Genomic DNA, 72,089 nt, shown 5'->3' with positions numbered 1-72,089 from the left:
TACTGGAATGTTGAAGTCTCCGGCAACTAATTTATGACCATGCTGATAATTACCTAAGATTTGAAATAAATTATTTAGAAATTTAACCTGACCAAAATTTGGGCCATACACAGAGGCAATGGTGTAAGGGGTATTGTTGATTAAACATAAAATTATAATGTATCTGCCCGCGGGGTTGGCTGTAGAACTAATTAGCTGGAAAGAGTTAGCCTTGCTAAAAAAAATTGCCACCCCAGCCTTTTTGGTCTTCCCATTCGCAAAAAATTGGTGGGGGTATAGATTCGAATACATTCTTATATTGTCCCGTTCTAGTAAATGAGTCTCCTGTAAGCATATAATATCGTGTTTGGATTTAGCGAGCTGACGCCAGACAATCGATCTCTTACCAGGGGAGTTGAGGCCGTTAACATTAATAGAATATAAAGAAACACTCATTGTAATATGTTACACAATTTGCTGAAGAAGATATGCAAACCCATTACCCACAAAAAAAGCATAAACATGTCGTGGGATACCTCGCAAACTCCATCTGCGACGAGGGGGGGGAGAGGGAAAGGAGGGGGGAGAGGGAGGGAAGGAGGAGAAGGGAAAAACAAACATACAAAATCCAAACATTTAAACAAGGGAACATCCAGGGAAATCCTGAGTCTGAGGTGAAAATAGAAAACAGTTCACCAATGGGGCAATATGCTGAGCGGAGTCCTGCCAGGAACCAGCCTCAGCAAAAAACTCAGCAAGCAAAAAGAAGAGAAAAAAAAAAAGAGAACTAGAACTGAGTGGGAAAAAGGAAAAAATAAATTCTTCCAGCCAGGAAATGGTTAAAATAGACACTTCAGGCGACCTTCCAGTCAGGGGTAATACGGCGTCTCCGGGGACCAGATCCTCCAGGTTTGGTGGAAGCAGAGGCAGGAGTGGGCGCAGGAGGGTCAGAACCCCATTGGGACAGGGTCTTGGCTGCTTGCGACGGGGATAGGCACGTGGTAAATGAACCGTCTTTACGAATGCAAAGTTTGGTGGGGAAACCCCAGCGGTATAATATACCCTTTTCCCTCAGGATTGAGGTGTATGGTGCAAAAGCCCTGCGGAGGGCTAGAGTTCCTGGAGACAGATCAGGGAAAACTGCAATGGTAGCAAATCATTCAGGTAGCGACGGCTTCGATCTTAGTGCTTGCAGAAATTCCTCCTTCATAACAAAAAAATGGATGCGAGCTAGTACATCTCTGGGTACCGCAGGGTCAAGGCCTGAGGGTTTAGGGATCCGATGAATACGGTCGATCACAACGTCATCTTTGGAATAGAGTGGGAGAATAGATATGATAAAGTCTTGTAGAAAGGCTCTGAGATCATCAGCCCCAATTGATTCAGCAATGCCTCTTAGTTTCACATTATTTCTCCTGGATCTGTCTTCCAAATCCAGGGTTTTAGCATGAGTTTTGGTAACAAGCAGCTGCAGGTTATCATGAGCTTCCCACAAATCATTGTGAGAAGCTACCAGTTCGGACATTTTATTTTCAAGATGATCCGTGCGGCCTCCCAGCTCCTCCACCTCCCCCCTGAGCTCTGCCATCATGGAACGCATATCCTCCTGCAGGGAGGTACGGAGGTCACCAAGCATGTCTCTGAGCAGCGCTGCTGTAACTGGAGCCTCTGAGAGATCAGCCGCTGCTGTGCTTGAGGCAGAAGACTGAGAGCCTCGGCGTGCAGCTCTGGAGGATCTAGGAGAAAGCGGCGCCATCTTGGGCCTCTGAGGCTGCTGAGGGGTGGCTGCAAAGAAGTCCACAATGCGCCTGGAAGGGTCCCCTGCGCCGGCTTTAGATTTCCCCATACACTCACCGAACGGTAAGGAGCAGGAGTGGGGAGTTCTGGAGGAGAAAGCACCGTCTGTGCACTGCTGTGTGCCGCTTTATGAGTCCTGGGAATGGAGCTCCCACACTATGCAACCTGCACCATCAGAAGTCAGGCCACGCCCCCGCATTCCAATTTCTTTTACACTTGGTTCAGACCGCCATAATAATTTCTTCCATCCATAACATGTTCCTGCAAAATGCAGCTGTGAAGATCCCGCACCTCGCCACCCCATCTGACATCACTATTATGTCAGAAGGATCACGTGATGTGTTATCCCCACCTTCACCAATGTGATGTTCAGCACCCCCAGAGGATACGCAAGATTAGCTTGGTACAGTTTTAAATGGACATTCTCTGTCCATATGGGCCCAGGGAGGCACCGGGAGTGAGAGGATGTGGCCCATGCAGTCACTGATGTGGCACTTCACACACTCACAACCCTGACAGACTGAGAGGCCCTTTTCACTAGCACCAGTGAAACAGAGCGCTGCCATCCCAGAAGGACTGTCACCAGTTCCTCGTTAGACATAATCCCAGTCCATTAACAGGATTATATGGGGCGAGAAACCAACCCCGGCAGCATAGAAAGTTAAACCGTGAAACGGACATGTGGATTTGTGGCTCAAGATAAAAGAGCAGTCCAAGGTTATAATTATATATTTAATCGGCTTTTTGTGACACATTGTACTTTATGTTAGTAGTAAATTTAGGTCAATATGTTTTGTGTTTATTTGTGAAAATATTAGAATTTTACCAAACATTTTGAAAAAAATATGCAGTTTTCAAACTTTCAATTTTTATATCCTTAAACCAGCAAGTCATGCTGTACAAAATAAGTAATACATAACATTTCTTATATGTCTACTTTGCTTCTACATCAATATTTAAATGTCATTTTATTAGGATTAGAGATGAGTGAATATGTTCGGAAAACCATTGCTAAATCCGAATTTGCCATATTCGTGCCATATTCATACAATATTCATGACAATTTATGTTTGACAATCGCTGCCAAACATTACCATTAACTCCAAAGGCGTACGGCAAATATTGCAAAAACGGCTATTGTAATCCAAACCGAATATTGAAATATTCACTCATCTCTAAGTAGGATGTTAGAAGAGTTAAAAGTTTAGCAGCAATTTAAAAAATTTTCAGAAACTTACAAAATCTGTTTCTTTAGGGACCTATTCAGATTTAAATGGCTTTGAGTGGCCTATATATTGGAAACTTCCCAAAAGTGATATCATCTCAAATTCTTCAAAAATGCTGTCAGGAAATTGTTTTCAACCCTTTAGATGCTACACAGGAATTAATGCAACGTGGAATGAAAAATAAATGCAATTTTTCCTCTAAAATATTGCTTTAGCCCCAATTTTTTTCATTTTTGCAAGGGATAGCAAGCGAAAACAGACCATACAATTTGTTATTCAGTTTCTTCTGAGCGTTCTGATACCCCACATGTTGTCAGAAACCTCTGTTTGGACAAATGGCAGGACTCTGAAGGGAAGGAGCAAAATTTCAATTTTGGAACATAAATTTGGCTGAAATAAAGATGCTCCTCACAAAATTAGAATATCATCAAAAAACTAATTTATTTAAGTTCTTCAATACAAAAAGTGAAACTATGTAAATATATATATATAAATTATATATAAATATAGAAAAACTGACTGAACAGCAATCTAATCTGAACTGGTGCATAACCAAAAAAAAGTCATATATCAAATAGATTAATGGCTGCACTCAAAATTAATCTGTGCTAGAGCAAGGAAATGTGCGATACATGAAATGGGAATAGCATAATGGCTTGTGAAATATATGAAAAAACACATGAGATTCTTAGCACAAGATTTGGCCAAAAGTTGTGAGCCCATCCACCAATCGTCAAGGTAATCTCAGAACGGATGGGTACCTGAGCTGACTGCCTAGTGTGAACACTTACCTATGGCTAATAACGTGGTAAAGCCTGCATTTATAGGAAGGTCAGAACCAACTGTGTTTGGATGTAATTAAAATCACAGCATGGTGAAGGGCGGAGCGTTCAAGTCAGAAAAAATAGTACATAGTAAATTATAAATTATATATAGTCATTACAAACAGATCGATCTATTTCAAGTGTTTATTTCTGTTAATGTTGATGATTATGGCTTACAGCCAATGAAAACGCAAAAGTCATTATCTCAGTAAATTAGAATATTTAACAAAAACACCTGCAAAGGCTTCCTAAGCATTTAGAAAGGCCCCTTAGTCTGTATCAGTAGGCTCTACAATCATGGGGAAGACTGCTGACTTGATAAATGTCCAGAAGGCAGTCATTGACACACTCCACAAGGAGGGTAAGCCACAAAAGGTCATTGCTAAATAAGCTATCTGTTCCCAGAGTGCTGTATCCTGCATATTAGTGGAAAGTTGAGTGGAAGGGAAAAGTGTGGTAGAAAAAGGTGCACAAGCAACCGGGATAAGCGTAGCCTTGAAAGGATTGCTAAGAAAATGCCATTCAAAAATTTGGGGGAGATTCACAAGAAGTGGACTCCTGCTGGAGTCATTGCTTCAAGAGCCACCACACACAGACGTATTCAGGACATGGGCTACAAGTGTCTCATTACTTGTGTGAAGTCAGTCATGACCAATAGACAACACCAGAAGCGTCTTACCTGGGCTAAGGCAGCACGGTGGCTCAGTGGATAGCACTGCAGCCTTGCAGCGCTGGGATCCTGGGTTTTAATCCCACCCAGGACAACATCTGCAAAGAGTTTGTATGTTCTCTCCGTGTTTGCGTGGGTTTCCTCCGGGCACTCCGGTTTCCTCCCACATTCCAAAGACATACTGATAGGGATTCTAGATTGTGAGCCCCATCGGGGACAGTGATGATAATGTGTGCAAAAACTGTAAGGCGCTGCGGAATATGTTAGCGCTATATAAAAATAAAGATTATTATTTATTATTATTAAGGAGAAAAAGAACTGGACTGTTGCTCAGTGGTCCACGGTGTTGTTTTCAGATGAAAGTAAATTTTGCATTTCATTTGGAAATCAAGGTCCCAGAGTCTGGAGGAAGAGTGGAGAGGCCACAGTCCAAGCTGCTTGAGGTCTAGTGTGAAGTTTCCACAATCAGTGATGGTTTGGGGAGCCATGTCATCTGCTGCTGTAGGTCCACTGTGTTTTGTTAGGACCAAAGTCAGAACAGCCATCTACCAGGAAATTTTAGAGCACTTCATGCTTCCTTCTGCCGACAAGGTTTTTGGAGATGGAAATTGAATTCTCCAGCAGGACTTGGCACCTGTCCACACCTGGTTTAAAAACAACAGTTTCACTGTGCTTGATTGGCCAGCAAACTCGCCTGACCTTAACCCCATAGATAATGTATGGGGTATTGTCAAGAGCAAAATGAGAGACACCAGACCCAACAATGCAGATGAGCTGAAGGCTGCTATTAAAGCAACCTGGGCTTACATAACACCTTAGCAGTGCTACAGGCTGATCGCCTCCATGCCACGCTGCATTGATGCAGTAATTGATGCAAAAGGATCCCCGACCAAGTATTGAGTGCATTTACTGAACATACATTTCAGTAGGCCAACATTTCGGATTTTAACCCCTTTACCCCCAAGGGTGGTTTGCACGTTAATGACCGGGCCAATTTTTACAATTCTGACCAGTGTCCCTTTATGAGGTTATAACTCTGGAACGCTTCAATGGATCCTGGTGATTCTGACATTGTTTTCTCGTGACATATTGTACTTCATGACAATGGTAAAAATTATTTGATAGTACCTGCGTTTATTTGTGAAAAAAACGGAAATTTGGCGAAAATTATGAAAATTTCGCAATTTTCCAACTTTGAATTTTTATGCAATTAAATCACAGAGATATGTCACACAAAATACTTAATAAGTAACATTTCCCACATGTCTACTTTACATCAGCACAATTTTGGAACCAAAATTTTTTTTTGTTAGGGAGTTATAAGGGTTAAAAGTTGACCAGCAATTTCTCATTTCTACAACACCATTTTATTTTAGGGACCACATCTCATTTGAAGTCATTTTGAGGGGTCTATATGATAGAAAATACCCAAGTGTGACACCATTCTAAAAACTACACCCCTCAAGGTGCTCAAAACCATATTCAAGAAGTTTATTAACCCTTCTGGTGCTTCACAGGAATTTTTTGAATGTTTAAATAAAAATGAACATTTAACTTTTTTTCACAAAAAATGTAATTCAGCTCCAATTTGTTTTATTTTACCAAGGGTAACAGGAGAAAATGGACCCCAAACATTGTTGTACAATTTGTCCTGAGTATGCCAATACCCCACATGTGGGGGTAAACCACTGTTTGGGCGCATGGCAGAGCTCGGAAGCGAAGGAGCGCCATTTGACTTTTCAATGCAAAATTGACTGGAATTGAGATGGGACGCCATGTTTCGTTTGGAGAGCCCCTGATGTGGCTAAACATTGAAACCCCCCACAAGTGACACCATTTTGGAAAGTAGACCCCCTAAGGAACTTATCTAGAGGTGTGGTGAGCACTTTGACCCAACAAGTGCTTCACAGAAGTTTATAATGTAGAACCGTAAAAATAAAAAATCATATTTTTTCACAAAAATTATCTTTTCGCCCCCAATTTTTTATTTTCCCAAGGGTAAGAGAAGAAATTGGACCCCAAAAGTTGTTGTACAATTTGTCCTGAGTACGCTGATAGCCCATATGTGGGGGTAAACCACTGTTTGGGCGGATGGGAGAGCTCGGAAGGGAAGGAGCGCCGTTTGACTTTTCAATGCAAAATTGACAGGAATTGAGATGGGACGTCATGTTGCGTTTGAAGAGCCACTGATGTGCCTAAACATTGAAACCCCCCACAAGTGACACCATTTTGGAAAGTAGACCCCCTAAGGAACTTATCTAGAGGTGTGGTGAGCACTTTGACCCACCAAGTGCTTCACAGAAGTTTATAATGTAGAACCGTAAAAATAAAAAATCATATTTTTTCACAAAAATTATCTTTTTGCCCCCAATTTTTTATTTTCCCAAGGGTAAGAGAAGAAATTGGACCCCAAAAGTTGTTGTACAATTTGTCCTGAGTACACGGATACCCCATATGTGGGGGTAAACCACTGTTTGGGTGGATGGGAGAGCTCGGAAGGGAAGGAGCGCCGTTTGACTTTTCAAAGCAAAATTGACAGGAATTGAGATGGGACGCCATGTTGCGTTTGAAGAGCCACTGATGTGCCTAAACATTGAAACCCCCCACAAATGACACCATTTTGGAAAGTAGACCCCCTAAGGAACTTATCTAGAGGTGTGGTGAGCACTTTGACCCACCAAGTGCTTCACAGAAGTTTATAATGCAGAGCCGTAAAAATAAAACAAAATTTTTTTCCCACAAAAATTATTTTTTTAGCCCCCAGTTTTGTATTTTCCTGAGGGTAACAGGAGAAATTGGACCCCAAAATTTGTTGCCCAATTTGTCCTGAGTGCGATGATACACCATATGTGGGGGGAACCACTGTTTGGGCACATGGGAGGGCTCAGAAGGGAAGGAGTGCCATTTGAATGCAGACTTAGATGGAATGGTCTGCAGGTGTCACATTGCGTTTGCAGAGCCCCTAATGTACCTAAACAGTAGAAACCCCCCACAAGTGACACCATTTTGGAAAGTAGACCCCCTTAGGAACTTATCTAGATGTGTGCTGAGCGCTTTGACCCACCAAGGGCTTCACAGAAGTTTATAATGGAGAGCCGTAAAAATAAAACAAAAATTTTTTCCCACAAAAATTATTTTTTAGCCCCCAGTTTTGTATTTTCCCGAGGGTAAAAGGAGAAATTCGACCCCACAATTTGTTGTCCAATTTGTCCTGAGTGCGCTGATACCCCATATGTGGGGGGGAACCACTGTTTGGGCGCATGGGAGGGCTCGGAAGGGAAGGAGCTCCATTTGGAATGAGGACTTAGATGGAATGGTCTGCAGGTGTCACATTGCATTTGCAGAGCCCCTAATGTACCTAAACAGTAGAAACCTCCCACAAGTGACACCATTTTGGAAACTAGACCCCCTAAGGAACTCATCTAGATGTGTTGTGATAGCTTTGAACCCCCAAGTGTTTCACTACAGTTTGTAACGCAGAGCCGTGAAAATTAAAAAAAAAAATCTTTCCCCCCAAAATTATTTTTTAGCCCCCAGTTTTGTATTTTCCCGAGGGTAAGAGGAGAAATTCGACCCCAAAAGTTGTTGTCCAATTTGTCCTGAGTACGCTGATACCCCGTATGTTGGGGGAAACCAACGTTTGAGCGCATGGCAGAGCTCGGAAGAGAAGGAGCGCCATTTGGAATGCAGACTTAGATGGAATGGTCTGCAGACGTCACATTGCGTTTGCAGAACCCCTAATGTACCTAAACAGTAGAAACCCCCCACAAGTGACCCCATATTGGAAACTAGACCCCCCAGGGAACTAATCTAGATGTGTTGTGAGAACTTTGAACCCCCAAGTGTTTCACTACAGTTTATAACGCAGAGCCGTGAAAATAAAAAATCTTTTTTTTTCCCACAAAAAATATGTTTTAGCCCCGAGTTTTGTATTTTCCCAAGGGTAGCAGGAGAAATTGGACCCCAAAAGTTGTTGTCCTATTTGTCCTGAGTACGCTGATACCCCATATGTTGGGGTAAACCCCTGTTTGGGCACACGGGAGAGCTCGGAAGGGAAGAAGCACTGTTTTACTTTTTCAACGCAGAATTGGCTGGAATTGAGATCGGACGCCATGTCGCGTTTGGAGAGCCCCTGATGTGCCTAAACAGTGGAAACCCCCCAATTATAACTGAAACCCTAATCCAAACACATCCCTAACCCTAATCCCAACAGTAACCCTAACAACACCTCTAACCCTGACACACCCCTAACCCTAATCCCAACCCTATTCCCAACCGTAAATGTAATCTAAACCCTAACTGTAACTTTAGCCCCAACCCAAACTGTAGCCCCAACCCTAACCCTAGCCCTAACCCTAATCCTAACCCTAGCCCTAACCCTAGCCCTAACCCTAGCCCTAACCCTAACCCTAGCCCTAACCCTAGCCCTAACCCTAGCCCTAACCCTAATCCTAACCCTAGCCCTAACCCTAGCCCTAACCCTAGCCCTAACCCTAACCCTAGCCCTAACCCTAGCCCTAACCCTAGCCCTAACCCTAACCCTAGCCCTAACCCTAGCCCTAACCCTAACCCTAGCCCTAACCCTAGCCCTAACCCTAGCCCTAGCCCTAACCCTAGCCCTAACCCTAGCCCTAACCCTAGCCCTAACTCTAACCCTAGCCCTAATGGGAAAATGGAAATAAATACATTTTTTTAATTTTTCCCTAACTAAGGGGGTGATGAAGGGGGGTTTGATTTACTTTTATAGCGGGTTTTTTAGCGGATTTTTATGATTGGCAGCCGTCACACACTGAAAGACGCTTTTTATTGCAAAAAATATTTTTTGCGTTACCACATTTTGAGAGCTATAATTTTTCTATATTCTGGTCCACAGAGTCATGTGAGGTCTTGGTTTTTGCGGGACGAGTTGATGTTTTTATTGGTAACATTTTCGGGCACGTGACATTTTTTGATCGCTTTTTATTCCGATTTTTGTGAGGCAGAATGACCAAAAACCAGCTATTCATGAATTTCTTTTGGGGGAGGTGTTTATACCGTTCCGCGTTTGGTAAAATTGATGAAGCAGTTTTATTCTTCGGGTCAGTACGATTACAGCGACACCTCATTTATATCATTTTTTTATGTTTTGGCGCTTTTATACGATAAAAACTATTTTATAGAAAAAATAATTATTTTTGCATCGCTTTATTCTCAGGACTATAACTTTTTTATTTTTTTGCTGATGATGCTGTATGGCGGCTCGTTTTTTGCGGGACAAGATGACGTTTTCAGCGGTACCATGGTTAGTTATATCTGTCTTTTTGATCGCGTGTTATTCCACTTTTTGTTCGGCGGTATGATAATAAAGCGTTGTTTTTTGCCTCGTTTTTTTTTTTTTTTTCTTACGGTGTTTACTGAAGGGGTTAACTAGTGGGCCAGTTTTATAGGTCGGGCCGTTACGGACGCGGCGATACTAAATATGTGTACTTTTATTGTTTTGTTTTTTTTATTTAGATAAAGAAATGTATTTATGGGAATAATATTTTTATTTTTTTTTCATTATTTTGGAATATTTTTTTTAATTTTTTTTTACACATTTGAAATTTTTTTTTTTTACTTTTTTACTTTGTCCCAGGGGGGGACATCACAGATCAGTGATCTGACAGTTTGCACAGCACTCTGTCAGATCACTGATCTGATAGGAGTGCAGGCTGCTTCACAGTGCCTGCTCTGAGCAGGCTCTGTGAAGCCACCTCCCTCCCTGCAGGACCCGGATCCGCGGCCATCTTGGATCCGGGGCTGGAGGGAGCAGGGAGGGAGGTGAGACCCTCGCAGCAACGCGATCACATCGCGTTGCTGCGGGGGGCTCAGGGAAGCCCGCAGGGAGCCCCCTCCCTGCGCGGTGCTTCCCTGTACCGCCGGCACATCGCGATCATCTTTGATCGCGGTGTGCCGGGGGTTAATGTGCCGGGGGCGGTCCGTGACCGCTCCTGGCACATAGTGCCGGATGTCAGCTGCGATAAACAGCTGACACCCGGCCGCGATCGGCGGCGCTCCCCCCGTGAGCGCTGCCGATCGCATATGACGTACTATTGCGTCCTTGGGAAGAAAAGCCCACCCCACATGGACGCAATAGTACGTCTAATGGCAGAAAGGGGTTAAAATCATTTTTCAAGCTGGTGTTATAAAGTATTTTCATTTATTGAGATAATGACTTTTAGGTTTTCTTTGGCTGTAAGCCATAATCATCAACATTAATAGAAACAAACACTTGAAATAGATCACTATGTTTATAATGACTCTATATAATATATGAGTTTCACTTTTTGTATTGTACTGAAATATATTAACTTTTTGATGATATTCTAATTTTGTGAGAAGCACCTGTAGATTGCGGGCCCCATGTCTCATTTGCAGGTCCCCTAAAGCGTCTAAACAGTAAAAACCCTCAAGTGACCCTATTTTGTAAATTACACCCTCAAGCATTTTATCCAGGGCTATAGTGAGAATTTTGAACCCACAAACACAGAATTTGATAATATTAGGTCGTCATATTGAAAATTTTGCTTTAGCCCCAAATGTTTCACTTTTGCAAGAGGTAAAATGAAAAACTGGATCCACAGTATGTTACCCACTTTATGAACATGACGATAACCCACATTTATTAATAAAGTTCTGTTTGGAAGAATGGCATGGCTCAGAACAAAAGAAGCACTATTTGAATTTCGGAACAAAAATTTGGCTGAAATAGATTGCAGGCACCATATCACATTTTCAGGGCCCCTAAGATGTCTAAACTGCAGGAACCCCCACAAATGACTCTATTTTGGAAACTACACCCAGCAAGGATTTTATCCAGGGCTATAGTGAGCATTTTTAACCCATAAATACTACACAGTGGCGATTCACCACATATAGACAAAACGTTCTGTTTGAACAAATGGCAGAGCTCGTAACAAAAAGAGCACTATTTGAAATAGATTGTCATATTTGCATTGCCTGTGTGCTTCAAGAATAACAGTAGACCCCCAAAGATGTCTTGTTTTGTAAATTACACCCTCTATTGCATTTATCTAGGTAGGTGGTGAGCAGTTTGATACCATTTTGTATGCAGTTAATGCAACACAAGTTTGAAAAATTACAATTTGCATTTTTTTTACTGTCACTTTCATGAATCTTTTTTTGTACGTTCTGAGAAACAAATCTTAAATTTTATTTCAATAGTTTTTCAGTGTTAAGAAATACGTCCATTATGGCATCATTGTGAGTACTGGACACACTGTTGTGTTTATAGTAATATACACTGCTCAAAAAAATAAAATGAACACTAATATACCACATCCTAGATATCACTGAATGAAATACTCCAGTTGTAATCTTTATTCATTACATAGTGGAATGTGTTGAGAGCGATAAAACATAAAAATGATCAATGTAATCAAAATTAATCCCATGGAGGTCTGGATTTGGAATGATACCCAAAATCAAAGTGGAAAATCAAATTACTGGTCCAACTTCAGTGGAAATGTCTTAAGCCAAGGAAATTATGTTCAATTGTGTGTGTTGCCTCCATGTGCCTGTATGACCTCCCTACAATGCCTGGACATGCTCCTGATGAGGCAGCAGATGGTCTCCTGAGGGATCTCCTCCCAGACCTGGACTGAAGCATCCGCCAACTTCTAGACAGTCTGTGGTGCAACGTGACGTTGGTAGATGGTGCGAGGCATGATGTCCCAGATGTGTTCAATCGGATTCAGGTCTTGGGAATGGGCGGGCCAGTCCATAGCTTCAATGCCTTCATCTTGCAGGAACTGCTGACTCACTCCAGCCACATGAGGTCTGGCATTGTCCTGCATTAGGAGGAACCCAGCGCCAACTGCACCAGCATATGGTTTCACAAGGGGTCTGAGGATCTCATCTCAGTACCTAATGGCAGTCAGGCTCTCTCTGGCGAGCACATGGAGGGCTGTGCGGCCCTCCAAAGAAATGCCACCCCACACCATTACTGACCCACTGCCAAACCGGTCATGCTGAAAGATGTTGCTGGCAGCAGATCGCTCTCCACGGTGTCTCCAGACTCTGTCACGTCGGTCACATGTGCTCAGTGTGAACCTGCTTTCATCTGTGAAGAGCACAGGGTGCCAGTGGGGAATTTGCCAATCCTGGTGTTTTGTGGCAAATGCCAATCGTCCTGTATGGTGTTGGGCTGTGAGCACAACCGCCATCTGTGGACGTCGGGCACGCATCCTCATGGTGTCGGTTTCTAACCGTTTGTGCATACACCTGCACATATGGAGGTAATTTTAGAGGGCTCTGACAGTGCTCCTCCTGTTCCTCCTTGCACAAAGGCTGAGGTAGCGGTCCTGCTGCTGGGTTGTTGCCCTTCTACGGCCCCCTCCACGTCTCCTGGTGTACTGGTCTGTCTCCTGGTAGCGCCTCCAGCCTCTGGACACTATGCTGACAGACACAGCAAACCTTCTTGCCACAGCTCGCATTGATGTGCCATCCTGGATGAGCTGCACTACCTGAGCCACTTGTGTGGGTTGTTGTTATGAAGGCAATCCAGTAACACAGTGTGCCAGTAATCAGAGCACATACAGTGATCTGACAATAACCCAAAAACAATAGAACGAGCTCTGAGACGTGGAATCTCTGTAGACCGCAATACCTGAACCTATCCTAAACACAACTAAAGGCAGCTGTGGATTGCGCCTGACACTACCTATGCAACTCGGCACAGCCTGAGGAACTGACTAGCCTGAAGATAGAAATACAAGCCTGACTTGCCTCAGAGAAATACCCCAAAGGAAAAGGCAGCCCCCCACATATAATGACTGTTAGCAAGATGAAAAGACAAAACGTAGGGATGAAATAGATTCAGCAAAGTGAGGCCCGATATTCTAGATAGAGCGAGGATAGCAAAGAGAACTTTGCAGTCTACAAAAAACCCTAAAGCAAAAAACCACGCAAAGGGGGCAAAAAGACCCACCGTGCCGAACTAACGGCACGGCGGTACACCCTTTGCGTCTCAGAGCTTCCAGCAAAAACGAATAGACAAGCTGGACAGAAAAAACAGCAACAAAAGCAAAGAAGCACTTATCTAAGCAGAGCAGCAGGCCACAGGAAAGATCCAGAAGCTCAGATCCAACACTGGAACATTGACAAGGAGCAAGGAAGACAGAATCAGGTGGAGTTAAATAACAAGGCAGCCAACGAGCTCACCAGAACACCTGAGGGAGGAAGCCCAGAAGCTGCAGTACCACTTGTGACCACAGGAGTGAATTCAGCCACAGAATTCACAACAGGTTGTAGAGTCCGTGTCATGCTACCACGAGTGTGAAAGCACAACCAACATTCAAAAGTGACCAAAACATCAGCCAGAAAGCATTGGTACTGAGATGTGGTCTGTGGACCCCGCTTGCAGAACCACTCCTTTATTGAGTGGGTCTTGATAATTGCCAATAATTTCCATCTGTTGTCTATTCCATTTACACAACAGCATGTGAAATTAATTGTCAAACAGTGTTACTTCCTAAGTGGACAGTTTGATTTCACAGAAGTTTCATTTACTTGGAGTTATATTCTGTTGTTTAAGTGTTCCCTTTATTTTTTTGAGCAATATATATAGATGGTGCACTATTTCGTCTTTAGGGTGAATTGATGGAAATCCAGGACCCATTCAATGCTTACAGAGACATTGAGCTACCAAACAAGAAAATTCCAGTAATTAATACTTGCAAAGGGAGACATGTCCCTATAAACACATTAGCTGATTATAAATCTTGGTTTTGTTAACAAAACACTTGTCTCATAATTGCGTATAATGTAGCAGGAAAAATAAACTGAACTGGAAAAAAGGGCAAAATGTTCAAAATATGGAGGAAAATGTAGCCAACTATGCTGCTGATCTGAGTTTGTTCCAAAAAAGAAAGGACACCAGCAGAGCTGGAATGACAGGTTTATCTTTCAAAGAGACTGGTCGTACAACGTCTGGTTAGCCCATCAGTCCCTATATAGAGACAACTGTGCCAAGTGACGTGGTAAATCATTACAGGCTGCTCCCCATCAAGGTAGGACCCGGTATGTGCAGAAAACACCCAATCACCTACAAAGTTCTAAAAGTAATGCATTGTCTGGTACATGAGATTCAGCAAGAACCATGCAGTAAAGCCCATAGTGTATAAATACGTAACAGCCTCATTATTGGGGATCTGCCAATAAAATTATCACGCCATATCACCAATATAAATAATATACAAGTGATATAAATGGAAAGACAAGTTTTGTGCAGCAAGACATAAGAACAGTAAAACTAAAAATTATAAAAAATGTTCATGTGAGTGATCATGTCCTGGAATCAATTGTCAGATGACCTCACTCGTAAAGAACATTTGTGGGATCCACATTCTGGAGTACAGGGTGGGCCATTTATATCGATTCACCTGTGCTAGCATTTCTTCTACAGTGTTGCTATCAGTGTGTCAAGAATGGGAGAAGATGATTGCATTGACAATCCAACACAATGGGCAGCACTTTGAACACATTTTCTAAGTGGTCATAAACTTGTAAATAACTCATGAAATAATAAAGTTACGTTAAAACCAAGCACACCATTGTTTTTCTTGTGAAATTCTCAATAAGTTTGATGTCACATGACCCTTTTCCCATTGGAAAAAATAAAGTTGGATCCAAAATGGCCAAGTTCAAAATGGCCGCCATGGTCATCACCCATCTTGAAAAGTTTTCCCCCTCCCATATACTAATTGCCACAAACAGGAAGTTGATATCACCAACCATTCCCATTTTATTTAGGGGTATCCATATAAATGGCCCACCCTGTATAATGCACAGCCTATAATCATCCATGTAGTATAATGCACAGCCCATAGTTCTTCATATATTATAATACACAGCTCATAGTCATCCATGTAGTAGTATGGCCATCGTGTACACACTGATTTAAAAAAAAAAAACCTTTCCATGGCACTCGGCGTTCTCCTGTGAAGCCGGCACCTGACTTTAATGTGCAAGCGACAGGAGCGCATGGTGTCACTCTCAATGTCAGCTGCTGGCCTCTGATTGGCCGGCAGTGTGAAATGTTGCACACGGACCCGATGGGTATGTGCTCCAGAACACACTTTAGCTGAATGTGCATTGGAGGACGCACATCCAGGTGAAGCATTTGCCAGCGTCGGCGGGATCCTGTTTGCCAGGTTCTCAGATAACCTCGGTGTCTTTATTCACCCTCCCCAGGTCCATCTCTGAGTCTCCTCTTCTGCTCCTGGTGTTGGTTATTGTCTATAGCTGGTGTCTGGATGACAGCATCACAGCCAATCCCTGAGGTCAGAGACTCTGAGTGGCTCGTACCGTCCACATGGACAGAGCCACCGAGCGCACTGATTAGCTGCAGCGCTGTCATCACCGCAGTGACTCAGCGTCGGACCGGGGGAGGGTGAGTAACGTGCAGATTATTTTTCTTAAAACAAACTGCGTCTAAGGATAGGGATTTTATGACAAAAAATAAAAGAAACCCCCGTTATAATATACCTAGGGACATAGCGGCGCTAGTTACAGAACGGTACTCATTTTTTCATTATTACAATCTTCAGTATATAACATTTTAATATGTATCTACTCCCCGCACATTTTTGTTCTGCAGAATTTTACAATTGTGGCCATTAGAGCCGACATATTGTCCATTTAATGCTCTGCGGTCTTTGAAACCACGGCTCTAATATCTAATAAACCATGAAAGCCTTGTATTCATTGTGCGCACAGCTTGAATGTTCATGAAAAACACATTACTGCTCCATAAATTATAACTCCTGGTTATCAGGCCCTCAATGTTTGATTCTCGAAGAACTGAACAAATAAATCTGCTTGGGATCTATTGCCGGGAGTCACCCGCAGAATAATGGAGGGCCTGAGCCAGTGCAGATGTTTCTCCTAAACTCTTAAACATACCAGCCAACCTGGATATATTACATTTTGTTTTTATTTGCACACCCTTAATCCACTTGTTATCAGAATATCGAGAAATGCCTTGTGTGAATTGGTGTTTTATGAAACACAAACTCCTATTAATCATAATTAATGTATGAGATGGCAGAGGTTATGCTGTTACTGACACAGATTTATGTGGCAGACTTAATCCCACAGACCGGATAGGAATATGGAAACGCTAGATCCACCGACCACTCAAGCCCCTCACCCCCTACCAAAAAGGAAAAAAAAAAAGACATTTTTCCAGCTGTGGCTTTTAATATCTGTCTATCTGGGGAATGGTGGGCCCCAGACGAAATGTGTCCAATTAGCCGAGTAGTAAAATACAGATAGTTAAGAAAGTTGATTAGATTAAAATATTTCATCAGACGAATCCTAGTTAGTGACTGAAGTCATGGATGCTGGACCACAGGTACAAAGTCATTAGAAGGAGTAGTTCCTATAAATTAGGCTGTACGTCTTTAAAGGGCAGAAATGTAAAAAAAAGGATATTGCAGGAGTTTTCCTGATTATTTTTCAAGGTTATCATAAAATAATATTCACATGTTCCATGCAAAAATAATTAAGGTTTACGTGTCTGTTCACACAAAACTTGTAGAAAAGTAAAGTCTGGTTGTCCTCAAACCGCCTTATCAGTCAAAGGGAACCAATCAGGTAATTATTATTATTATTATTATGCTTTTTCTTATATAGCGCTATCATATTCTGCAGCGCTTTACACACATTATCATCGCTGTCCCCGATGGGGTTCACAATCTAAATTCCCTATCAGTATGTCTTTGGAATGTGGGAGGAAACCGGAGGAAACCGAGCGCCGCAAGGCTGCAGTTCTAACCACTGAGCCACCTTTGCAGCGCCCCAGAGATCTGGTCGTTGCAGTATGGCACTCTGCCGCTAAGGGGAGTGGCGGTACGTCTGATGGCACTAAGGAGTTCTCCTGACCAGGTATCACCAGAACACTTTACACTTCACACTCCGGCCACTAGGGGGAGAAAAAGGCTTTATTTATTGGGCCACTCCTCACACTGGTAAAACTAGGGGTCGGGGAGGAAGTTAGTCAGAAGCTGACTGGGTTGGATTCAGGCAACATCCCGTGGCAGGGGGTGTTGCAGGGGGAAGACACAGGGGGGTCCCTGTCAGGCGTGGGAACCTGGCAGGTGCCTAACGAACAGAACAGAATGTAACGGAACCGCGCCTGCACACCCCGCGGCGGTATCCTAAGAAAGAGACACGAAGGGAAGGATATTGTGGAACAGTGTAAACGAGATCAAGCACAAAGGAGAGCCAGTAGGAGTCGTGCCGTGAGACCGAGGCAACATCCTACTGAGGCGCGTAGCTGGTGGCCGGAACACCGCGGGAGTAACTGACTCTAGGCCTTACTTCGAACTCCGCAGGACAGTTAATCATAGGTTGGCTGTCTACCTTAAATTTCCTACGAAGACATAGGGGCCAACAGTGGGAGAGGGGCGTTTCTAGGGTCCCGGAAGACCTCTAGGCCTTCCCGTCATACGGGTGCGTCCTAGCCAAAACATACTGGGGGACGAGAAACTAGTAACATTTGGAACTAAAGAGAGAGAGAGCTGTAGAGAACGACGAACGAGAACAGCATTTGTGAGGACTATTCCGAATGCTCAGCAGGGTAGGACTACAACACACAGGCGCTATTGGTAGGCAACGATTTCCATCTGTGAAGGAAACTCTGGATGTGCCATCGGACCGGCCGGTCTCTGATAGCCCTGTTAAACGTGCTCTGGATTGAGGATCCTGAAGTCTTCAGTAAAGAGGTAAAGAGACTGAAACCCTGTGTCCTCGTTATTGCCTGCACCTCACACCATCACTATCCACCTTACTGGGAAGCCCTGTGGACATTCTTCACCTGTGGGAAGGTATACCATCCAGCTGCCATTCCATCACCCCAGCGGACCCCACAGCAGCGTCAGTCACCCTGACCGAACACCACAGGTGGCGTCACGAACCCCTGGCAGACTGCACCACCTTTATTGGACGCCCCTTAGCAGGGTCGCGGACTGGGTCTAGCCACAGTGACAGCCTCAGAACCGAACCAGAGAGGCCCGGTACCGAGAACTCGTGGCCCTGTGTCTGGGGGCGCTCCATATTATTTTTTTAAAACGCTCTATCATTTCAGAGAGAATTTATTTTGAAGATACGGCTGGAAAAGAGACGAGATAAATCCGGCATCGCCCCCAGCCGCCTCTTCCCAGCACTGCTTGAGGTGATTGACAGGTCTCTCCCTATGTATAGAAGAGGGATCTCCAAACAACATAAGTGGATTCAATCGTGCACCCAGGCACAGTATGAATCACCTGACAGGTTCCCTTTAACACTGCTTTTGCTGCATATAACAGTCCAATATTGCAAGGAACTGTCCCCATTATTACAGACAGGTATATTTGCAGCGCCCCAGAGATCTGGTCGTTGCAGTATGGCGCTCTGCCGCTAAGGGGAGTGATGGTACGTCTGATGGCACTAAGGAGTTCTCCTGACCAGGTATCACCAGAACACTTTACACTTCACACTCCGGCCACTAGGGGGAGAAAAAGGCTTTATTTATTGGGCCACTCCTCACACTGGTAAAACTAGGGGTCGGGGAGGAAGTTAGTCAGAAGCTGACTGGGTTGGATTCAGGCAACATCCCGTGGCAGGGGGTGTTGCAGGGGGAAGACACAGGGGGGTCCCTGTCAGGCGTGGGAACCTGGCAGGTGCCTAACGAACAGAACAGAATGTAACAGAACCGCGCCTGCACACCCCGCGGCGGTATCCTAAGAAAGAGACACGAAGGGAAGGATATTGTGGAACAGTGTAAACGAGATCAAGCACAAAGGAGAGCCAGTAGGAGTCGTGCCATGAGACCGAGGCAACATCCTACTGAGGCGCGTAGCTGGTGGCCGGAACACCGCGGGAGTAACTGACTCTAGGCCTTACTTCGAACTCCGCAGGACAGTTAATCATAGGTTGGCTGTCTACCTTAAATTTCCTACGAAGACATAGGGGCCAACAGTGGGAGAGGGGCGTTTCTAGGGTCCCGGAAGACCTCCAGGCCTTCCCGTCATACGGGTGCGTCCTAGCCATAACATATCTGGGGGACGAGAAACTAGCAACATCTGGAACTAAAGAGAGAGAGAGCTGTAGAGAACGACGAACGAGAACAGCATTTGTGAGGACTATTCCGAATGCTCAGCAGGGTAGGACAACAACACACAGGCGCTATTGGTAGGCAACGATTTCCATCTGTGAAGGAAACTCTGGATGTGCCATCGGACCGGCCGGTCTCTGATAGCCCTGTTAAACGTGCTCTGGATTGAGGATCCTGAAGTCTTCAGTAAAGAGGTAAAGAGACTGCAACCCTGTGTCCTCGTTATTGCCTGCACCTCACACCATCACTATCCACCTTACTGGGAAGCCCTGTGGACATTCTTCACCTGTGGGAAGGTATACCATCCAGCTGCCATTCCATCACCCCAGCGGACCCCACAGCAGCGTCGGTCACCCTGACCGAACACCACAGGTGGCGTCACGAACCCCTGGCAGACTGCACCACCTTTATTGGACGCCCCTTAGCAGGGTCGCGGACCGGGTCTAGCCACAGTGACAGCCTCAGAACCGAACCAGAGAGGCCCGGTACCGAGAACTCGTGGCCCTGTGTCTGGGGGCGCTCCATATTATTTTTTTAAAACGCTCTATCATTTCAGAGAGAATTTATTTTGAAGATACGGCTGGAAAAGAGACGAGATAAATCCGGCATCGCCCCCAGCCGGCTCTTCCCAGCACTGCTTGAGGTGATTGACAGGTCTCTCCCTATGTATAGAAGAGGGATCTCCAAACAACATAAGTGGATTCAATCGTGCACCCAGGCACAGTATGAATCACCTGACAGGTTCCCTTTAACACTGCTTTTGCTGCATATAACAGTCCAATATTGCAAGGAACTGTCCCCATTTTCATGCTTTGTAACTTGCCATTCACTCTTTTTAAGGCTAAGGTCAAACCAGCGTATTTTCTCTCACTTCAATTGGTCTGAAAATGCTAATCAGACTTTGATCAGAGTGTGATTCGATCCTCTCAGATAAGAAGATGGAGAAAAAGAAATGTCTCCATCTTTTCCATTTTATCAGTCCGTGAAAACCAAACTGCACTCAGATGTCATCCGAGTGCAGTCTGATGTTTTCCATGGACTCATTGATTTGTATGCAGTCCAATAATCAGATCCAGCACAAGTATGCTGCAACTTTTGCCTTGGACTGGCTTGGTCCAAAGAAAAAATCGGACATGTGCACAGCCCCAGAGCATAACATTGGTCTGAGTGCGATCAGATGTTTTGTCAAATCGCACTTGGACCGATAGTTAATAAGGTGGTGTGAACAAGCCATAAGGGGAAGCCGTCATGAGAAAATGGCCTATTGTTTAAATCATGTTTTTGTGTTATATGTATTTTTTATTCTTAAAAATGGCAATGTTTTTTCTTTTGTTCATGTTATGATCTTTATTAAAAAATAAAAAAAAGTAGCAGTCTTTCAATATCCACACACTGACCATTTGCTTTTTTAGACTCGCCCTTTTTATCCTTTCAGGAAAAGTTTTTCAGCAGCTTTCTTATCATCAATGGCAGGATAACAATTATTGTTAACACCTCTATATACAGCTGATAACACAGGATCCACCAATCACAGCTGTCACAACTCCCCTCCCTTCACATTGACCTTTGCACACGCTCATTAGACACTTCAATAGAAAAGAAAGTGTCAGGGTCTGACAGTAGTGGCTAGGTAGAGGTGTTATGTACTGAAACAATAGATCATTTTCTGAGAATGGTTTCCCTTTAGATTAGTATTTCCTCCTAATCAGCATTCTGCCAGCACCATATGTGCTGGTACTTCCATTCCCTCACTTCCCAGCATGCATTGTGACTGCCAGTTGTCCTGTAGTTTACCTGCCCCAAGCTGATAGCCTGCCTCTCCATTTTGCCTGCATGCAGTTTGACAGACAGAATACAGAAGCAGAGAAGTGTAGCCCCTCCGCCCGCCGTAATCTGCTGCCTGGGATGGATTACAGCAGTTTACACAGAGGGGAGACACTTTGTTGTCAGAACTTTGGGATCACATTAGGGGGTAAGACAAAACGATTCTTTAAATAAAGCGACTGTCTGTTTCTACAAATCAGATCAAGATGCCTGAAGGGAGCGGTACAGCGCACATATCTGTGACATCGCCTTCTCATATTTACAGGGTCCCTTTTCTGTATTTTCTATATGATTGGAAAAAAGACACCATTCTGTTCTTTATTTAACTGATATGATCTACGAGGGTCTAAAAAATGTTGGATTTCTGTCTTGTCACAAGCCAAATATGTTCAGTGACCTCTGTATACCACATGCATACTAATATGATGGTGAACTGGTAGGGGTGTAGCTATGGCGGGTGCGGAGCCAGGAGCCACCACCCCAGGAGTTTCTAAAGGTACCGTCACACTAGACGATATCGCTAGCGATCCGTGACGTTGCAGCGTCCTCGCTAGCGATATCGTCCAGTGTGACAGGCAGCAGCGATCAGGCCCCTGCTGTAATATCGCTGGTCGGGGAAGAAAGGCCAGAACTTTATTTCGTCGCTGGCTCTCCCGCTGACATCGCTGAATCGGTGTGTGTGACACCGATTCAGCGATGTCTTCGCTGGTAACCAGGGTAAACATCGGGTTACTAAGCGCAGGGCCGCGCTTAGTAACCCGATGTTTACCCTGGTTACCATCGTTAAAGTAAAAAAACAAACACTACATACTTACCTACCGCTGTCTGTCCCCGGCGCTGGGCTTCTCTGGTCTGGCTGTGAGCGCCAGCCGGAAAGCAGAGCAGTGACGTCACCGCTCTGCTTTCCGGCCGCTGTGCTCACAGCCAGAGCAGAGAAGCACAGCGCCGAGGACAGACAGCGGTAGGTAAGTATGTAGTGTTTGTTTTTTTACTTTAACGATGGTAAATAGGGTAAACATCGGGTTACTAAGCGCGGCCCTGCGCTTAGTAACCCGATGTTTACCCTGGTTACCGGCATCGTTGGTCGCTGGAGAGCTGTCTGTGTGACAGCTCTCCAGCGACCAAACAGCGACGCTGCAGCGATCCGGATCGTTGTCGGTATCGCTGCAGCGTCGCTTAGTGTGACGGTACTTTTAGACTCGATGAAAATGAGGATTTGGGCCTTTTTGAATTTCATGTTCGATCCTTTTTTTTTAACAAGGCAATAAGTCTCTGCTAGCGGTCTATGCCGAAGTCACCTGCCAGTATTGGCCAAGCAATGGTTGGAGCAAGTGGATATTTACCAGACAGCTGTATAACATGTAAGGCCACCTGCAGAACTAGCTGGAGAATCTAAGGACCCGTCTGCTAGGGCTATGTAACTGTCTGCACCTTCTCTGTTTTTCAGGCCGGCTTTGACGCAGAGACCATGTTCAATTGTCAAGCCCCAGTGGCCTAATGGATAAGGCACTGGCCTCCTAAGCCAGGGATTGTGGGTTCAAGTTCCATCTGGGGTGCTTGTTGATTTCCCTTTCTGACAGCTTCTCATGGAAGTTTGATGGTGCATGTGTAAACTGTTCTCCTTGTCTAAACTAGGGATTCAAGCTTGAGGAGGATAATTTGCATATTCCAGGTGCCTTCTGGGAAAAGCGAAGAGTCTCCCTCAGCAAGAAGATCGTTGGGTACAACCGGGACCAGCTGCTTGGAAAGCATCACCAAACCGCGTGCCATCATTTTTGCCTGTAGGACATTATTGCAAGAAAGCTTGGCTGAGTAGATTACACAAGAAGGAAAACACACAGCAAGTCAGCAGGATCTAGGAGCAACATGGCAGATGTGACAACTTACATGGTGAGCTGCAGCATGTGCTACATGTTCACAGATCGACCAGAAGAAGAATCCAATTTCACCTGTCAGAAGTGTAGACTAGTGGCCCTTTTAGAAGAAAAGGTGCGGGGTCTGGAAGAAAGAATAGCAACTTTGAAACTCATCAAAGAGAATGAAGACTTCCTAAACAGAACAGAAGCATCTCTACTGGTCACAGAAGGTGAAAAAAGTGTCAGAGAACCTCCAAAAGCAGATGAGTGGAAGCATGTGACCAAAAGAAGCAAGAAGACCATGGAGAAATCACCAACCACACAACTGAAGAACCGATATCAAATCTTTGTAGAGGATGAAGATGGCACACCTAAGGATGAAGCAATACCAGCAAGCAAAAAAGAAAAGGGCACACAGCAACAAGTGACAGCAAAAAGTACAGCCAAGAAGCAACGAAGAGTGGTGGTGGTGGGAGACTCACTACTGAGAGGCACAGAAGCAGCCATCTGCAGACCGGACATAACCGCAAGAGAAGTATGCTGCCTTCCAGGTGCAATGATCAAGGATGTGACCGATAGAAAACCAAAGCTCTTCAGCTCCAAGGACTCCACCCATTTCTTCTGATACATGTTGGCACCAATGACACGGCAAGGAAGGACCTACCGACAATCTGCAAGGACTTTGAAGAGTTGGGGAAGAAAGTAAAGGAACTGAATGCACAGGTAGTTTTTTCTTCTATCCTTCCAGTAGACGGGCATGGCACCAGGAGATGGAACAGGATCCTTGATGCGAACAACTGGCTAAGACGATGGTGCAGACAACAAGGATTCGGATTCCTGGACCACGGTATGAATTACTTGTACGATGGACTCCTCGCCACAGACGGACTACACCTCAACAAACCTGGGAAACACATATTCGCCAGAAGACTCGCTACACTCATCAGGAGGGCATTAAACTAGAAGAAGAGGGGACGGGAAGAAAAACATTAGACTCGAACAAAGAAGACCCAGGAAAACATACTCAGAAGGGAGGTAAGAACATTTCTAAAACAATCCACAGCGAGGAGATTGGAACAAAACAAAATCCTCTAAACTGCATGCTCGCAAACGCCAGAAGCCTGAAAAAACAAGATGGAAGAACTAGAAGCAGAAATATCTACAGGTAACTTTGACATAGTAGGAATAACCGAGACATGGTTAGATGAAAGCTATGACTGGGCAGTTAACTTACAGGGTTACAGTCTGTTTAGAAAGGATCGTAAAAATCGGAGAGGAGGAGAGGTTTGTCTCTATGTAAATTCTTGTCTAAAGTCCACTTTAAGGGAGGATATTAGCGAAGGGAATGAGGATGTCGAGTCCATATGGGTTGAAATTCATGGAGGGAAAAATGGTAACAAAATTCTCATTGGGGTCTGTTACAAACCCCCAAATATAACAGAAATCATGGAAAGTCTACTTCTAAAGCAGATAGATGAAGCTGCAACCCATAATGAGGTCCTGGTTATGGGGGACTTTAACTACCCGGATATTAACTGGGAAACAGAAAACTGTGAAACTCATAAAGGCAACAGGTTTCTGCTAATAACCAAGAAAAATTATCTTTCACAATTGGTGCAGAATCCAACCAGAGGAGCAGCACTTTTAGACCTAATACTATCTAATAGACCTGACAGAATAACAAATCTGCAGGTGGTCGGGCATCTAGGAAATAGCGACCACAATATTGTACAGTTTCACCTGTCTTTCACTAGGGGGACTTGTCAGGGAGTCACAAAAACACTGAACTTTAGGAAGGCAAAGTTTGACCAGCTTAGAGATGCCCTTAATCTGGTAGACTGGGACAATATCCTCAGAAATAAGAATACAGATAATAAATGGAAAATGTTTAAGAACATCCTAAATAGGCACTGTAAGCAGTTTATACCTTGTGGGAATAAAAGGACTAGAAATAGGAAAAACCCAATGTGGCTAAACAAAGAAGTGAGACAGGCAATTAACAGTAAAAAGAAAGCATTTGCACTACTAAAGCAGGATGGCACCATTGAAGCTCTAAAGGCCCCTTCACATTAAGCGACGCTGCAGCGATACCGACAACGATCCGGATCGCTGCAGCGTCGCTGTTTGGTCGCTGGAGAGCTGTCACACAGACCGCTCTCTAGCGACCAACGATGCCGGTAACCAGGGTAAACATCGGGTAACTAAGCGCAGGGCCGCGCTTAGTAACCCGATGTTTACCCTGGTTACCATCCTAAAAGTAAAAAAAACAAACAGTACATACTTACCTACCGCTGTCTGTCCTCCAGCGCTGTGCTCTGCACTCCTCCTGTACTGTCTGTGTGAGCACAGCGGCCGGAAAGCAGAGCGGTGACGTCACCGCTCTGCTTCCCGGCTGACCGACGCTCACAGCCAGTGCAGGAGGAGTGCAGAGCACAGCGCCGGGGACAGACAGCGGTAGGTAAGTATGTACTGTTTGTTTTTTTTACTTTTAGGATGGTAACCAGGGTAAACATCGGGTTACTAAGTGCGGCCCTGCGCTTAGTTACCCGATGTTTACCCTGGTTACCAGTGAAGACATCGCTGGATCGGTGTCACACACGCCGATCCAGCGATGTCCACGGGAGATCCAGCGACGAAATAAAGTTCTGGACTTTCTTCAGCCACCAACGATCTCCCAGCAGGGGCCTGATCGTTGGTCGCTGTCACACATAACGATTTTATTAACGATATCGTTGCTACGTCACAAAAAGCAACGATATCGTTAACAATATCGTTATGTGTGAAGGTACCTTAAAAAACTATAGGGAGAAAAATACTTTATCTAAAAAACTAATTAAAGCTGCCAAAAAGGAAACAGAGAAGCACATTGCTAAGGAGAGTAAAACTAATCCCAAACTGTTCTTCAACTATATCAATAGTAAAAGAATAAAAACTGAAAATGTAGGCCCCTTAAAAAATTGTGAGGAAAGAATGGTTGTAGATGACGAGGAAAAAGCTAACATATTAAACACCTTCTTCTCCACGGTATTCACGGTAGAAAATGAAATGCTAGGTGAAATCCCAAGAAACAATGAAAACCCTATATTAAGGGTCACCAATCTAACCCAAGAAGAGGTGCAAAACCGGCTAAATAAGATTAAAATAGATAATTCTCCGGGTCCGGATGGCATACACCCACGAGTACTAAGAGAACTAAGTAATGTAATAGATAAACCATTATTTCTTATTTTTAGGGACTCTATAGCGACGGGGTCTGTTCCGCAGGACTGGCGCATAGCAAATGTGGTGCCAATATTCAAAAAGGGCTCCAAAAGTGAACCTGGAAATTATAGGCCAGTAAGTCTAACCTCTATTGTTGGTAAAATATTTGAAGGGTTTCTGAGGGATGTTATTCTGGATTATCTCAATGAGAATAACTGTTTAACTCCATATCAGCATGGGTTTATGAGAAATCGCTCCTGTCAAACCAATCTAATCAGTTTTTATGAAGAGGTAAGCTATAGGCTGGACCACGGTGAGTCATTGGACGTGGTATATCTCGATTTTTCCAAAGCGTTTGACACCGTGCCACACAAGAGGTTGGTACACAAAATGAGAATGCTTGGTCTGGGGGAAAATGTGTGTAAATGGGTTAGTAACTGGCTTAGTGATAAAAAGCAGAGGGTGGTTATAAATGGTATAGTCTCTAACTGGGTCGCTGTGACCAGTGGGGTACCGCAGGGGTCGGTATTGGGACCTGTTCTCTTCAACATGTTCATTAATGATCTGGTAGAAGGTTTACACAGTAAAATATCGATATTTGCAGATGATACAAAACTATGTAAAGCAGTTAATGCAAGAGAAGATAGTATTCTGCTACAGATGGATCTGGATAAGTTGGAAACTTGGGCTGAAAGGTGGCAGATGAGGTTTTACAATGATAAATGTAAGGTTATACACATGGGAAGAAGGAATCAATATCACCATTACACACTGAACGGGAAACCACTGGGTAAATCTGACAGGGAGAAGGACTTGGGGATCCTAGTTAATGATAAACTTACCTGGAGCAGCCAGTGCCAGGCAGCAGCTGCCAAGGCAAACAGGATCATGGGGTGCATTAAAAGAGGTCTGGATACACATGATGAGAGCATTATACTGCCTCTGTACAAATCCCTAGTTAGACCGCACATGGAGTACTGTGTCCAGTTTTGGGCACCGGTGCTCAGGAAGGATATAATGGAACTAGAGAGAGTACAAAGGAGGGCAACAAAATTAATAAAGGGGATGGGAGAACTACAATACCCAGATAGATTAGCGAAATTAGGATTATTTAGTCTAGAAAAAAGACCACTGAGGGGCAATCTAATAACCATGTATAAGTATATAAGGGGACAATACAAATATCTCGCTGAGGATTTGTTTATACCAAGGAAGGTGACGGGCACAAGGGGGCATTCTTTGCGTCTGGAGGAGAGAAGGTTTTTCCACCAACATAGAAGAGGATTCTTTACTGTTAGGGCAGTGAGAATCTGGAATTGCTTGCCTGAGGAGGTGGTGATGGCGAACTCAGTCGAGGGGTTCAAGAGAGGCCTGGATGTCTTCCTGGAGCAGAACAATATTGTATCATACAATTATTAGGTTCTGTAGAAGGACGTAGATCTGGGGATTTATTATGATGGAATATAGGCTGAACTGGATGGACAAATGTCTTTTTTCGGCCTTACTAACTATGTTACTATGTTACTATGTTACTAATTTAATTTTAAAGTTGTTTGATAAGATTGGATATCTAAGTATCTTTAAAGGGAACCTGTCACATAATTTGTAGCATCTAAAGTGTCTCCAGTGTGTTGTTAGTGATGCCATGTATTTATGTTTTGTATAGAGAACCTTGTTAAAAGCCAGTGGGCCGAAACGTTGGGTTTCAAATTCTGTCTCGAGTTGACCTCTTCAATAAATATATTATTGCTCAGCAATATCACCTTATTATAATAAAAGGTTTCTTCTACGATCCTCTCCCCCTCTCCCCTTCTCCCCTTCTCCCCCTCTCTCCCTCTCCCCTTCTCCTTCTCTCCCTCTCCCCCTCTATTTCTCTCCCTCGCCCCCTCTCCTTCTCCCCCTCTCCCCTTCTCCCCCTCTCTCCCTCTCCTTCTCCCTCTCTCTTCTTCTCCCCCTCTCTCCGTCTCCCCCTCTCTCCCTCTCCCCTTCTAGCTCTCTCCTTCTCCCGCTCTCTCCATCTCCCCCTCTCTCCCTCTCTCCCTCTATCTCTCTCCCTCTCCCCCTCTCCTTCTTCCCCTCTCCCCTTCTCCCCCTCTCTCCCTCTCCTTCTCCCTCTCTCTCCTTCTCCCCCTCTCTCCGTCTCCCCCTCTCTCCCTCTCCCCCTCTATCTCTCTCCTTCTCCCGCTCTTTCCATCTCCCCCTCTCTCCCTCTCCCCCTCTATCTCTCTCCCTCTCCCCCTCTCCTTCTTCCCCTCTCCCCTTCTCCCCTTCTCCCCCTCTCTCCCTCTCCCCCTCTCCATCTCCCTCTCTCTCCTTCTCCCCCTCTCTCCCTCTCCCCCTCTATCTCTCTCCTTCTTTCGCTCTCTCCGTCTCCCCTCTCTCCCTCTCCCCCTCTATCTCTCTTCTTCTCCCTCTCTCTCCTTCTCCCCCTCTCTCCCTCTCCCCCTCTCTCCGTCTCCCCCTCTCTCCCTCTCCCCCTCTATATCTCTCCTTCTCCCCATCTCTCCCTCTGCCCCTCTCCTTCTCCCTCTCTCTCCTTCTCCTCTCTCCGTCTCCCCCTCTCTCCGTCTCCCCCTCTATATCTCTCCTTCTCCCCATCTCTCCCTCTGCCCCTCTCCTTCTCCCTCTCTCTCCTTCTCCTCTCTCCGTCTCCCCCTCTCTCCGTCTCCCCCTCTCTCCCTCTCCCCCTCTCCTTCTCCCCCTCTCTCAGTCTCCCCCTCTCTGCCTCTCCCCCTCTATCTCTCTCCTTCTCCCTCTCTCTCCTTCTCCTCTCTCCGTCTCCCCCTCTCGCCGTCTCCCCCTCTCTCCCTCTCCCCCTCTCCATCTCCCCCTCTCTCAGTCTCCCCCTCACTCCCTCTCCCCCTCTATCTCTCTCCTTCTCCCTCTCTCTCCTTCTCCCCCTCTCTCCCTCTCCCCCTCTCCTTCTCCCTCTCTCTCCTGCTCCCCCTCTCTCCGTCTCCCCCTCTCCCCCTCTATCTGTCTCCTTCTCCCCTCTCTCCGTCTCCCCCTCTCTCCCTCTCCCCCTCTATCTCTCTCCTTCTCCCCCTCTCTCCGTCTCCCCCTCTCTCCCTCTCCCCCTCTATCTCTCTCCTTCTCCCCCTCTCTCCGTCTCCTCCTCTCCCTCTCCCCCTCTATCTCTCTCCTTCTCCCTCTCTCTCCTTCTCCCCCTCTCTCCGTCACCCCCTCTCTCCCTCTCCCCCTCTCCTTCTCCCCCTCTCTCAGTCTCCCCCTCTATCTCTCTCCTTCTCCCCCTCTCTCCATCTCCCCCTCTCCTTTTCCCTCTCTCTCCTTCTCCCCCTCTTTCCGTCTCCCCCTCTCTCCCTCTCTCCCTCTATCTCTCTCCGTCTCCCCCTCTCTCCCTCTCCTTCTTCCTCTCTCTGTCTCCTTCTCTCTCCTTCTCCCCCCTCTATCTCTCTCCATCTCACCCTCTCCTTTCCCTCTCTCTCCTTCTCCCCCTCTCCCCCTCTATCTCTCTCCGTCTCCCCCTCTCTCCCTCTCTCCGTCTCCCCCTCTCCTTTCCCTCTCTCTCCTTCTCCCCCTCTCTCCGTCTCCCCCTCTCTCACTCTCCCCCTCTGTCTCTCTCCTCCTCCCCCTCTCTCCGTCTCCCTCTTTCTCCTTCTCCCCCTCTATCTCTCTCCTTCTCCCCCTCTCTCCATCTCCCCCTCTCTCCCTCTCCCCCTCTATCTCTCTCCTTCTCCCCCTCTCTCTCCCTCTCCTTCTCCCCTCTCTCCGTCTCCCCCTCTCTCCCTAAAGGCCGACATACACATTAGACGAATGTCGGCTGAATCCACCAATATTGACGTGTTCGGCTGACAGTCTAACATGTATGGGGGCACAGCAGACTAATGGTCAGGGAAGATGTCAATTGCACATGTCTGATTTAGGACTGCAGATCACATTGTTCTCCATGAGATAAACCACCGGCTGACATGTAAGTCGGCAGCTTTCTCATAAAGAACATAGGAGCTTTCAGGTAAGTGAGCCTCCAGTGTATGGGAGAGCCAACTGTGATGTCTGTCAACCAAACGATCAGCTGAATCATCATTAGGCCAGCAGCCATGTAAGGTGTATGGTCAGCCTTAGGCAGAAATCCCCAGTGGCCAGCACGTTGGATTGATATTTTTGTGGTAAAATGACATCATTTCAATAAAGGAGTGATTTGCAGAATCCCAGTTTAGCATACCATCAAGTTGAAAGTACAGTGATCATTTAAAGGGAATCTGTCAGCAAGTTTTTGCTATGTAATCTGAGAATGGCATGATGTAGGGGTTAAAACACAGATTTTAATGATGTGTCACTTATCAGGCTGTGTGCTGTTGTTTACTTGCAATTAAGGTTTTATCATTGTCTGGACTACACGGCACGTGCTTGATAGGTTAACTCCACCCCCTCGTGTGATAAGCAGCTTACTCTCAATAGACAATGTACATAGAAAGCTGTGGTGTGGGCGGGGTTAGCTTTCTGAGCTCTGCTTCATGCTACATCTACGAACTCTGATTGTATCCCAATTGCTGCACGCAGTAAACTAAGTGATACATTGTTGGATTCAGGATCTCTTCGACTACCTCATGCTGGTCTCAAATGAGGTAGCAAAAACCTAGTGACAGATTCCCTTTAAGCTGGCAAAATCGACCCTACCAGAACCTGCCCTCAATGTCTGGTGGTATATTGTCTAACTTGCCATTTTAGCATAGTCGGACTTAGCTGTAAAACAAACCTGTTTAGGCAAATGTGATCGTCCATATAATTCTAATAAACTATCAAAATGACAATATTTTATCAAACACAAGTGAAAACAAGGTACCTTGCACAGATTCATTGAAAAATTGAAAATTACAGTGGTTGGTGATTATGGTGGTAGACATAAAAGGAAATATGTCATAAAGTAAAGCTTTGTGAAACAATGTAGTAGAAACAACACAAAGGATCTAATCCCTCAGACATAGGAGTCAGAATCTGTAACTTAAACTGCTTTATTTAGTGGTTAATATTTGCAAAGATAATTTAGGAAAAAAATTTGCAAAAGGTAACAGCAGTAAAAAAAAAAAAAAAAAACAATTAAAAAGATATTAGAATTGGCAGGCCAGGACTCATTGGCCTTTTATAAGGTGATTACATCATTAAATTGTAACAATCTGGAATAATAAATAACTGTTATTACGCACTCGTCCAAGAAATATAGCCCAAATTGGGCACCGAGCTCGGCGGCAGCATAATATACAAATATTTCTGTTTATGATTAAGTGTCAAGAATCTCAACGTTTAGACACATAAAATGTCTGTAATGTGTTAAGGAGCCAACGCAGCATTACATATTGCTGGAAGTATGCTCGAGATCTTACCACATAAATATATACTACAATGACCGGGCTGTTAATACGGTTATGAAAGCAACATTTTGTTACTGGGCCAAAGGCGATTAATAATGGAACAATAAGGGTAGAAAAATATATAGAGTCGTGCACTTCACAAAAGCTGACTGGGTACAAAAGAAATTAATAAAGGAATCAGACAGGAAGACTAATCCGGAGACAGATGATTCATTATTATCTAAATTAAAGTCTCTTCTAAGACTTTCTGCTGGGTGACTGCTGTGTGTAACCACGCTTCTGGATTATATTCATGTGTCCTGCACTGTTTGCCTAAAGTATCCGAGAAAGGAGCATAGTTTTATACAATGTGATTAAGTTGAGTCATGGTTAGATGACAGTGATTTCTAGTAACTTTCACCAAGAAGGAGCAGTGAATATTACTGACCAGTTACAGATATGATGCTACTCTTACTCATAGAGACGCTCTATATAGGATGCCTTCTGTACTATCTAAGTGCAGCGCCCCAGAGTCCTGGTCGTTGCAGTAATGTTATTCTTCCACCAGGGGGAGTGATGTTACGTCTGAAGGCAAAGAAGGAGATCGTCTGTCCAGGTATCACAACCACAAAACACACTTCACACTCCAGTCCGCCAGGGGGAGCCATGCTTACAGGTAAAACTGGTGGGTTAGTTAGGAAGTTAGACAGAAGCTGACTGGAGGGAGTAGGAGATAGTCAGTGAGTCCCAGCCAAGTTTGGCAGAGGCTGGTTGGAGTGGGTTCCAGCCAGCTCCAGACTGCGGCCTGTGGAAGACGAGGGTACACGGAGCTGCGCCAGCATCCCATGCGGCAGCATCCCAAGAAGGAGACATTGAAAGGAATTGTGTTGCAGTGAGTGAGCAACGAAGTCATAGCAACAGGAAAGGAACGTCAGTGGCAGACCAGCTGGAAGCGGGCTGCCTCCTTCTGAGGCGCACTACCGGTGGCCGGAACACCGAGGGAGTGGGGATCTCTGTGCCATTGCTTCAGAGACTGGCAGGACAGTTGATTCCAGGTTGACTGCCCGAACATATGCCCAGGAGGCAAGGTGGCAACTTGTGGGGGCCGGGGCTTCTCTGGGGTCCCTGTTCAGGGCCTTGGGCCACCGGTCGCGCGGGTTTGTCCTATCCGTCAGGGGGACAGAGAGAAGAGACTTAACATCTACAATAGTTGTGAGGACCTTACCGAGTTGCTCAGCAGTGAGGTACTACAACGCCCAGGCGCTAGAAGAAGGCTATTGAATTCCACCTGGATAAGGGGTCTCTGGATTTGCCTTTGGACCGGCCGGACTCTGCCGCCCTGTGGTCCCTACCCTGGACTGTGGATGCTGAAGCCTTCGGTAAAGGTAAAGAGACTGCAACCTTGTGTCCTCGTTATTCACTGCGCCTTACATCATTCACCATCTACACTCTGGGAAGCCCTGGGGACATACTTCACCTGTGGGAAGGTATACCATCTAGCTGCCATAACATCACCCCAGCGGACTCCTAAGCAGCGTCGGTCACCCTGACCGAATACCACAGGTGGCATCACGAACATTATCCCTTTAAAGACCTTTCCCCCACATTTAACAGCGGACGCTCCCCTAGGGCCACGGACCGGGTCAGCCACCGTGACATCCCCACTGAGAACAGAAGGGCCCGGATCCGAGTAACCCACAGCCTACCGGGAGGAAGGGGGGGCGCCGCAACTTTTGGCGTCACGAACAGGATCTACTTAAGCCTGAAAAATCAGGTCATGTGCGCCTAGAAACTGTGCCAGAATTGTATTTGAACTGTTTCTGCTGAAAGACTGTGTATTGCCAATTACCGCCAAAATTCCCGCCAAAACCGCCGCCATTACAGCGCCACAAGGAGCGCAGGAGAAAAAGAAGGGTGTGCCATCGTGGGCGGATCCAGCAGAGTGGCGCGAAAAATATGCCCGCCCTCTGCCAAGACTGTGATGTGAGGAAGGAGGAGGTGCCGAAAACCAACATGGCGGAGGGAGGTGAGCGGACCCGGAGCATGGGATAGAGCACGAGGACTCTCCCAGCCAGGGCCTGCAAGAACTGCACCCTTCACCGACGACGAATCCGGACCTCCTGCGGAAGGAAGAGGAAGAACGCACCTGTCAGCTTGTGCGCCAGGAGCTGGAAGCTGTGGCCGGGTGGAAGACCTTCATCGGGAGCCTCACCAGACGTCTGTCGGCAGCCTCGTCTGGTCCAGCGCAAGAAATAAGTTCCGGCGCTCCGAAGCCAGAAAGCAAGGCCCTGCCGGAAAGTGAGATGCTGCAAACGGAGATGACAATGCCGCAGCGCAAGGCCCTGCAACCAGCATTCCAGACCTCAGCAGAGGCGGAGCAGACCGGCACTGGAGGGACCGCATCTGAAGCAGGTATGAAGAACAACCCTGCCCTGATGACCGACACCACTCCAGCGACTGCTCATGCCACCGCTACTGACTCCGTTCCAGTGACTGATCTTGCAGCAGCCGCTACCTTTGCTGCAGCAAATGCCCATACCCAAGCTACTCAGACTTCCATTGTGGCCCTGGATTCTGCCCTTCCCAGGCCAAGAAGGGTTGTGTGCCAGGTAAAGCCCTTGAAGTTATATAAATAAACCTCAAAAACCTGAAGACTGTAAATAGTTAACTGTTCTTCATTTGCTTTTCAAGTTTAAACCCGTCCAGGATTAACTCTTAAAGTGACCCCCTACTTAAAGAGATCCTAAGTTTTGCACAAGTTTTATTATTGCCTTTAAAGACTGTAGGATCATGGACGGTGAATGATTCACAAACTGCCTGTATATAGTTTGCACCTTCTTAAAGGTGCTCTCTACTGGTTTTACAAGAAGAGCTTTTCGAAGAGACTGTTCCTGATGACAGTGTGAAAGTTCTTGCTTCACTGTTGATGACTGACTTGTTGATTGTTTGCACCACCTCAGAGAAAGACTTGAGTTTCCTCTTAAAGGGAATGTTGAAGTATTGCACTGTGATAAAGAGTTAATATAATAGATAGTAAGTTAATGCAATAAAGAGAAAGTAGATAGTAATAATGTTTACATAGCAGATAGTATGTAGCTAGAAAGTTAGATAATGATAAAATGTTTGATAATGCTCAGAATAGGAAATGTTAAATGATGGACTTTAAATAAAATTGAGGTTTTAGGAAAGGAAATGAAGTAGGCCAGTGGGGGTAGACAGATAGTCCTGCATGTGTAGAAGAGAGATAAGGAAAATGTTGATTAGCCCTTTAAGGGTTAATGATAGTATACCCTTAGAGGGTACTTGCACTTAGTAGATAGAATACCTGTATGGGTAATTTTGTTCCATAGTTGGATAGTAATTATTTTCTATTTGTCTTGTTGTGCGCACAATGTAAATATGTTATTGTTCAAGTGATCTCCTCCCATAAAGGGAAGCTTAGTATATATTAACTTGTTTTATAGCATTTCAAAATGTTGCATGTCTTTTGCTGATGTATTGTTGTTTTCTTCTTCCCAGTCCGGGAGTACTGGATTTAACGGGGGGTGGGGGCAGCGCCCCAGAGTCCTGGTCGTTGCAGTAGTGTTATTCTTCCACCAGGGGGAGTGATGTTACATCTGAAGGCAAAGAAGGAGATCGTCTGTCCAGGTATCACAACCACAAAACACACTTCACACTCCAGTCCGCCAGGGGGAGCCATGCTTCTATCTATTAGGGCACTCCTCACACTTCTTTGAAACTGGTGGCTGGAAGCGGGCTGCCTCCTTCTAAGGTGCACTACCAGTGGCCGGAACACCGAGGGAGTGGGGATCTCTGTGCCATTGCTCCAGAGACTGGCAGGACAGTTGATTCCACGTTGACTGCCCGAACATATGCCCAGGAGGCGGGGTGGCAACTTGTGGGGGCCGGGGCGTCTCTGGGGTCCCTGTGAGGGGGCCTCAGGCCACCGGTCGTGCGGGTTTGTCCTATCCATCAGGGGGACAGAGAGAAGAGACTTAACATCTACAATAGTTGTGAGGACCTTACCGAGTTGCTCAGCAGGGAGGTACTACAATGCCCAGGCGCTAGAGGAAGGCTATTGAATTCCACCTGGATAAGGGGACTCTAGATTTGCCTTCGGACCGGCAGGACTCTGCCTGCCCTGTGGTCCCTACCCTGGACTGTGGATGCTGAAGCCTTCGGTAAAGGTAAAGAGACTGCAACCTTGTGTCCTCGTTATTCACTGCGCATTTCATAGTAACATAGTAACATAGTAACATAGTAACATAGTTAGTAAGGCCGAAAAAAGACATTTGTCCATCCAGTTCAGCCTATATTCCATCATAATAAATCCCCAGATCTACGTCCTTCTACAGAACCTAATAATTGTATGATACAATATTGTTCTGCTCCAGGAAGACATCCAGGCCTCTCTTGAAACCCTCGACTGAGTTCGCCATCACCACCTCCTCAGGCAAGCAATTCCAGATTCTCACTGCCCTAACAGTAAAGAATCCTCTTCTATGTTGGTGGAAAAACCTTCTCTCCTCCAGACGCAAATAATTCCCCCTTGTGCCCATCACCTTCCTTGGTATAAACAGATCCTCAGCGAGATATTTGTATTGTCCCCTTATATACTTATACATGGTTATTAGATCGCCCCTCAGTCGTCTTTTTTCTAGACTAAATAATCCTAATTTCGCTAATATATCTGGGTATTGTAGTTCTTCTGTAATGACCAGAGGTCCGAATAAGATCCAGTGAGTCACAAACCAAGACCAAGGCAGAAATCTCCAACGGTATTTACTCAAAGGCAAATTAATCAAGGTAATATGGAGAATATTAAGGCAGATGCACCCCAAAGATACACTAATTCAGCAGCAGCTGAAATCACTGTGCCACTCAAAGGTCTCCTGAGAACTGTGTACTACAACAGACTAGTAAGAAATTTACCTAACAGGCAACTAAAAACAGGAACAAGTGTAAATTGAATGTAGTGTTGTTAAGGGAGCCCCTGGAATGGCACATTGAGTATAACTTACACAACTCTAATATAAGATACACCTCTAAAGTAACAACTTAACACTCTGAGCAGAGATACCCGGGTATCTATAACTGTGGTACCGTATCCTGAGATAGATTTCCTCTCAGGCAGGAATCCGCACAGGCTGTAGCCAGTCCATATCTTCAGCGCCAATAAGTTACAGCAAGCTACTCTTGTCTTGTCGGCCGATGCCGAGCCCAAACGCCGGGGACTTAGTTAGTGGTCTCACGATGTTGTCTCTGCTTCTGTGGCTCCTAGGAATGCTTCCACGACAATCCGTCCGTCTCTGTATCAGCAGTCTGTCCAGACTTGTTTCTCCACTCAATGCACAGGGAATCCACAGACTTCCAAATTCGTACTGGGTTCTTAGCAAAGTCTCCGTCTTTTCTTAGATAAAGGGTTAGCTCCTCTCCAGGAAACGTTAGCAACACAAGTCTCTCACAGAGTTAAACAAAAGGTTAGCTCTTCTCCAGGGGAACGTTAGCAACATAAAGTCTCTCAAAAGCTTCTTTTCCTCCAAAAACACTTGCAGTAAATCCACACAGTCTCTTTTTAAGATCTCACAGCAGCCTCTCCTTTTCTTCCCGCCTTTTCTCTCTCAGCTCTCACTTCCTACTTTCACTTTACACTCGAGACACTAGACCCCACCCCGCAGCACACATTGTCTCTGGGAGGTCTGTCCTCTGCTGCAACAGGCAAAAACCACAGGGTCCTAGTGCCCTCTCAGTGGGACTACAGTTCACCCTCTTACATGCCACCCCACTAGAGGTTGGCGTCCTCGACATACCTTCCCACTCAAATTCATCTTGAGCATATCGCTGAGGCGGTATTCCTGCCGTAGATCGTGTAGTTCTCCTGAGTCCTACATCAACAGGTGCGACCTTAGAGGGAGCTAGAGTCTCTTCCGTGGTCGTGTTAGTGGGCGTAAGTGGAGTTGTCTCCTCCTGCGGCTCGATGTCCTGTGATACAGCGTCAGGACCAAGCAGTTGACCTGATGCACTCTCCTCAACAACATCCTCCATATCCCCAACATTCTCATCACCCGAGGCCAGATCGGTCACAGGGGGCAAATAAGCAGGCGCAGGAGTAAGCACACCATTAAACTCAAGATCATTCAGAGCTTCCGCCCCTTGGAACATGGCCTCTGGCTCTAGGGGGGTAGGCGCCGAATCTTCAAACCAGCACCGTTGTAACATGTTACGATGCAAATTACGGGTTGGCCCCCCTGTCCCCACCGGTTCGACCTCGTACACTGGAATCTCAGGGTTCACCTGTTTTTTTATCAGATACGGTATCGCCTCCCATCGGTCACTCAGCTTTCCTGACCGTCGTTTTGTCCTCACCAACACTCTGTCCCCTGGAGAGAACAGCTCTGTTTGTACAGGTCGCGTGTCCTTATGGACCACCTGTCGAAGGCGGTCGCCCACCACCTGATGCACCACCCTCAACCGCCGCCGATGCTCTCGTACCCACTCGGATGCAGTCCGAAGGGGGGCGGAGGAGGGATCTGGCATGTTCAAATCCTCAATGTCTCGGCCAGGTCTACCAAACATCAACATGTGTGGTGAGTAACCAGTAGTACTGTGCACCCTGTTATTGTAAGCCCACATCAATTCGGGGAGATACTCAGGCCAGCATGTCTGTTGCTGACTCTCTAAGGACCTCAACATTTGCAACAGGGTCCGATTAAAACGCTCACACGCCCCGTTACCCTGAGGGTGGTAAGGCGTTGTTCTCGACTGCTCAATACCATAGAGCTGGTGCAACTCTTTCATCAGCGTCCCCTGAAAGCAGGCCCCTTGATCTGAATGTATTCTCTGCGGACACCCGAACACTTGGAAGAAATGTCGGCACACTGCCTCAGCCGCCGACTTGGCCGTCTGATCTCTTGTCGGCACCGCTACAGCATACTTGGTAAAGTGATCTGTCATCACCAGGCAATAGGAGTACCCTGAAGTAGAGTACCCTATCAACACGTAGTCAATCATGAGTAGCTCCAGTGGAGCTGAAGTCTTAATAGACTGTGTGGGAGCCCGCTGCTCAGGGCTTTTGTTGAGCCCACAAATTCGGCACTGCCGACACGCGTCGGCCACCATCCCTCCCAACTCAGGGCAGTAGAGGACTCGCTGCAACCACTGAAGTGTCTTTTCACTTCCAAAATGGGCCCCCTTCTCATGCGCCTCACGAGCGACCACTGGCCCCATCCCCACAGGAATTATCAGTTGGTACCGATGCTGCAGCTCCGATGGCAGGTACACCTTACGATACAAAAGACCTTGCTCCACACACAATTTATCCCATTGTCGAAGGAGTTTCATTCCTTCCATGGACAACTGAGCCTTGTCCTCTGCACTGGGCCAGGCCTTGTTTTGTACCCAACGGCGCACAAGTGCAATGTCCGGACACTCATCCTGGACTCTTGTCCAATCTGAGGGTGTTTTACCCAGGACACAGGGCATCCCGGTGGCCACCCCACTTGAGTGTACCACACTTTGGAAGATAGGTATCTGCCCCAAAGCTGGAGTTTCAGTATCCTCAAGTTGTTCGTCAACATCTTCCCCGGATGACCCAAGGGGCACCCTTGACAAGGCATCTGCATTGCCGTTCTCTCGACCAGAGCGAAATTTAATGCGGTAATTGAACTTGGCCAGTCTGGCGACCCACCGCTGCTTCAACGCCCCCAGTTTTGCATTCTCTAAGTGAGCTAGCGGGTTGTTATCTGTCATGACTAGCACCTTAGCTCCTGTTAGATACTCGGCGAAGCGTTCTGTCATTGCCCACACCAGGGCCAGCAATTCCAGCCGGAATGAGCTGTAGTTAGCCGGATTTCGCTCGGAGTCTCTTAAAGATCTGCTGCCATAAGAAATCACTCGTTCTCGGCCGTCCTGCACCTGTGCTAGTACTGCCCCCAACCCATGAAGACTACCATCGGTATACAACAAAAAAGGGGTGTCAAACCGGGCGTAGGCCAGCAATGGGGCACTCGTTAGGGCGGTTTTCACTCCATCAAATGCCTTTTTCTGTAGGGGCCCCCATGGAATGGGGCGATTTCGAGGACCCAGCGCTGTCCCTCTCAAAAGTTCATTCAAGGGACTCACCACTTGTGAGAATTTAGGCACAAACCGCCGATAGTATCCTGCTAGGCCCAGGAAGGCCCGCACTTCTCGCAGGTCACAAGGAGCTGGCCACTCTTGTACCGCCTTAATCTTACTGGCTAAAGGTAGTACCCCATCCGGGGTCACCAGATGCCCCAAATATTCAATCTGGTTTCGTAACAGTTGACATTTTTTTGCCTTTATTTTCAGGCCGTAGCTCTTGAGCCGCCGGAGAACTTGACGCAGCTTCTCCAGATGATCTTCAAATGAGGTTCCGAACACCACAATGTCGTCTAGATATATCAGGACTGATTCAAAATTTAGATCGCCCAAGCAATGTTCCATCAGGCGTTGGAAGGTTCCTGGGGCGGTAGCGAGGCCAAAGGGCATCCGGTTGAACTCAAAGAGCCCCATTGGCAAGACAAATGCCGTCTTGGCCCGATCTTTTTCAGCCATTGGGACCTGCCAGTACCCGCTTGCCAAATCCAACGTTGAGAAATACTTGGCCCGACCCAGGGCCGACAGGGATTCTTCAATACGGGGTAAAGGATATGCGTCCCGTACGGTGTGGGCATTCAATTTCCGATAGTCCACACAAAATCGGAGTGTCCCATCCTTCTTGCGGACCAAGACTACAGGGGCCGCCCAGGGACTCCGGCTCTCTCGGATCACTTGGTTGTCCAGCATACTGGCCACCATGCTCTTCACCTCTTGATAGAGCGCCGGAGGAATTTGACGATATCTTTCTCTAATGGGTGGAGTATCCCCCGTTGGAATCTCATGCTCAATCGTCTGAGTACACCCGAAGTCCTCTCCATGTCGGGAAAATGTCTCTTGATGTTCCCACAAAACTCTCTCCAACTGCTCCAACTGCACAGGGGTCAGCTTCTCCCGATCCACTCCCATCTGCTCCATGATCACATGAACATTCCATTCCTCCGTAGGAGGTTCAGTCCGGCCTACCTCGACCGCGAATGTCCAGGATGACTGTTGGTCTGGTCGCAATTCGAACCCTGCATTTTCCGGCACCTTCTCTGCCGGCACGAACAGTTCAGCCAGTATGGTCCCAGCGGGAATTGCAACAGCTTCATCTAAAACATTGATGCATCGGACCGGCACTCGTCCATTCTTCACAATCGCCAAAGACCGGGCCACATGTACCTTGGCAAATGAGGAACCCTCTCGGGCGGGCTCAAGTAGCACTTCAAGCCCATTCAATCTCTGTGCAGCTCCCACAGGCAGCATTAAGAGTTCCTCTTGTCTGGGTCCCAGCAGGATCGGGGCCCTCGAAGTCACTCGGACCCGGCCCACCCGGCCACCTGGGACCGCACTTTTCAGCAAGTCGCAACTCAGCACTAGACGGTGTAGAATTCTCTGTGTGGGTCGGTGTCTTGTCGCACGGGCCCAGTATCGGGGTCCTTCACTGGCATACATCTGGTGATTCAAATCTCGCAGCACGTTCATTCCGAGCGTCACTTCCATCCCTCTTCTAGGGGGTGATCCACCAGTACTACCCCTTTCTGCCCCAGCTCTTGACCAAACATTTTTAGTTGCATCCACACGATCCCTTTGACTGACAATTGACCATTATTTGCGGCGGTCAGTCGTATCACTCGGCCATCCTCTGGAATCACTAGTCGACTGAAGTATCTCTCATATACTTCTAGAGGCATTATAGTACATTCGGATCCCGTGTCAACCAAGCACCTCATCTTCCGCCCTTCAAACTCTGCTTCTATCACTGGACTACATGCAAACAAATCTTGTTCATTCCGTCGAGGGCTTTGTGTGGGTGGGGCCGCTGCTGCTTGCCCTCTCATGGCAGCGGCCGGAAGTTTAAAGCCGGTGACGGGGTTTCTGGGGCTGTAAGCGCCCGGCAGTAGCGCGAGATGTGTCCCTGGCGGCCACACTTCCAGCAGGTGATTGTTCCTCGTGGGCGAGGGCTTGACTCATTCTGATAGGACGACCTGGCCATTTGCGGGGTCACCGTTCCAGGGGGTGGGGCAGGAGGTTCCCGTGAGGGGATAGAGGCGGGATCAACTGTCAGTTGAGACAATTTCAGCTTCAACTCCTTCACCTCAGCACGCAAAGCTTGTACCACGCTTACAAGCCCTTCTCCCCCCGACCCTGATGACACACCTTCCTCCAGCTGGGCACTGTTCACTGACCCCTCGGGAACATAGGCTGATTTCTCTTCCCTTTCCACTGCAGCTCGGTAAATCTGCCAGAAAGATAACTCTGGTGCAACCCGGGCCATTTCCAACAGCTTGTCCCGGAGAAGTCTATGGGCTAAACCGGTGATGAATTGGTCCCGGAGCAAGCGGTCTACCTCCCGGAACGCCCCCATGGCCCCCGGGTCTAGTCGCTGCATCTCATTCAACATCTCTTGTAAAATATTAGAGTACTGCATCAGGGACTCACACTCTCTCTGGGGACGATTAAAGAATAGGGACCGAAGCTGGGCCACACGCGCTCGGCCCCCCAAACTCCCCTCTAACAGTTCCAAAATCTTTTCTAATGTATCCCTCTCTGATTCTGGGCGCACCATCACCATACGCCTAATATCACCCTCCAGTGCATTTAATGCCAGCTCAGCGCGTAACGCGGGGGTCAAATTACACATGCGCAGAATACTCCGGATTCTTTCAGCCCAATCTTGCAACGCCATATTGCGCCCATCGTATTTCGGCATGTGCTGAAGTAAAGCTCCTACAGGCACATACCCTCCCGGAGTCGCAGCGGCTGCCAGGGGAACCCCAACCCCCGAGGAGGATGCGGATACAGCGGGGTCATTTCCACCCTCGCCCTCGTCCATGACAAACACTGGATCCTGCCGACTACGCCAAAAATGTAATGACCAGAGGTCCGAATAAGATCCAGTGAGTCACAAACCAAGACCAAGGCAGAAATCTCCAACGATATTTACTCAAAGGCAAATTAATCAAGGTAATATGGAGAATATTAAGGCAGATGCACCCCAAAGATACACTAATTCAGCAGCAGCTGAAATCACTGTGCCACTCAAAGGTCTCCTGAGAACTGTGTACTACAACAGACTAGTAAGAAATTTACCTAACAGGCAACTAAAAACAGGAACAAGTGTAAATTGAATGTAGTGTTATTAAGGGAGCCCCTGGAATGGCACATTGAGTATAACTTACACAACTCTAATATAAGATACACCTCTAAAGTAACAACTTAACACTCTGAGCAGAGATACCCGGGTATCTATAACTATGGTACCGTATCCTGAGATAGATTTCCTCTCAGGCAGGAATCCGCACAGGCTGTAGCCAGTCCATATCTTCAGCGCCAATAAGTTACAGCAAGCTCCTCTTGTCTTGTCGGCCGATGCCGAGCCCAAACGCCGGGGACTTAGTTAGTGGTCTCACAATGTTGTCTCTGCTTCTGTGGCTCCTAGGAATGCTTCCACGACAATCCGTCCGTCTCTGTATCAGCAGTCTGTCCAGACTTGTTTCTCCACTCAATGCACAGGGAATCCACAGACTTCCAAATTCGTACTGGGTTCTTAGCAAAGTCTCCGTCTTTTCTTAGATAAAGGGTTAGCTCCTCTCCAGGAAACGTTAGCAACACAAGTCTCTCACAGAGTTAAACAAAAGGTTAGCTCTTCTCCAGGGGAACGTTAGCAACATAAAGTCTCTCAAAAGCTTCTTTTCCTCCAAAAACACTTGCAGTAAATCCACACAGTCTCTTTTTAAGATCTCACAGCAGCCTCTCCTTTTCTACCCGCCTTTTCTCTCTCAGCTCTCACTTCCTACTTTCACTTTACACTCGAGACACTAGACCCCACCCCGCAGCACACGTTGTCTCTGGGAGGTCTGTCCTCTGCTGCAAGAGGCAAAAACCACAGGGTCCTAGTGCCCTCTCAGTGGGACTACAGTTCACCCTCTTACACTTCCATCCCCTTTATTAATTTTGTTGCCCTCCTTTGTACTCTCTCTAGTTCCATTATATCCTTCCTGAGCACCGGTGCCCAAAACTGGACACAGTACTCCATGTGTGGTCTAACTAGGGATTTGTACAGAGGCAGTATAATGCTCTCATCATGTGTATCCAGACCTCTTTTAATGCACCCCATGATCCTGTTTGCCTTGGCAGCTGCTGCCTGGCACTGGCTGCTCCAGGTAAGTTTATCATTAACTAGGATCCCCAAGTCCTTCTCCCTGTCAGATTTACCCAGTGGTTTCCCGTTCAGTGTGTAATGGTGATATTGATTCCTTCTTCCCATGTGTATAACCGTACATTTATCATTGTTAAACCTCATCTGCCACCATCCACCATCTACACTCTGGGAAGCCCTGGGGACATACTTCACCTGTGGGAAGGTATACCATCTAGCTGCCATAACATCACCCCAGCGGACCCCTAAGCAGCATCGGTCACCCTGACCGAATACCAGGGCTGGATTTAAGTGGTGGGTGGCCCGGGGCCCATTTTGGAGGGAGGCCCATTTTTCAAGGTGCTGCAATATGTAATGCAAAAACACAAAATGAAACAAACGCATGCTTATTTACAGAAATCATTTATGCAGAGTAATTCAGGTAAAATCATTCATTTTTTGCAATCCGGGTACTTTCCTTGATTTTCGTGCAGCAAAATCACTAATGATGTCACTAAAGGCCAATTCACACAGTATATCTGACCTTGTCAGCCCTTGAAGTCCTGAAAGGGCGTTAAAGATTAAAATATGTACATATGTATGTATATTGTAGAAATTTGGGCTGTCTATATCAAAGACTGCTGCTGGGCTCTATATGTCAGAGGCTACCGCTGGGCTGTATATGTATGAGAGGCTTCTGCTAGGCTGTATATATATGAGGGGCTTCTGCTGAGCTGTATATACAGTGGGGCAAAAAAGTATTTAGTCAGTCAGCAATAGTGCAAGTTCCACCACTTAAAAAGATGAGAGGCGTCTGTAATTTACATCATAGGTAGACCTCAACTATGGGAGACAAACTGAGAAAAAAAAATCCAGAAAATCACATTGTCTGTTTTTTTAACAATTTATTTGCATATTGTGGTGGAAAATAAGTATTTGGTCAGAAACAAAATTTCATCTCAATTCTTTGTAATATATCCTTTGTTGGCAATGACAGAGGTCAAACGTTTTCTGTAAGTCTTCACAAGGTTGCCACACACTGTTGTTGGTATGTTGGCCCATTCCTCCATGCAGATCTCCTCTAGAGCAGTGATGTTTTTGGCTTTTCGCTTGGCAACACGGACTTTCAACTCCCTCCAAAGGTTTTCTATAGGGTTGAGATCTGGAGACTGGCTAGGCCACTCCAGGACCTTGAAATGCTTCTTATGAAGCCTCTCCTTCGTTGCCCTGGTGGTGTGCTTTGGATCATTGTCATGTTGCAAGACCCAGCCACGTTTCATCTTCAATGCCCTTGCTGATGGAAGGAGGTTTCCACTCAAAATCTCACGATACATGGCCCCATTCATTCTTTCATGTACCCGGATCAGTCGTCCTGGCCCCTTTGCAGAGAAACAGCCCCAAAGCATGATGTTTCCACCACCATGCTTTACAGTAGTTATGGTGTTTGATGGATGCAACTCAGTATTCTTTTTCCTCCAAACACGACAAGTTGTGTTTCTACCAAACAGTTCCAGTTTGGTTTCATCAGACCATAGGACATTCTCCCAAAACTCCTCTGGATCATCCAAATGCTCTCTAGCAAACTTCAGACGGGCCCGGACATGGACTGGCTTAAGCAGTGGGACACGTCTGGCACTGCAGGATCTGAGTCCATGGTGGCGTAGTGTGTTACTTATGGTAGGCCTTGTTACATTGGTCCCAGCTCTCTGCAGTTCATTCACTAGGTCCCCCCGCGTGGTTCTGGGATTTTTGCTCACCGTTCTTGTGATCATTCTGACCCCACGGGGTGGCATTTTGCGTGGAGCCCCAGATCGAGGGAGATTATCAGTGGTCTTGTATGTCTTCCATTTTCTAATTATTGCTCCCACTGTTGATTTCTTCACTCCAAGCTGGTTGGCTATTGCAGATTCAGTCTTCCCAGCCTGGTGCAGGGCTACAATTTTGTTTCTGGTGTCCTTTGACAGCTCTTTGGTCTTCACCATAGTGGAGTTTGGAGTCAGACTGTTTGAGGGTGTGCACAGGTGTCTTTTTATACTGATAACAAGTTTAAACAGGTGCCATTACTACAGGTAATGAGTGGAGGAAAGAGGAGACTCTTAAAGAAGAAGTTACAGGTCTGTGAGAGCCAGAAATCTTGATTGTTTGTTTCTGACCAAATACTTATTTTCCACCATAATATGCAAATAAATTGTTAAAAAAACAGACAATGTGATTTTCTGGATTTTTTTTTTTTTTTTGTTTCAATAAGTTTTATTTTCCGGACAAGGAGTAAACACATTAAAAAACAAATTTCCCGTACAGGAGGGTAATATACACTTTAAGTCATGGGAAATAAACAAAAGCCGATCAACGACTAGATTACGCGAGATAACTTTCATAAGCAACCAGACATAGACAGAGAGGGAGAGTACATAGGGGGGGGGGGGGGGGGCAATAGAATATCTCATACTAGATACAAGAGTGATCGCAGACAGTTTATATAGCCTTCACAAGGACAATATTAGGGTCTGTCCCAGATTTACATTAGCGTCCAGTTCCATCCAGGGTTGCCAAGTCTGATAGAAAATGTCCCATGTGTCATTCCTTGTAGCTTGGATTCTTTCGTAGAGCAAAATAGTATTCATCTTGTCCATCACAAGCGGCATTGATAAAGAAGTAGTTTTCCACCTTGATGCAATATGTAACTTTGTGGCCATACAAAGTTGGCTGACTAGGTTGTGGAGATTTTTAGACAAGCCAGGTAACTTAGCACCCAAGAGAAATACAGCCGGATCAAGAGGGACCGCTTTACCATACATTTTTACCACTGTGGATTGTACTTTCCGCCAAAGGGCAGATACTATCGGGCATTCCCACCAGATATGCTTTAGGTCACCCTGAGCCCCGCATCCTCTGAAGCATCGGTCTGAAACATTTGGGTAGATGGTGTGTAATTTACTCGGGACCTGGTATGTCCTGTGTAAAAGTTTAATGGACGTCTCAACCATCGAGGACTGGTAGCTACCCTTAGAAAGTGTAGTACAGTTTTTCCTCCAGTCCTCCAGGGATATTGATATATTTAGATCCGCCTCCCACTGTTCCATAAATTTAAGTTTTTTGTCACCCTGGGTGTTATTTAGGGATGTGTAGATAAGGGAGATAGCTCCCCCTCCCAGGGGGTCATTTAGACTTTTCTGTTCGTAATTTGTAGGGCGTGGAGGGGTTTTGTATTGTAGAATCTGTTTGGCAAAGTGGAAGATTTGGCATATGCGTAATGTTTCCTCTACCGGAGGTTTAAGTTTTTGAATGAAATCCTGTTGGGGGAGAAGAGTATAGAAGGGTGTGCAAAGGTGTCTCAGGTTAGTTATGCCATTAAGGATCCACCAGGAGAAGGGACGGGGGTCCAATCCTGGAATAAAATCAGGGTTGTGAAAGAAGTTGGTCAATAGGGAGGATCTAGATTGTAGATCATACTTAAATCTCTCCTTCCGCCACATGATCAGAGAGTGAAAAGAGAAAGGGGCCGTTATGTGGATTCCCTTTGGGAGCTTTTGCATAGACCAGAGTAGGCCTGGTAGAGAGTAGGGGGACAGGAATGATGACTCCAGGCCAATCCATCTGGGCTGATTGTCTCTGTTAGCGCAAACACTAATTAGTTGGGCTAGTTGGGCCGACTTATAGTATAAATTAAAATTAGGAAAGGACAAGCCTCCCAATCTTCTGTGTATGAATAGGGTTTTGAGTCGTATCCGGGGTCTCTTTCCTTGCCATAGGAACCTCGAGATCAGGGTATGGATTTCACGTAGTGTCCTGGGTGGTAGTGGGATAGGCAGAGATCGGAAGAGGTAGAGAAATTTTGGTAAGGTGACCATCTTAATGGCGTGCAATCTACCGAGCCAGGACAGTTGCATTGAGGACCACCTGGCTAGATCCGACTGCAGGCTCTTTAGTAGTGGTAGGTAATTCCATTTAAATAAGGTCGACCTATGGGAGGTCAGGTTGACTCCAAGATAAGTCAGATAATGTTCTTTTTTAGTGAATTTGAATTGAGAGACTATGTTGGTTTGGGCGTCTTTTGGAGTGTTGATGAATAGGGCCTCGGACTTATCAACATTAATCTTAAGGCCTGATATGAGTTCGAATTCACACAGGACGGTGAGTAGATTTGGGAGTGAGATAATTGGATTGACAATGGTCAGGAGTAGATCATCTGCAAAGAGGCTAGTCTTGTATTGGTCACCCAGATCTCGGGGCCCATGGATGTTAGGGTTGATTCGAATGGCTTCTGCTAGGGGCTCCATAGCCAGGGCAAACAGTGCTGGCGACAACGGGCAGCCTTGTCTTGTGCCCCGTTGAATTTTGATGGGGGTAGGTTGATTAGAGGGAAGTTTTAAATAGGCCGTGGGACTATCATATAATAGTTTAAGGCTTGTTATAAATCTTGCCGGGATGCCAAATTTTGTTAGGACTTCAAATAGATAGGTCCATGAGACCGAATCGAAAGCTTTTTCTATATCAAGGGCCAACATCAATAAAGGTCGTTTGAGGTGATTTGCTGAGTGTATGAGGTTTAGGTTCTTTCTAATATTATCTGGACCCTGTCTCTTAGGTATGAACCCCACCTGATCTCGATGGACTAATGAGGGCAGGACTGAATTGAGTCTGGTTGTCAGAATAGATGTGAATATTTTGAGGTCTATATTCAATAAAGAAATGGGCCTATAGTTTTTGGGGTAGAGATGATCTTTTTTAGGTTTAGGGATTATTGTTACGTGTGCAGTATAAAATTCGGGTGGCATTTGGTTTCCGTTAAGGAGGGTATTGCAAAACTGTTGAATGTGGGGTGTAAGTATGTCCCCAAATTTTTTATAGTAAAGTGCCGTGAGGCCATCAGGGCCAGGGGCTTTGCCTTTTTTGAGGTTCTTGATTGTTAACGTTATCTCCTCTGTGGTAATGGGCGTTTGGAGGTGATCAGCTGCGGAGGCAGACATCTTAGGGAGATTCAAACTTTGCAAGAAAGATTGAAGGCATTGCGGAGAGGGGGGTTGGGGAGTGGTGTAGAGAGTTTGATAATATTTGTGGAATGTCCTGTAGATAACCTCTGGATTGGCTGTAGTCTGACCTGTTGGGCCTCTAATGGAGGGGATACTGTTTAAAAGCTCTTTATGTCTAAGTTTACGAGCAAGCATAGAACTAGGTTTGTTGGCGTGCTTGTAGAAAGATGACTTGGTCCATGTCAGTGCTTTTTCAGTTTTGTTTGTGAGGAGTGTATCTAATTTTAATTTAGTGTCATGGATCTGTTTGATTAGATAGAGTGACGTAGCTGATTGATTTGCTTGTTCTAACCTGGCCAGTTTATCTTCTAGTTGTAGCTGTTGCTCCGATCTTTGTTTCTTTTTATTGGAGGCAATTTTAATCAGTGTTCCAGTTATGAATTTTTTATGTGCCATCCACACTGAACCGGGTGAAACATCACTTGTAGAATTGGCTTCAAAGTATACGTTTAGGTCCTTTTTGACTTCAATTAGAATGGAGGGGTCTGTAAGTAAGGATTCGTTTAGTCTCCATTTGAATAATCTGGAGGAGACGGTATTAAATTTGAACATTGATAAGACTACATCATGATCTGACCAAGCAGATGGGATGTGTCGGGAATAGAGGACTGATGGGAGTGTTGAGGCGGAGGTTAAATGGAGGTCTATTCTTGAGTAGGATTTTTGTGCTGGGGAGTAATATGTGTACCCTCTAATGGTCCCATTCGTCTCCCTCCACACATCCGCTATATGTCTTTCCCTCATCAGCTGGAGTATTTTCTTCCTGTCGGTTTTTGTTATGTCCGTCCTTTTCAAAGAGCTGCTGTCAATTAATGGATTCATAGTGAGGTTAAAGTCTCCACACCACACAAGGTGGTGGTATGTAAGTGAGATCAGCTTAGATAGGATTAGTTGGAAGGTGTGAGTCTGAGCAGTTGCGGGGGAATAACTATTAACGATGCAGATGTCAAGGCCCTGTGAAGTACCAAGTAGAATGATGAATCTACCCTCGGGATCCAGATATGTGCTGGTGTGGCGGAACGGGAAATTATTTTTAATAAGGATGGCTACACCTCTTCTCTTACGGTCCCAAGATGACAGGTAGTGTTGTGAATAGTGAGAGTTAAAATATTTAGGGTATGAAGAAGTGGTGAAGTGGGTCTCTTGTAGACAGATTATGTCAGGCTTATGTTTCTGGTAGTCAAGGAAGGCCTTTCTGCGCTTTGATGGTGAATTGAATCCCCGGACATTATGGGAGAGAACTCTACACATCATTAAGTATGATACTGTAGCTAGTATTTGTGAGGCTAAGTGTTGTGATCAAAGCTAGGTTCACCCTTTTACTGCATTTGGTTAATTTGAGGATAAAATATCCATTGTTGTATGGAGACAGTAGGTAAGAGACAAACGAGAGGAAGACAGCGACAAACAAATCCAATAACAATCTGAAAAGGACTATAAGTCCAACAAGTATGGCGGTCTGGGTTCCCATATTAGGCAGTAAACCAGGGGTCGCCAGTTTTGGGCAGCATGCCAAAATCCCAGAAGCTCCAACCCTTGCTATATTAAGAAAAGTAATAATAATAAAAAAAATAAAAAAAAAAAAAAAAAAAGGGGGGAGGGGGGGAGGAGTGGTTGGGTAGGGTATAGGGAGAAGGGGATAAGAGGTGAGGGAGTGGTTGGGGTGGGGAAGGGTAGGAAGGGGTAAGCGGGGGTCAAATCGGTTTAGTAAACCTAAAAGAAGATAGGTCAGGCACAACATGGCTAGTTACTCATCCGAGTTCAGAGAATTTTTCACATGGGAAGAAGTTCAACTAAGATGGAGATTTCCATTTTCGGTATAGATGGTCTTAGAAGATTCGGCTCACTTTCTTACACTTAACAGTTAAACCACATCAGGTGATCCGTGAATTTTGACTCCTTGTTCTGGGAGAGTCTTTCCAATCCTTTGCTGGTCTGGGTTTTCGCTGGGGGAGCGAGGGGGTGTCCATGCTGATCGGTATTCCTGCTTTAATCAAGGCTTGTTTTCCCTCCTCCAGAGACCTGCAGGTAAATGATTGGGAGTTGGCTGTGAAGTTCAGGGCGAAAGGGAATCCCCAGCGGTATTTAACTTTTCTGGATTTTTTTTTTCTCAGTTTGTCTCCCATAGTTGAGGTCTACCTATGATGTAAATTACAGACGCCTCTCATCTTTTTAAGTGGTGGAACTTGCACTATTGCTGACTGACTAAATACTTTTTTGCCCCACTGTATATATGAGGGGCTTCTGCTGGGCTGTATATATATGAGGGGCTTCTGCTGGGCTGTATATACAGTTATATGAAAAAGTTTGGGCACCCCTATTAATCTTAAGCTTTATGTTTTATATAAATTGTTTTTTCTGCAACAGCTATTTCAGTTTCATATATCTAATAACTGTTGGACACAGTAATGTTTCTGCCTTGAAATGAGGTTTATTGTACTAACAGAAAATGTGCAATCTGCATTCAAACAAAATTTGACAGGTGCATAAGTATGGGCACCCTTATCATTTTCTTGTTTTAAATACTCCTACCTACTTTTTACTGACTTACTAAAGCACTTTTTTTGGGTTTTCTAACCTCAATGAGCTTTGAACTTCATAGCCAGCTATATGCAATCATGAGAAAAGCTACTTAAAGTGGCCACTTGCAAGTTGTTCTCCTGTTTGAATCTCCTCTGAAGAGTGGCATCATGGGCTCCTCAAAACAACTGTCTAATGATCTGAAAACAAAGATTATTCAACATAGTTGTTCAGGGGAAGGATACAAAAAGTGTCTCAGAGATTTAACCTGTCAATTTCCACTGTGAGGAACATAGTAAGGAAATGGAAGAACACAGGTACAGTTCTTGTTAAGGCCAGAAGTGGCAGGCCAAGAAAAACATCAGAAAGGCAGAGAAGAAGAATGGTGAGATCACTCAAGGACAATCCTCAGACCACCTCCAGAGAGCTGCAGCATCAACTTGCTGCAGACGGTGTCACTGTGCATCGGTCAACTATACAACGCACTTTGCACAAGGAGAAGCTGTATGGGAGAGTGATGCAAAAGAAGCCGTTTCTGCAAGCAGGCCACAAACAGAGTCGGCTGAGGTATGCAAAAGCACATTTGGAGAAGCCAATTTATTTTTGGAAGAAGGTCCTGTGGACTGATGAAACCAAGATTGAGTTGTTTGGTCATACAAAAAGGCGTTATGCATGGCGGCAAAAAAACACATCATTCCAAGAAAAACACTTGCTACCCACAGTAAAATTTGGTGGAGGTTCCATCATGCTTTGGGGCTGTGTGGCCAATGCCGGCACCGGGAATCTTGTTAAAGTTGAGGGACGCATGGATTCCTCTCAGTATCAGCAGATTCTTGACAATAATGTTCATGAATCAGTGACAAAGTTGAAGTTACGCAGGGGATGGATCTTTCAGCAAGACAATGATCCAAAACACCGCTCCAAATCTACTCAGGCATTCATGTAGAGGAACAATTACACTGTTCTGGAATGGCCATCCCAGTCCCCAGACCTGAATATCATTGAACATCTGTGGGATCATTTGAAGAGGGCTGTCCATGCTCGGCGACCATCAAACCTAACTGAACTGGAATTGTTTTGTAAAGAGGAATGGTCAAAAATACCTTCATCCAGGATCCAGGAACTCAATAAAAGCTACAGGAAGTGACTAGAGGCTGTTGTTTTTGCAAAAGGAGGTTCTACTTAATATTAATGTCACTTTCGTGGTGGGGTGCCCATACTTATGCACCTGTCAAATTTTGTTTGAATGGAGATTGCACATTTTCTGTTAGTACAATAAACCTCATTTCAAGGCAGAAACATTACTGTGTCCAACAGTTATTAGATATATGAAACTGAAATAGCTGTTGCAAATAAAACAATTTTTTATAAAACATTAAGCTTAAGATTAATAGGGGTGCCCACACTTTTTCATATAACTGTATATATGAGGCGCTTCTGCTGGGCTGTATATATATATATATATATATATATATATATAAAAGGGGCTGCCGCCGGGCTGTATATATCAGAGGCTATTTACCTGTATATATCAAAGGCTGTTGCTGTGCTGACTGTATATGTATGAGAGGCTTCTGCTGGGCTGTATATGTATGAGAGGCTTCTGCTGGGCTGTATATATATGAAGGGCTTCTGCTGGGCTGTATATGTATGAGAGGCTTCTGCTGGGCTGTATATATATGAGGGGCTTCTGCTGGGCTCTATATGTCAGAGGCTTCTGCTGGGCTGTATATATATATGAGGGGCTTCTGCTGGGCTGTATATATATGAGGGGCTTCTGCTGAGCTGTATATATATATATGAGGGGCTTCTGCTGGGCTGTATATATATGAGGGGCTTCTGCTTGCTGTATATATGTGAGGGGCTTCTGCTGGGCTGTATATATATATATATATATGAGGGGCTGCTGCCGGGCTATATATATCAGAGGCTGTTTACCTGTATATATCAGAGGCCGGGGGGGGGGGGGGGGCTGCATAAGCATACGTCTAGCCATATCGGCAAGGTGGCTAGCCTCGGTGATGTAGGACCCAGAGGCTTAGTGGGCAGATGCTGAAAAAACCCTGAACCTCCTCTCTTGCTTTTGCTGGTACCATAAAATGCAGCTTTTAATTTGCACAAAAAAGCTGCAAAAATGCAACGTGTGAACATAGGCTTAGTTTCCAGCACATGTAGTGCTGAAAAGCTTTTTTAATGGGCCCGGATTTTAGGAACGACTGGAAGAGTTCGGTGGGACTGGTTGTTCCCATTTTCCTATCCGGGATTTGCATTTAAAAAGTAGCTGAGCTGCCTCAGTTATTGTCTGTGAGTAGAGGTGGAAAGGCCTCTGGTATGCTGGTCAGACTGCCAGAACCTATGTGAGTGGACCTGCTCTAAGAATTGTTTTGTTTATTATGATCCTTTGTATGCCGGAGAAAAAGGCTTCTTTCTGTTCATTTGCTGAAGGTTTGTTGTGACCTAAAATAAAACTTCCTGTTTGCTGTAACGACTGTGTGAATGTGTGTATCACTGTCGGAAAGCGAGTGGATCCCTACAACTAGAATGAGGTTCCTTGAGGGGAATCTGTCACTAGGTTTTGCTATGTAATCCGACAGCAGTATGATGCAGGGACAGAGACCCTGTCACTTACTGGGCTGCTTGGTGCAGTTTTGATAAAATAATTGCTTTCCCTGCCATAGACCTAGCAGTTCTCTGAATGCTGAGTCCTGTATAACCCCGCCCACACCTCTGATTGGCAGCTTTCTGTGTACCCTGTAAATTGGCAGAAAGCTGCCAATCAGTCCTGAGGATGGCGTTATATCCAGCAGGAGCACTACATGGCATTAGACAACTAGTCCTCTAGTGATAATCTCCTGCTGATAAAACACTGATTTTATTGAAACTATCGAAAGCAGCAGAGCAAGTGACACATACAGTAGGTGGAATCATGGTCTCTGCCACTACATCATGCTGTTCTCAGATTAAGTAGCAAACGCCTGCTGACAGGTTCACTTTATTATAAGTGGAGTCTCTTCTGCTTTCGGGATGCCTCGGCTTTGTCACTGAACATATTTAGGCTCCATTACAGTGTGCATTGTTCAGATATCACAGCCTTAAAACCAGACCTTAACTCCTTAACGACCCATGATGTACATTTTTGCAATAGGTCGATAAGGAGTGTATGAAGGAGTCTTCAGAGTTGACCTTCTTTATACCAGGCAAAAGGGATCACAAGTTCAAGAAGCTTAAGAGGAACTAAAAAAAAAAAGTAAAAAAAAATTGAAAATCTAAAATCTCAAAGCACTCCCCCCCCAGTAAAAATAAATACATAAATAAATCCTGAACATCCCAGCCTAACAAAATATAAGATTATTGAAACCTTAAACGTTGAAAAGGAAAAAAAGTATTAAAATGCCATAATTGAGTTGTTTTGATTTTCTCACTTCTTAAAAAAAGACAATAAAAAGTGATCATAACGCTGTATGTGCTCTAAATTGTTATCAATAAAAACATCAGCTCGGTGTGAAAAAGGAAAGCCCTCATAGAGCATTGTGGATGGAAAAATAAAAAGGTCTCAAGTCTCAAAAATGTCAAAAGAAACAAAACAAATTGTAAGCAAATTTTAGCAAATAGCAAAAAAGCTGAACTAAGTTACTGATTGACCCGAAGAATCACATTGCCATATATCTTTTTACTGCACAATGAACATTGTAAAAAATGTTGTTATTTCACTGGGTTTAGAATTTTTTTTATTACATTTGTGTACATTATAGGTTAAAATGGATTGTATCACTCAAAGTCAGTAATTTGAAGTCTGTGATGTGAGAGAGAAATACTCCAGAACTTTGCGGGTCTGGATGAAGTTGTGCTCCATGTTGTAACCCCATGGAGCCCAGGCATCGTCTTGTGTACAGAGCTCTAGAGCTGTTGAGTCAATGGTGTCACCATTTCTAGGAGAGTTGATGACACCATGCACAGTGTCCCTCTTTGTCATTCTGCAGGCAGAGGAGCTGTCAGTCAGAAGCAGCCATTAGTTTTCTTCCCTGTTTTATTTGATGGTGGACATTGCAATTCTGAAAGCATTGAGATCCATATGTGTGAGGATAAGATGCTTCAAACCATGTGTGTGGTGTGGCGCCTCTAGTGAGTGTGTGGTCAGTGCATGAGAGCCAATGATATCGGTTGTGAGATTGGACAAAGGTTGGGTCCAATGTGGCCACTGAAGAGCATGTTCTGCTGAGTGAGGACATGGAGTGGATGCAGGCTGGGGATGTGTGGTGGCCATGGACGTAACAGCCACAGAGAGTTGGGACCTAGACCCGGCAGAGTGTGAAGGAAGAATGAATGGCCATACCGAGAAAACAGTTGATGCTGGTCCGGCACCTGTAGGAATCCTCCTCCTACAAAGTGAAAAGAACAAGTTATATCTTGTGAGGTGAACTGGTTAAACAAGTGAAAGTGTCAGTCTTAGAGGTGGTGCCTCATATTGAGAAATTGGACTGTTAACCAAGGACCACTCTGTGCATACTACAAGTGTGAATGGCATGTATGCTACGCTGCAAAGCCCATATTGCCAGTACTCAGGGGTATTCTGGAGACGTTTAATGACTTAACTGCTACCAACGCTCCTAGAGGGCACAGGGAGTCCTACCAATCAAAGTCTAGGACTTTTGTTAGACCCACAACAAGAGAAAAAGTGCAAAATTCAAGCAAGAATGCGGCCGCCTAAATCTCATACCAACCATTAAGTCCATAGGTATAAGTAGCATTACCTATTTAGTGTCCTAGGACAACATATAGCATAGTGCAAACCCTCATCAGGGTACCTACCTTTCATAATTTTGAGATGCCTACAGCTAAAATGAGGTGACAATCGCTTCCTGGATGATCCAATACAACTTGGCTTAGCACATGAATCAGATATGGAGGCAGTCAGTGTTCACGTATTCCATGGATATGCCATAAATATCCAAGATGAGACAACCCCCTTAACCAACACCAGGATGTGGAGAGCCGTACGAATGGGGGCGAAAGTGCTGAGCCACTTGATAAATGTGGTTTAGTGCCGTTTGGCATAACTGAGTTTATGAACTACCACATTAGCTTCACCTTCCCCATAAACATCACCTCCTCATGAACAGGCCGTATTACCCAACCTCAGTGCGCAAACTTGAGTAAAAAAATAATGATGCTCATTATATGTAGAAAAGTAAAGCATCTAATGAAAATTCCTCCTCTTATAAAATATTGAGACAGTTGTAAGATTGTTCTTGTTTTATAACCACCACCGGCTACATTTTACAAGATTACCAGATTACATATAATTGCTGTTATGACAAAAGTGGAAGACATTTTTTTGCATTATTATAACATTCCAGGCTCTGGAGTCTGTCGCTTGAGTAATCCTGTTTCATCTTATGTAAGGACTGCAAGACCGTTACACAACAGTATTACCGTCCGTGCAGAAGAATAATCAACATCCAGAAGACTGGATTCCCACATTTTCTTAGTTTATCCATAACTTACCTGTGCAGCAATTGTAGACATTAATCATAATCTATTATTTTCCCTATCATTTCTTAAGTAGGATATATCAGTGCTGGATATAGCATCATTGGGAGCAGAGCTCAGACATACATATGGGCCGGGGCGTATGGGATCTCTGTTTGATTCTCCTTGCCTTAATCGTACTACTTTTTATCTTTATATTTTTAAATATGTGTTTTCTTGCTATATCCTATATTATCTCCAGTTTACTCTGGGAATTTTTAATCAATTTAAAGGGAATCTATCATCAGGATATTAGACCAGTGACTAAAGGCATCTGTGTAAGGCTAGGTTCACATTGCGTTAGTGCAATCCATTTAGCGGATACGCTAACGGATTGCGCTAATGATTTTCTGTCACTGACCTGCCTCCCCCACCATTATTGCCCATGGTCATCTCATCTGCACATGCAGAGATTGATAGTCCCACACTCGCAATGTCATCAGGAACCTACTGCACATATGCATACCCATTTATTGTGACGACCACAAGCAATTTTATGTTGCCTGTGCAGAATGTCATGAAGGGAAAGCAGGTCACTGAGACAAGAATGACCCAGATCTGAGATTTCAGACGCCTGCCCATGAAAAGCTATATAAACAAAATGCCCAGCCCAAAAAGGGGGTGCCAGTAGTACAAGTAGCTTAACCCCTTTACAATGAATGGACATAGCACGTCATGAGTGGGTGTCAGTTCCCGCAGCATGACGTGTTATTGTCCATCATGACTTTAAATAGCTGAGCGGCACTGGTCCCCGCACTCAGGGCGTTGTGGTCAATTAATCTGACTGACAGATCACAGAATGATCACGCAGGAGGTGCTTAAATATGAAATATCAGCACCTTCCGCCCAATCACAGCAGGAGCTTGGCGCTGCTAGTGGCTGAGCTCCTGCTGTGACAGCCATAGACAGTGCAAGCATGCCTCTGGCTATTTAACCAGCTAAATGCTGCACTGTCCCAACACTTAAGATGAGGTGGCTCCCTCTACCTTCAGATTGGCACCCCCTGTGATGTCATTACCATGGTGACCCTGGTCATCTAGCTACCGAAATCTTCTTAAACATGCCTTTTTTTCAAAAAGTAAAAAAAAAGGTTAAAAAAAATATTATAAAAAATTATTTTTTTCAAATTACAAAATACAAAAAACAATTGCATCAGTAAACACACATTTTTATGTAAATAAAATAAACAAAAAAATACACATATTTGGAATTGCCACATCCTGAATAACCAATCTCAGAACAAAACAGTGTAAAAACTATTTTTTCTTCAGAAGTTTTTATTGTGTAAAAACATCAAAACATTAAAAATTATATAAATGTGGTATCACTGTAATCGTTCCGAGGAATAAAGCTGCCTTATCAATTTTACGACACAGTGAACGGCATAAAAATGGAAACTCCCGCCAAAATTCCTGAATTGCTGTTTTTTGTTCATTCTGCTTCCCAAAAATTGGAACAGAAAGCAATGAAAAAAAGTGGTGTGCCCAAAAATTGGTACCAATAAAGACGCCAACTCATTCTGCAAAAAAAACAAGCTCTCACATGACTCTGTGAGCAGAAATATAGAAAAATGATAGCTCTCAAAATATGGCTATGCAAAGACAAGTTTGTTTTTTTAACAGCGCTTTTTGCTGTGTGACAGCAAACATAAAAGCACAGTACAAATCTGGTATTGCTGCAATCGCACTGACCCGAAAAATAATTACTAATCACTTATGCCGCACGAGAAATAGTGTAAAAAATAAATAAAACCAATTCTTCACCTGCTGTTGATTTATTCATTCTGCCTCCCAAGGACCACTGTAAGCCTTGGCTTACATTTACCCTTTACTCTGCTCTGAGCGCTTACCCCAGGGTTTTCGTGTAAATCTTGAAATACATGGTTCAGATGGAACTCCCGGCAGAAGATTCCCTATAATGAGGCAGACGAGGACACTCTGGATGCTATCATGCTATCTGGCCTATGGTCCTGTGGTGTCCGTATTCTTTGATGTGCATTAAAATAAAAAAATTGGAGCTAAAAGAACATTGGGAGTGACAATGAGTGCTAGCACTGATCATGGGCGTTGCTGTGGGGTGTAAGCTGACACCCACACACGACCGCTGCGGCGCTTAGCGTGAGACCGTGCGATCATGCTACGTACTAGTACTGCGGTTTGCACGAACGCACTTCCCGCAGAGCAGTACTAATACGGCACATGTCGCAAAGGGGTTAAATAGCCGCAAATTTAAAATGATAATCTATCCTGTTATGTGTACGCTCTTGATAAAATATATGTAATCTAACCTGTCTTGGTTACACTTTTGAATCTTGTTTTCACACTTGACCCTCCATCTTTATAACAAAGGACATATTTTGACCAATTGGTTTCTCAGAGGTCTCCAAGAGTTTTTTTTGTTAAAAAGTACACTAGATATAGATATTTGTTGGTATATATTGGATTCTTTGATGGAACTTTGTTCATACTGTCAAACAGTATTGGCATGATTGGCTAACAATTTCAATTATAAGGCGAACGGTCCAGAGGCAGAGGATTGGAAAAAGTGCGGTGCTTAGTGTCAGAAGAGTCTGGCATTAGCATTTCCTTCTTTTCCCTTTGAATTAAACATACACTGACAAGCAAAAAGGTAACAATGTTTTGAACTTTTGCCTTTCAGGCTCCATGTCTCACCATCCACTACTGTTTCCAATTTGAGACTACCATTATTTTGTAAACAATCATCTTGGCTAAGGGTACCGTCTCACAGTGGCACTTTGGTCGCTACGACGGCACGATCCGTGACGTTCCAGCGATATACTTACAATCTCGCTGTGTCTGACACGCTCCTGCGATCAGGGACCCCGCTGAGAATCGTACGTCGTAGCAGATCGTTTGAAACTTTCTTTCGTCGTCAAGTGTCCCGCTGTGGCGGCATGATCGCATCGTGTAACAAAGGTGTGCACGATTTTGTGTACGATGTAATGGGTCCCGTATGACTTCAACATCGCAAATACGTCATGAAATTGTAAGCTCCAGCGCCGTGCATTGCGAAGTGTGACTGCAGTCTACGACGCTGGAGCGATAATAGAGCGACGCTGGAGCGTCACGGATCGTGCCGTCGTAGCGACCAAAGTGCCACTGTGAGACGGTACCCTAACTCCTACTTTACATTGACTTTCAACTATTTAGCATATGATTAATAATGCAGACTCTTGGCATTGTAAGGGTATGTGCACAAGTAGAATGGTCCACTGTGGATTTTTCCGCAGTGGATTTGATAAATCTGCAGGGCAAAAACGCTGCGTTTTTGCTGCAGATTTATCGCAGATTTACCGCGGTTTTTCTGCGGATCTCACTGCAGTTTTACACCTGTGATTTTCGATTGGAGCAGGTGTAAAACCGCTGCGTAATCCACAGAAAGAAGTGACATGCTGCGGAATGTAAACCGCTGCGTTTCCGCGTGTTTTTTTCAGCAGCATGTGAACAGCGTTTTTTGTTTCCCATAGGTTTACATTGTAATGTAAACTCATAGGAAACTGCTGCGGACCCGCAGCTGCGGAAAAGCTGCGGATCCGCAGCGTTTTCCGCAACGTGTCCACATACCCTTACTGTTTTGTTCCTGGTGGTGGAAAAATCCTTTCTTCCTGTAATACTACTAAATACAACCTGTTCTCACATTCCCTAATAGCTCAGTGTGTAATCACTCTAATAACACTGTGTCAAGTTTATGTATGAGACAGCCAAGATGATTATCTATAAAAAGATGGTAGTCTTATGTTTGAAGCAGTAGGCGATGGTGAGACACGGAGCCAGAAAGTCAAATGTTCAAAATATTATTAGGGTAAGTTCACACAGGGTGTTTCTGCTGCTTTTTTTCTGCAGTAAAACCTGATCTTCATGGCAGGAAAGAACGCAGGTTTAGGTGTGTTTTTGATGTGTTTTTTTTGTGCGGACTTATTGCGTTTTTGGTGCTTTTTTTGGTGCGTTTTTTGTGTCTCTTTGTCCATGCTAATGTCCATTGACTTTCTGCAGTAAAAATGCTGCAAATAATAGTACCTGCATTTTTGCTGCGTTTTTTTCAACACCCATTCAAGCCAATGGGTAAAAAACACTTAAAAAATGCTGAAAGAAGTGACATGCTCTTTGTCCAAAAAACGCAGCAAAGCACAAAATCCTGATGACACAAAAAAAACAATGTGTGTGCATGAGATTTCTGAAATCTCATAGGCTTTGCTGGTATTGTAAAAAGTAACTGAAAACGAGCATAAAAAAGCAGCAAAAATGCCCTGTCTGAACATACCCTAAAGGTACCTTCACACTGAACAATATCGCTAGCGATCCGTGACGTTGCAGCGTCCTGGCTAGCGATATCGTTGAGTTTGACACGCAGCAGCGATCAGGATCCTGCTGTGACATCGTTGGCCAGTGCAGAAAGTCCAGAACTTTATTTCGTCGCTGGACTCCCGCAGATATCGCTGAATCGGCGTGTGTGACGCCGATTCAGCGATGTCTTCACTGGTAACCAGGGTAAACATCGGGTTACTAAGCGCAGGGCCGCACTTAGTAACCCGATGTTTACCCTGGTTACCAGTGTAAATGTAAAAAAAAAAAACACTACATACTTACCTTCCGGTGTCTGTCCCCCGGCGCTGTGCTTCTCTGCACTGTGTAAGCGCCGGCCGGAAAGCACAGCGGTGACGTCACCGCTGTGCTCTGCTTTCCGGCCGGCGCTTAGTGCAGGAAGCAGAGCGCCGGGGGACAGTAAGTATAGGTTGGTTTAAGAAGTTATTTTTATTACAAGTGATCGAGGGCTTTGGGGACTAGGTGATTGGTGAGTATGTACTGTATGTTATATGTTGTATGTACTGTCTCTAATGTATGTCCTGTATGTTGGATGTATGTTCTGTATGTTTTGCTTTTTTTTTCTTTACTACTGAACACATGCATTGTCTGATGGGACTACTTTCCCATCATCGGCAATGCTGTCACCATGAGCATTCATAGCCGGATGGGAGCAGTAGTCCTATCAGACAATGGCTGCTTACACAGACCCGCACACACACAAGGACACACGCACACACACATGCACACACACAGAGACACACGCAGACCCCCGCACACAGACACGCACATAGCCTCCACCCACACTCCGCCCACACACTTCCCTCCTCCCGATCTGCAGCGTTTCCCACGCACACATCCGCAGCAAATCCCCAGATCTTTTTTACGCCTGCGGTTTTGCTGCTGATGTGCCTGACTCAATAGAAGTCAATGGGTGCAGAAACGCTGCAGATCCGCAAAAATAATTGACATGCTGCAGAAAATAAAATGCTGCAAATTTACGCAGATTTTTCCACAGCATGTGTACAACAATTCTTCATTTCACATAGAATAACATTGCTTGTGCACTACACTGCAGATTTGATGCAATTCCGTGCATCCAAAACCGCTGTGGATCTGCAGCAAAATCCGCAACGTGTGCACATAGCCTTACCCTTTTGCTCATCAGTGTACAAGCTCAGCAACTCAATCATGCATGTTTACGTTGGAATTGGGAAAAATTATGTTTTGCATTTCACTGTCTTTAAAAAATATGAAGTTTATCCATAAAAATATGCAGGATACCCTATACAGCTTATGGACAATGCTCAAATTCAATAGCACTGGATAGCCATGTACTTCAATTAGTTTCAATTAGGGTTGAGCGACCTTTACTTTTATAGGATCGGGTCGGGTTTCACGAAACCCGACTTTTGAAAAAGTCGGGTCGAGTGAAATCGGCCGATCCTATAAAAAAGTCGGGGTCGGGGTCGGACGAAACCCGAAACCCAATGCAGTGCATTGGGTTTCCATGGTTCCCAGGGTCTGAAGGAGCGGAAACTCTCCTTCAGGCCCTGTGATCCATATTTTAGTGTAAAATAAAGAATTAAAATAAAAAATATCGCAATACTTACCCTCTGACGCGCCCTGGTACTAACCGGGAACCTTCCTTCCTTAGAATCAGCCTTCCAGGACCCTGCGGTGACGTCGCGGTGACGTCGCGGCTTGTGATTGGCCGCGCGAGCGGTCACATGGGCGGCTGCGCGGCCAATCACAAGCCGCGACGTCACCGCAGGGTCCTGGAAGGCTGATTCTAAGGAAGGAAGGTTCCCGGTTAGTACCAGGGCGCGTCAGAGGGTAAGTATTGCGATATTTTTTATTTTAATTCTTTATTTTACACTTAAATCTGAATTCCGATACCAATTCCCGATATCTTAAACATATCGGGAATCGGTATCGGAATTCCGATTCTAGATTCAAAAGATCGCCGACTTCATGGCCGACCCCACACTGGGGTCGGGTCGGGTTTCATGAAACCCGACCTTGCCAAAAGTCGGCGACTTTTGAAAAATTTCAACCCGTTTCGCTCAACCCTAGTTTCAATCATTTACATTTCCTCTATAAATCTATTCTCCATTGATAGGCCTGGTGATTCTGTTGAGCATGGCGATAGTGTACTAACAGACTGTGCAAATCTGGAATCCAAATGCTTCACAACCCTGACTGAGAGCAAATGTATTACCAGAATACATCAAATGTGATTTTTAAAAGAGAGATGAGAAGAGTTTCGTAGAATGTTCACCTTGAGCAAAACTACTGAGAAAATGCTAAATGATTGCAGGAGAACACTGATTAATTGTACCAAGAAAATTGCAGAAAATCTTTAGTCATAATCCTAAATATACATCCTCATGGAATCTACATACAGTAGCATGAAATTAAGCATCCTGTTGTGTGATCTCGAGCAAAATAGCTTGACAAATAAGTCAGCAACTCTTTCTAGAGCCGGGATGAAAGAAGTATGGCAGAGAAAAAGTTTAAAATCTTTGAATGTGGAAGTAAAAACTTTTAAAAATAGCATGGATGGCAATGGAGATAGCTGGATCCTTAAGTAAATTCAGTATACAGTTAACCATAAACACTGTTTCCTCTACACCGCATACTGATTCAAATGAGGTCCAATCTATTGTGTATGTTATGCTTGAGAGTCGCCTGAATGGTCCAATGGCCTGATGTTCTAAAGGACAGAAATGTCCAGGAAGGATGGGAGATTTTGCTAAATTAAACTCTCACTGCATAGTCAGTTACAGAAAAAAAGGAAGAATTGGAGGCATTTAAAGAGACCAGGAAGGATGAACACAAAACTTAATCACTTGATAAAAAGGGAAAAAAACTTACCGTATATACTCGAGTATAAGCCGACCCAAGTATAAGCCGACCCCCCTAATTTTGCCACAAAAAACTGGGAAAACTTAATGACTCGAGTATAAGCCTAGGGTGGAAAATGCAGCAGCTACCGGTAAATTTCAAAAGTAATAATAGATACCAATAAAAGTAAAATTAATTGAGACATCAGTAGTTTAAGTGTTTTTGAATATCCATATTGAATCAGGAGCCCCATATAATGCTACATAAAGTTTGATGGGCCCCATTTGATGCTCCATATTAAAATATGCCCCATATAATCCTGCATAAAGGGTAATAAGGGCCCCATAAGATGCTCCATAGAGATATTTGCCCTATATAGTGCTGCACAAGCGTTATGGCCCCATAAGATGCTCCGTAAGGTTACTTGCCCCATATAGTGCTGCACAAGTGTTATGGCCCTATACAGATGCTCCGCACAGCCACTTGCCCCTTATAGTGCTGCACAAGCGTTATGACCCCATAGAGATGCTCCGCACAGCCACTTGCCCCATATAGTGCTGCACAAGTGTTATGGCCCCATAAGATGCTCCGCACAGCCACTTGCCCCTTATAGTGCTGCACAAGTGTTATGGCCCCATAAGATGCTCCGCACAGCCACTTGCCCCTTATAGTGCTGCACAAGTGTTATGGCCCCATAAGATGCTCCGCACAGCCACTTGCCCCTTATAGTGCTGCACAAGTGTTATGGCCCCATACAGATGCTCCGCACATCCACTTGCCCCATATAGTGCTGCACAAGTGTTATGGCCCCATAAGATACTCCGCACAGCCACTTGCCCCTTATAGTGCTGCACAAGTGTTATGGCCCCATACAGATGCTCCGCACAGCCACTAGCCCCATATAGTGCTGCACAAGTGTTATGGCCCCATAAGATGCTCCGTACAGCCACTTGCCCCTTTTGCTTTTGCTGCCATAAAAAAAATCACATACTCACCTCTCTTCGCTTAGGACCCCGACACTTTCAATATTTACCTGCTCCTCGTGCGGCTCCGTCTTCGGCACTGACGTTCAGCAGAGGGCGCGCACTGACTACGTCACCGCGCCCTCTGACCTGAGCGTCACTGCCAGAGGACGATGAAGACGGAGCTGCACCAGAATGAGGAGCAGGTAAATATCGCGCAACGCTGCGCTCCCCCTCCCCATATACTTACCTGCTCCTGGCGCTGCGTCCCAGCTTCTTCCCCGGCGCTGCATATTCTTCCTGTATTGAGCAGTCAGCGATACCGCTCATATAGTAATGAATATGCGGCTCCACCCCTATGGGAGGTGGAGCCGCATATTCATTTCTGTAATGAGCGGTACCATGTGACCGCTCAATACAGGAAGAAGCTGCAGCGCTTCAAGAAGCAGGGACATCCAGGGACTGCGCCGGGAGCAGGTAAGTATAATTACACAGCCCCCGCTCCCCCGCACCTGCCGACCCCGGGTATGACTCGAGTATAAGCCGAGAGGGGGACTTTCAGCCCAAAAAAATGGGCTGAAAATCTCGGCTTATACTCGAGTATATACGGTATATTAAATGGAAAGAGGGGGCATATCTAGAGAAGAATATAATGCTGCTTGTAGGGAGTGCAGGGCAAGAGTTAAAAGAGCTAAAGTCAGTAATAAAGTAAGGCTTGCAAGGGAGACCAAAAGTAATAAAAAAGTATTTTGGGGGATGTCAAAAGCAAAAGTAAAGTCAAAGATGCTATAGGATTTTTACAGGCTGAAAAGGGTGAAGTGGTCAAAAATGATGTTGACAAGGTATTCGGTTCTCTAAGAAAGCAGCAACTGATCTTCACGATGCCATCGAAGGAGTAAAATAATCCACACTTTATAAACAGAAATGGTGAGGGAACACTTAGCTAATTTAAATGAATTTAAATCTCCTGATCCAGATAAATTACATCCTAGGGTACTGAAAGAATTAGGAGAGGAAATTGCAGAACCCCTTGCCAGAACCTTTGAAAAATCCTGGAGAACAGGACAAGTCCCAGAAGATTGGAAAAGGGCAAATGTTGTCCCTATCTTCATAAAAGGAATGAAGATGGAGCCAGGAAATTGCATGCCAGTGAGCCTTACTTCTACACCAGGAAAGATCTTTGAACAAATTATTAAGCAGCAAGTACAGTGGGGGAAATAAGTATTTGATCCCGCTGATTTTGTAAGTTTGCCCACTGACAAAGACATGAACAATCTATGTATGTATGTAAGTACTTGGAAAAGAATACAGTAATTAACCAGAGCCAGCATGGGTTTGTAGCAAACAAGTCATGCCACACTAATCTAATTTCCTTCTATGATGGAATCACTGACTGGGTTGATCAGGGAAATGTGTTAGATATACACTCCCTGACAGAAATTATGTCGCTTATCCATGTTATGTATATAAAAGTTTATAACCTGACGTTAAATTCATCCATTGGTTGTATAAATTATTCTTTTGAAAGCTGAAACCCTCCTGAATATGGTTTAGGTTAAGAAAATAAATTGGCATCAATGCAGAAATATTGATCAGTGGACACATAATGGTCAGATTTTGGCAAGACAAAACGGAGTGTAGTATATGTCGACTTCATCAAAGCACTTGATAAAGTATCTCATACTATCCTTATTGAAAAAATGACCAAGTATGAGATTGAGAAGGTTACTGTTAGGTGGATTCATAACTGGCTCAGTGATCGTACTCAAAGAGTGGTAATAAATGGTTGCACATCCAATTGGAACCACAAGTGAACCACAAGACTCTGTCCTGGGCCCAGTGTTGTTCAACATTTTTACAAGTGATCTAGATAAGGTACCTGAATTTAAACTAATCAAATTTGCAGATGATGTAAAGATAGGAGGGATAGCAAACACTAGAGAAGATAAAGGATTCAGAAGGATCTAGATAAGCTCGAACAATGGGCAGCAACTAATAGAATGGGAGAAACAGAATACTAATAGAACAGGGAGAAATGCAAGATTCGACATCTGGGCAAGAAAAACAAAAATTACACCTACAGAATGTGAGGAATAGAACTAAATAGCAGCACGCGTAAAAAAAACTTGGAAATACTGGTAGATCACAGACTGCATATGAGTCAACAGTGTGATGCAGCAGCATAAAAAAGCAAACACAGTTCATTTTAAAAAAGACATTGAAAAACTCTAGCAAGTTCAGAGAAGAGCTACCAGGATGATGAGCTGACTGCAAAGTATGTCCTGCAAGGAACGATTAAAGGATCTGTATATGTTTATCTTGCAAAAATAGAAGGCTAAGAGGAGACTAAAGGTACCGTCACATTTAGCGACGCTTGTTATGACCTGGTGGTGAGGACAATAATGGACCTGGTGGTTAAGAGCACACGGAATGACCTGATAGTTACTAATAATACAGACAAGCTCTGAGACGTGGGAACTCTGCTGACCGCAATCCCTAATCCTATCACACACACTAGAAATAGCCGTGGATTGCTCCTAACGCTCCCTATGCAACTCGTCACAGCCTAAGGAACTAGCTAGCCCTAGAGAAAGAAAAACAAAGCCTACCTTGCCTCAGAGAAATTCCCCAAAGGAACAGGCAGCCCCCCACATATAATGACTGTGAGTTAAGATGAATATTACAAACACAGAGATGAAATAGATTTAGCAAAGTGAGGCCCGACTTACTGAACAGATAGAGGATAGGAAAGGTAACTTTGCGGTCAGCACAAAAAACTACAAAAAGACCACGCAGAGGGCGCAAAAAGACCCTCCGCACCGACTCACAGTGCGGAGGCGCTCCCTCTGCGTCCCAGAGCTGCCAGCAAGCAAAACACAAATCAAAATAGCAAGCTGGACAGAAAAAATAGCAAACAGAGAAAAACAAGCAACAACTTAGCTTCTGCTGGGAAGACAGGTCACAAGAACGATCCAGGAGCGAACTAGACCAATACTGGAACATTGACAGGTGGCATGGAGCAATGATCTAGGTGGAGTTAAATAGAGCAGCCAGCTAACGAATTAACCTCGTCACCTGTGGAAGGAACCTCAGAAGCCGCAGCCCCACTCACAACCACCAGAGAAAGCCCATGGACAGAACCAGCCGAAGTACCATTCATGACCACAGGAGGGAGCTTAACAACAGAATTCACAACAGTACAACAGAATTATCTTCCTGACCATAACCCTTCCATTTGACCAGGTACTGGAGTTTCCGTCTCGAAATACGAGAATCCAAAATCTTCTCCACCACATACTTCAACTCCCCCTCAACCAACACCGGGGCAGGAGGATCAACGGATGGAACCACAGGCGCCACGTATCTCCGCAACAACGACCTATGGAATACATTATGGATGGAAAAAGAAGCTGGAAGGGTCAAACGAAATGACACAGGATTGAGAACCTCAGAAATCTTATACGGACCAATGAAACGAGGCTTAAACTTAGGAGAGGAAACCTTCATAGGAACATAACGAGACGACAACCAAACCAAATCCCCAACACGAAGTCAGGGACCCACACAGCACCGGCTGTTAGCGAAACGTTGAGCCTTCTCCTGGGACAATGTCAAATTGTCCACCACATGAGTTCAAATCTGCTGCAACCTATCCACCACAGTATCTACACCAGGACAGTCTGAAGACTCAACCTGCCCTGAAGAGAAACGAGGATGGAAACCAGAATTGCAGAAAAACGGCGAAACCAAAGTAGCCGAGCTGGCCCGATTATTAAGGACGAACTCAGCCAAAGGCAAAAAGGACACCCAATCATCCTGATCAGCAGAAACAAAGCATCTCAGATATGTTTCCAAAGTCTGATTAGTACATTCGGTTTGGCCATTTGTCTGAGGATGGAAAGCCGAGGAAAAAGACAAATCAATGCCCATCCTAGCACAAAAGGATCGCCAAAACCTCGAAACAAACTGGGAACCTCTGTCCGAAACGATGTTCTCCGGAATGCCATGTAAACGAACCACATGCTGGAAAAACAACGGCACCAAATCAGAGGAGGAAGGCAATTTAGACAAGGGTACCAAATGGACCATCTTAGAGAAGCGATCACAAACCACCCAAATGACCGACATCTTTTGAGAGACAGGGAGATCTGAAATAAAATCCATAGAAATATGCGTCCAGGGCCTCTTCGGAACCGGCAAGGGCAAAAGCAACCCACTGGCACGAGAACAGCAGGGCTTAGCCCGAGCACAAGTCCCACAGAACTGCACAAAAGAACGCACATCCCGCGACAAAGACGGCCACCAAAAGGATCTAGCCACCAAATCTCTGGTACCAAAGATTCCAGGATGACCAGCTAACACCGAACAATGAACCTCAGAGATAACTCTACTAGTCCATTTATCAGGGACAAACAGTCTCTCCACTGGGCAACGGTCAGGTCTATCAGCCTGAAATTTTTGCAGCACCCGCCGCAAATCAGGGGAGATGGCAGACAAAATTACCCCCTCTTTGAGAATACCCGCCGGCTCAGGAACACCCGGAGAGTCGGGCACAAAACTCCTTGACAGGGCATCAGCCTTCACATTTTTAGAGCCCGGAAGGTACGAAACCACAAAATCAAAACGGGAGAAAAATAGCGACCAACGAGCCTGTCTAGGATTCAACCGTTTGGCAGACTCGAGATAAGTCAAATTCTTGTGATCCGTCAAGACCACCACGCGATGCTTGGCTCCTTCAAGCCAGTGATGCCACTCTTCGAATGCCCACTTCATGGCCAACAACTCTCGATTGCCAACATCATAATTGCACTCAGCAGGCGAAAACTTTCTAGAAAAGAAGGCACATGGTTTCATCACCGAGCCATCAGAACTTCTTTGCGACAAAACAGCTCCTGCTCCAATCTCAGAAGCATCAACCTCGACCTGAAACGGGAGCGAAACATCTGGCTGGCACAACACAGGGGCAGAAGAAAAACGACGCTTCAACTCCTGAAAAGCTTCCACAGCCGCAGAAGACCAATTGACCACATCAGCACCCTTCTTGGTCAAATAAGTCAACGGTTTAGCAACACTAGAAAAATTACTGATGAAGCGACGATAAAAATTAGCAAAGCCCAGGAACTTTTGCAGACTCTTCACAGATGTCGGCTGAGTCCAATCATAAATGGCCTGTGTTGTGAATTCTGTGGTCAAGCTCCCTCCTGTGGTCATGAGTGGTACTGCGGCTGGTTCTGTCTATGAGCTTCCTCTGGTGGATGTGAGTGGGGCTGCGGCTTCTGAGTTTCCTTCCTCAGGTGACGAGGTTAAGTCGTTAGGTGCTCCTCTATTTAACTCCACCTAGTTCTTTGTTCCTGGCCTCCAGTCAATGTTCCAGTATTGGTCTTGCTCTCTCCTGGATCGTTCTTGTGGCCTGTCTACCCTGCATAAGCTAAGTTTTGCTGGTGTTACTTTTGTTTGCTATTTTTTCTGTCCAGCTTGCTATATTGGTTTTTCTTGCTTGCTGGAAGCTCTGAGACGCAGAGGGAGCACCTCCGTACCGTTAGTCGGTGCGGAGGGTCTTTTTGCGCCCTCTGCGTGGTTGTTTGTAGGTTTTTGTGCTGACCGCAAAGCTATCTTTCCTATCCTCGGTCTATTCAGTAAGTCGGGCCTCACTTTGCTAAAATCTATTTCATCTCTGTGTTTGTATTTTCATCTTTACTCACAGTCATTATATATGGGGGGCTGCCCTTTCCTTTGGGGAGTTTCTCTGAGGCAAGGTAGGCTTATCTTTCTATCTTCAGGGCTAGCTAGTTTCTCAGGCTGTGCCCGAGGCGCCTAGGTCTGGTCAGGAGCGCTCCACGGCTACCTCTAGTGTGGTATGATAGGATTAGGGATTGCGGTCAGCAGAGTTCCAACGTCTCAGAGCTCGTCCTATGTTATTAGTAACTATCAGGTCACTTTGTGTGCTCTTAACCACTAGGTCCATTGTGGTTCTGAATCACCAGTTCATAACAGTACTGGAGGCCCAAAGTACTAATGCTTCTCAATAGAGGGAAAAGAGAAGTTCTGAGACCATTTTTTTTTCTTTGCACTGTGTTTTGTCTTTCTTTTCCCCTTTACATCAGGGTGGTTCAGAACACAGGTGTAGACATGGACATTCAGGGTCTGTCCTCTTTGATGGATAATCTCGCTATAAGTGTACAGAACATTCAAGATTTAGTGGTTCAGAATCCTATGTTAGAACCTAAAATTCCTATTCCTGAGTTATTTTCTGGAGATAGAGCTAAGTTTCTGAATTTCAAAAATAATTGTAAACTATTTCTGGCTTTGAAACCCCGCTCCTCTGGTGACCCAGTTCAACAAGTAAAGATCATTATTTCTTTATTACGTGGCGACCCTCAAGACTGGGCATTTTCCCTTGCGCCAGGAGATCCTGCATTATGTGACATTGATGTGTTTTTTCTGGCGCTCGGGTTACTTTATGATGAACCTAATTCAGTGGATCAGGCAGATAAAATCTTGCTGGCTCTGTGTCAGGGTCAGGATGAGGTAGAGATATATTGTCAGAAGTTTAGGAAGTGGTCTGTGCTCATGCAATGGAATGAATGTGCTCTGGCAGCAATTTTCAGAAAGGGTCTCTCTGAAGCCCTTAAGGATGACATGGTGGGATTTCCTATGCCTGCTGGTCTGAATGAGTCTATGTCTTTGGCCATTTAGATCGATCGACGCTTACCTGAGCGTAAAACTGTGCACCATTTGGCGGTATTATCTGAGCATAAACCTGAGCCTATGCAATGTAATAGGACTTTGACCAGAGCTGAACGGCAAGAACACAGA

Source organism: Ranitomeya imitator, chromosome 6 (assembly GCF_032444005.1).
Source record: "Ranitomeya imitator isolate aRanImi1 chromosome 6, aRanImi1.pri, whole genome shotgun sequence".
NCBI lineage: Eukaryota > Metazoa > Chordata > Amphibia > Anura > Dendrobatidae > Ranitomeya > Ranitomeya imitator.
Note: the sequence above shows the minus strand (reverse complement) of the source record.